Source organism: Medicago truncatula, chromosome 5, assembly GCF_003473485.1.
Source record: "Medicago truncatula cultivar Jemalong A17 chromosome 5, MtrunA17r5.0-ANR, whole genome shotgun sequence".
In the NCBI taxonomy this organism is placed as follows: domain Eukaryota; kingdom Viridiplantae; phylum Streptophyta; class Magnoliopsida; order Fabales; family Fabaceae; genus Medicago; species Medicago truncatula.
This window is the reverse complement of record NC_053046.1, coordinates 22,091,288-22,163,376: the sequence shown is the minus strand read 5'-3', so window position 1 is coordinate 22,163,376 and position 72,089 is coordinate 22,091,288. Positions and strand designations below refer to the sequence as shown.

Here is a 72,089-nt window from a genome sequence, read left to right as displayed (position 1 = left end):
TATGAGTTGTGGTTGTGGTTAATTGTTGATGATAATCTCATTTCATGACTTGGGTATGAATTACGTTGAGATGCTGTGGTTGAATTGTGTTGAATTGGAAGAAATGAATTGTTATTGTTGTTGAAGACTTATTGTTTGAGAAAAACCATTTTTAAACAATTTCATAACTTATTCAAATGCCACGAAACGAGCGAGTTCGACATGTTAGAGCCACGGGTTATGCCTCGGATCATTTTGATGATTGGGGGTTTTAACCATTCGATTTTGGGGCGAAATTGGCGAAATCCTGCGGCCGAAACACGCGAAAACGCGCGTTACGGAGCGCTGCGCCTGAGTAAGGGCGCTAGGCGCCCATATGTCAGAGAGCTAGCGCGAGGCGCTGGACCTCTAGCGCCAGGCGCCCAGTACAGGACAACGGGAACGTTGTTCCGTGTCCGGATGTTTGGGGGTGGTCGTGTGGGGATCTTAGGCGATCGTTTTGAAGTGTTCTTTTGTTGTTATCACTTACTTCTCTACTGGAACACATTTGGCTTTGTCGAAACTTCAATTTTCCAAATAGTTTGAAACATGTAATTGTATCGTTTTCAGTTTTTCTGAAATTGTCGAAAATTAGAATTTTGTGAACAAAAAGGATTGCAAGCTTTGTCTACAGTTCATATAGACTTAGATAAGGCTTGTAAGGTTAGTACAATGTCTTAAACATGTCAAACTTGATTTTCGGGTGGGATTGTGGAAAATGTGACCTTGGGTTTTCTTATATGAACTTAAGCTATTCTTTGAACTAATGTTTAATAGTTTGTAAGTGGCTTAAGCTCATGAATACATGATTGATTAAGATTTTTTTGAGAGTTTTCGAACTTTATATTGTTACCTTGTTTTGGGAATTGTCAATGTTGGTCGTTTGCCACTTGACACGGACTTTATCCGAAATGGTTCTTTTAAGTCAATTATTTTATGATCTTTCGTAACTAGCCTCATATGACTACATGAAGATGTGTGAATGAATTGTCATATGAAGGATATGATATTTATCATGTGATGTTGTATGTTCTCTTACTTGGAATATGAGAAATAATTGAAGTGGTGAAACTACAACAAATGGTTCTTCTGGTTTAGGCAAAATCAAAACAGGAGCAGTTGTCAATCTTCGCTTCAACTCATTGAAACTACTCTCACACTGAGCATCCCACACAAAAGATTTACCCTTACAGGTCAACTGAGTCAACGGAAGTGCTAACTTCGAAAATCCTTCTATGAACCTGCGGTAATAACCAGCCAAACCCAAAAAACTTCTAATCTCAGTTACCGACTTCGGAGTCTCCCACTGTGATACCGCATCAACCTTTGGAGGATCCACTGCAATACCACTACCAGAAATAATGTGACCCAGAAAGCTCACTTCACTTAACCAGAACTCACATTTCGACAACTTTGCATACAGCCTCTTCTCCTTCAAAACTTGCAATACTATTCTCAGATGCTCTGCATGCTCCTCTTCATTCTTAGAATAAATCAAGATATCATCAATGAACACCACAACAAACTTATCCAGAAAAGCATGGAAAATTCGGTTCATGTCCTCCATAAATACACCAGGCGCGTTAGTAACACCGAAAGGCATCACTTTGTACTCGTAATGACCATAACGTGTCTTTTGCATATCCTCATCCTTCACCTTTATTTGATGATAACCATACCTCAAATCAATCTTACTAAAAATTTTAGCACCAACTAACTGATCCATCAAATCGTCAGTTCTCGGAAGCGGATACCTGTTCTTTATCGTAACCTTGTTCAACTGACGGTAATTTATGCACAATCTCATACTACCATCCTTCTTCTTAACCAACAACACCGGTGCTCCCCAAGGTGAAACACTGGGTCTTACAAACTTCTTATCTAATACGGTATGGTGCCATCGACACCGGCTTCGTTCCTGGAACAAGGTCAATTGAAAATTCAACCTCCCTCTCTGGTGGCACATCAGGAATCTCATCAGGAAACACTTCTGGAAATTCATTCACTACAGGTAACCCATCAATCACAGCTTGATTTTCTAACGACAATTGTGCCATTAGAGAATACATTAGAATTCCATCACGTTCAAACTGTTTCATCTGTTTTGTAGACAAAAGCTCAACTTCACCTTCTTCTTCAGCAAAAGAAAAATGCACCGTCTTGCTATAGCAGTTGATATGAACTCTGTTATACTCTAACCAATTCATTCCAAAGATTACATCCATACCCGTCAACGGTAAACAAACTAAATCAACCACAAAATCTCTACCAAACATAGATATAAGACACCCCAAACAAACCAGAGAAGTGGTTGCTGAAATCTTAGCTGGAGTTTCAACAACCATTTCCCCTTTCATATCAGATACATCCAAACCCAACTTATAGGCACATTCAATAGCAATAAAACAATGAGTAGCACCAGTATCAATAATAGCAATTAAAGGAGTACTATTAAAGAAACAAGTACCTCTGATAAGTCGGTCCTCATTGGTAGTCTGCGTACCAGTCAATGCAAACACCTTCCCACCAGTTCTAGCCTTCTTCTGCTCAGGACACTGTGAACTAATATGACCCTCACCATTGCAGTTGTAGCAGACAATGTCCCCACGCTTGCATTCAGCTAGGTTGTGACCCTTCTGACCACACCTGAAGCACTTCCTATCATCTTTACCACAAACATTACTCTTGTGGCCTTTCTCACCACACTTGTAACAAACAATCTCAGCAGGAGCATCTCTCCTCTTAGGCCTCCTATCATCACTCATCTTCTGCTTTCCTTTGTCAGCAGGAGCACTGTAAGGCTTAGGACGATTCTGCTGTCCCTTACCCCTCCTCTCACTCATTATCTTGTAATGAGCTTTGGTGTCTTCTTCATAAATTTTGCACCTATTAACCAACTCAGAAAAGACTCTGATCTGCTGATACCCAATAGCTCTTTTGATGTCAGCCCTCAAACCATTCTTAAATTTGATGCACTTGGAGAACTCAGCTGTCTCCGCACTGTAATGAGGGTAGAACGTGGCAAGTTCCACTAACTTTGCAGCATACTCCGTAACGGACATATCACCCTGTTTCAATTCCAGAAATTCAATCTCTTTCTTTCCTCGGACATCTTCCGGGAAGTACCTACCCAGGAACTCTTTCCAGAACATATCCCAAGTCACCACAGCATCATCCTGTTCCAACACAGGCAACAGACTCACCCACCAATCATCAGCCTCCTCCGCTAACATGTGTGTCCCAAACCGCACCTTCTGTGTCTCAAAACACTGCATGACCCTGAATATCCTTTCAATCTCCTTCAGCCATTTCTGAGCACCGTCAGGATCATACCTACCCTTGAATGTTGGTGGATGATTCCTCAAGAAAGTTTCCAGCATCCTGGTTCCATCATTACTAGTCTCAACCTTAGGTTGCTGTTGAACAGCTTGAGCTACAGCCTCAAGCGCAGCAACAAGGGCAGCGTCACTACTTCCAGTCATCTCGAAGTTCTACACGAGAAACAACAACTCAGAACAACAACAAAAAGCAACATTAAAGTTGACACTCTAACCTAGGTGGCTCAACACGACTCTACTACTTGGCCGGACGGACCAACCTGCTCTGATACCAAATTGTAACACCCCGTTACCCAAAAGTAATTAAATAACAAATATACATCAGAGTATTTCCACAAACGGGCATGCTACACGTCATTTCAAAATTTCTTAAATAGAAAATAAAACTATTTAATTAAAACCACTTGATAAAATATGAAAACATAGCAGCGGAATAGTTTTCAAATCCTTAACCTCATGAACATCCAACAACAGTCTATGGCATTAAAGGCCTCAGCATAAGTCAACAACATTGTTCAAAAGACAATAAAAGGCTGCACATCACAATTCCAAAATTTGATACATGGAAAGGAAAAACAACAATATTATAAATAATAATTTCCATCCCACGTATCAGAGCCCTAGACACAACATTGAGCCACCACCAACTACTCAGGGTCACCTGCAAGTTACCAATAGGAAGGGCAACATTTTCAAGCAGAAGGGGTGAGATTCACAACAATAAATATAGATATTAAATCTTCAATTGAATCTAACACCCTATAACATCAAAATACATTATCTTGCAAATATAAATAATTAATTCACAAGCAACAACAACATCATCATAATCCACTTAACAAGTATGTATACAATGTACATATTTACCAACAACATCATCATCATCAAAGCAACATCTACAATCAAGAACTAAGACTCATGCAAATGACATGACAACACTGCTAAGACAACAACTTAGACTTCTTAATAGATGCAAATATGCATGTGGTACCAAACAGGACCGAAGCCCTCATCGCTTTTGAATGGTTAAAGCATTCATCAGGACCGAAGCCTCACCGCTGTTGAGCAACTAGTACTCCAGGACATGAGTCCTCTCCGCTGTTTTATGCATATGCAATGGACCTACTTGTGTATATCTGATGAGATAAAACTGCAAGTGCACGGTCTTACCGAAGTAGTATAAAAGAGTATCGTTCCGAAAGGGAGTAGTTCAATTTAATTAACCTTTAGAGATGATTAGAAGAGAGAAGAGATTGTAGATTGGGGGTTTTTAAACGGTTGAAAGAAATATAATAAAAGAGCCTTGGGATCGTTGGTTTCATCTAAGTAACAAGTCCTTCTCAAACCAAAACCATAAGCTTATAATGTTATGTTAGACCTAATTTCTCAAGACAGTTTCTCTTAAGTTCCTCTAGCAACCAAGCCTATTTCGCTGACTTGATTACTATTGGATTTTGGTTCCTCTAACAACCAAGCCTATTTCGCTGACTTGATTGTTATTAGTTCCCTTGAAGATCGAAACTATATGTCTCAAAGATTGCAAAGCCTATTTCGCTGACTTTGCAATCCTTGTCTGAATTCACTTCTTCGAATATCAAAGCTCCACTTTCGTTTTATGAATTGATATTTGGAATAATGGACGAACAATTATCAAACCCTCCAGTTTCATTTCCACAGTTTGATAATGGTTAATCCATGTTAAGACGGTGAATTCAGATAAGAAATTAGGGTTACATAAGATTAAGGCTTAAGGCTTGGTTTGATTACGATTATGTCATTTAGACTTATCCAACAATCCCAAGACAAGAAGAAGTCTACTCACTCATGTTCATCGTAGACATGGGGGAGAAGAGAGAAAGCATGAAAGTAAAAGACAATAAAATAAAGGAAAGGAAAAGAACTTTATTTAGAAAAGCAATTGTCACTTATTGTATTCCAAGTAAAGATGAATATTTGTGATGGCTAGCTACTCTATTTATAGTACACAATTGACTTAAAATCTAAGCAAGTATATTCCTAGAATATTCCTCGGTAGATTGTGCGCCAAAATAGAATAGCTTGGAGTCCAAGCAAAAGCAGCAAAAGGTCTCTGGAGGGTGGTACGGCCGTGCCAAGGCTAGCACGGGCCGTGCCAGGCTTCTGAGTTGTGGGAGATATATTTTGTTTCCCAATCTTCGTATTTTCGTGTCCAATCTGCTCCAAATCCCTTTCTTTTGCTCCAAGACTCACTCCATCCAATATTCTTCCCTGAAATATAACAAATTGCATTATAAAGTAAACTATCCTAAAAAGGAAATAATACTAATATAAAACTATATAAAATCTAAATAAAACTAAACTAAAAAGCATATTAAAATAGCATATAAATGACTCATCAAACTCCCCCATACTTGAATCTTTGCTTGTCCTCAAGCAAAAGGCATAAACATAGTAGCATCAACAGTTAAATCAAATGACAATTCATTAAAGCACATGTCTCCTCAAGGGCATAAATCCGAAAATGTACACTAATCACAAACTCAAGTATTTCTTGAAATCTTTATTCTACCTAACGATCAAGTTTCAAGTGAGTGTGTGTGTGAAGTCCAACCCTTTTCTTACTCCTGTATAAGATAGGTATAATGATGAAACATGGTCTAATCCTAGCACTAAACTAACCAAGAAAGATTCCTTCTACAATTCACATAAGAGAGATGGGAGTTTTTGAGAATCTTTGTTCTTTGCCATATGTACATTTTAGGTTCTTTATTTAAGGAACAACATTTTCACGTAGGAAGTCGGAGGGCCTACCTCCTTCCCCAATCTAGATTCAATGGTATCCCCTAAAACATCGTCTTCACGTAGGAAGTCGGAGGGCCTACCTCCTTCCCCAATCTAGTTTCAACGAAGCTTTTTAAAGTTTTTCTCAAGATAACAATCACGTTCACGTAGGAAGTCGGAGGGCCTACCTCCTTCCCCAATCTAGATTCAGTGATGAGATCTTGGAATTTATTTGGCTTTTTGGCTTTTTATGGTCTCCCTTATACTCACTTATACTACTAGCGCTTTGAGAATCTTTAAAGGTTAATGCACCACTAAGATTAGAACGCGTTTCCTTAAAATACCTATTCATACATTTACTCAAGGGAAGCAACTTTGTGTTTTTCTCATTGGAGAATTTTATTCACTTTAAAACAAGATGTGGTTATATCAAGAAGACTTAAAACACAAGAGTTTGCTTTCATGTACAAGAATCAACAAAATAAGAGGAGACAATGAAAATTTTTGTGTCATGATTTTTTCAATAAAAATTAGCTACTTAACTATGCCTTTTACAATAAAACAGAACAAAAGAATAAAGTTCAAGGGAGTTTGGAAACACTACGACTAAAGACACTTTATTAGGCTCCCCCCACACTTAGGAGAAGCATTGTCCTCAATGATTCAAGGTAAAAGAAAAATAAAAGAGAAGGAGAGGTAGGAGAGTGAGATAGAGATGGAAGAGATAAGGTGAAAAAGAGAAAGAGGAAAGCTCACATTTTTATTGAGGTCCATAGGGAGGGCCCTGAAGGTGTAAGTGTTGCATCATGTTCCGAAGCATTTGGTTATTTTCTTCGGATATGCCCCGTAGGACATCATTTCTTAGCCCAGATAATTCAACACCTTGCCTTTGTTGCTCGGTGCTTATCCTTTGTACCTCGGTTTGCATCCATGCCCATCTTTCATTGTTGTCGTTATGGGCATGGGGCTCTTCTTCATGGTGCATGTGGGCACCTTCTTCGTCACCTTGATTATGCTCTTCATGTACCTGTAGTCCATCACCAACATACAACAAATTTTCCTCCACCTCGGGGTTATCCGAGATGGGTTAGGAAGTAGAAATAAAAGTGGTATGCGAAGTTGAAGTGCATAAGTCATGGGTGGGTGAATTTTAATGAAGTTCATAGCAACAAGGGTTTCAATATTAAGTCTATTGTTGCCCTCAATTGGATTTATCCCATCTTCCTCACCTACTCCAAACTTTCTAGCGATGAAGGTAATGATACCACCGACTACTATCTCAGCTCTATTGTCAGGTCTAGCTCCTATGGAGGAAAGGTAGTCAAGTAGGTAGAAACAAGTATTAACGGGATTGTTATTAAGCATTGCCCAAAGCATAAAAAGTTCATCCGTCCTAGTTGTTCCTACTTCTTTTCTACCCCAAATGGTACAAGCCATGACTCTCTGGAGGTATCTAAGCACGGGGTTGTGAATGTTACTAGCCTTGTTGTTGCGGGGGTTATATTGCCGTAGCCCGGTAATGCGTTTCCAAAAGAGAGCGGGGTCATAGTGTTCCCACTTTAAATTTGCATTCCAAGAGTCATGGATGAACCCCGCATTTGCAAAGTCCATCTCTAAGCAGAAATTTTCAAGAGACATCTCATAATCCATATTCAAAAGTCGGAAGGAGACTCTATGATCGGGGTTGTCAAAATTCACCTTATCCTTCGTAAATTCAATAGAACTTAAGAATTCATAAGTGAAATTTTCGAAGCCCTTCATAGGTCTAAGTATATCAACCCATCCTAAATTTCCTAGTAAGCTGAATACATTATCCCTTAGTCCTAGCACACTCAAAGTATAGGGATCTGGATATCGACAAGGATGCAAGGGTTTAGAGATAAGAATTTTATACCTGTCCCTTTGCTTGGTGTCCTTGAAGATTTTGCCATGATTCTTGGCTTGAGTTTTCTTCTTTTGTTGTGATCCTCCGGAAGAGCTTGCTCCACCTGTCCTAGATGTAACGCCTGTTTTAATTTATTTAATTGAGTCTAGAATTTATCAAGAAGAGTTTAGAATATATTTATATGATTATGTGATTTATTAAGTGGCTTATTATATTATTTAATAAAATAAGATTAGAAATTAAAATAAATATTGAGATGTGGGGCTGTTTTGGAATTTAGAAGAGTTTAGTAGAAATAGAGGAAATAAGATAAAGTGGATTGAGGAGAGATATAAGGAGGAAACTAGGTTTAGAAAAGTTTGTACGTAAAACTGCTTTTTGGAGAAAAAGGGAGAAAACAAGAGAAGAGGATAACCAAGAGAGAGAGACCGCCGATCATCAATACTAAGGTAAGGGTGGGACTAGCTTTCTCTAATAATGGGTTGTATAATTCTGAAAAAGGGTTTAACCTTTGTAGTTGTCGTTAGTTTTGAGGTTATAGAGATTAGGGTTAGATTGAATTTAATTGTTGAAAGAGTAGGTAAACCATTGAATTAACGTAAGGGGGGAGTTTTATTCATCGTAAGAGTTGTATATTCTGGTATATTCATGTGGGTAGTGAAAGGTTGTTTAATTTTCTTTGTTTTCTTATTCCGTTAATGAATCTATGATCAAATTGGTGTTATTTCATGTTGATGTAAGTATATGTTGATTTTGTTGTTGATGCTTTGAGTTACTGACTTGGATTTATATATTGAGTTCTTGTTCTTAATTATGTTTGCGTTGTATATTGACGAGTAGCAATTTCCAAAAGTGTAGTATGAATTAGCGTAACCCAACCTTCTGACCTGTAGAATAATGCATGTGTTGGATTTTAGAACAGTTTAAGAGTATGTTTCTTAAATTCTGAACATAGGTTTGAATTTTAAAGTACACAATAATTGAATAGACTTGGCCGGTTAAACAACAACTTGTAGCGATTGTTTTCCATTGAGTGACATAAACCATAGATTATAAACAGCTTGTAGTTTGTTCTATTTTTTTTAATGTTTTCTTTTCTAGAAATATTGATTTCACGTAGGAAAGCAATGATAGACTAGCATAGATCCCTTAATGTGATTCAAACAATAGATTAGAGAAAGCTCTAAATTGGGAATTTTAACAAAAATGATACCTTCTTAAAAACGTAAATGGGTTACTAGCAATGGATAAAGATGTTTTCTTTAGTTCTCTTCCTATTCTAATTTATAATTCTCACCGATGCAGCCTCTGTGCATCAAATTATTTGTTAATTTAAATTAATTGATGATGTGTTTTGATGATGTTATATTGTGATATAATTGTATATATATTATTTGAATTATATGTGAATAATTGAGACGTTGTTGACTTGCATTTGATATTATTATGTCATGCTGTTTTTGTATACTGATGTGTCGCTGTTGTTAATTAACAAAGCTGCATGAGTCGGTCCAAGTTGATTAAGATGATGAAGTCCAAATTATTTGATTATATAAGATTAAGAAGTCGAGTCCATGCATTAGCATTTCAGCGATAGGGGCTTGATGCTCCGGAAGTATAATAATACTCAAATAGCGATAGGGGCTTGATGCCCTGGAGTATATTAATACTCAAATAGCAATGGGGGCTTGATGCCCCGTATTGGTACCACATGCATATAAGAGGTCTAAGTTGCATAGTCAAGTTGTAGTCGCATTTGTCGGGTCAAAGATGTTTAAGTTACCAAGTTGTTGAAGCTGTGATTCTTTATATGAGCTATTAAAGATGTGACATATGATATATTAATGTCTATGATAAATATTATGATGATTTTAGGTTGTTAATGCTTTTGATGAATTATATGCTTATTATTATTGAATGTGAAATCTCACCCCTTCTGCTTGGAAATGTTGCTCTTCATATGAGTAACTTGCAGGTGATCGTTAGTAAGTTGCTGGTGTTGCTGTCATGAGTGACTTATTCCTCACTGAGTCTTAGGATGCTCTGATACGTAACGGGATGGGATCTTTTGTGGCTATTTTCTATTCCTTTACGTATTGCTTATGTTTTAATAAGGCCTGCGTGCCAAAGACTTATTTATGTTAATGAATTTAATCCGCTGCTAAGTTTGAATTAATATGTTTATGATTTTTGGAAAGATAATTAGTTAATTATCTCATTTATGATTTTTAAGAAGTGTAGCATTCCGTTATGTGTTGAATACTCTGATATTTGTTATGAAATTTTTAAGTTGGGAAAACGGGGTGTTACACTAGATGCCATTTATTCGGAACCTTGGTTGACCGTTTGTGTTTTGGGTGAGGGTTGGTTGTTGGGTAATGTTTTGGGTAGAAAAGGTTGGTTGGGTGATGGGATTGGGGTTTGAGTAAGTGTTAGGAGTTGGATTGGGTGAATTGATGAAGAATTTGTGGGTTTTTGGGTAGGTGAATGGGGGCTACGAATTTGATGAAATTTGGGAGGGATGGAGGAAAGTTGTTTTTGATTGATGGGTTATGATTGAAATGGGTTTGTGATTGATTGGGTGAAGAAATTATGTGAAATGGTGAAGTTTTGGGGGAGATATGGAAGCTTTGAAATTCTATGGTTATGGAGGTTTTTGAGAGAAGTGTAAATGGAGAGAGAGTTTGTGGTGGAGAATGAGGGAAGAAGAAGATGAAAAGGTGGGTTTATCCTTACCTGTAGTCAGGCACGGCCATGCCAACTTTCTGGAGTTTTAGCTGGTTTTGGATGGGTATGGTCTGGCACGGTCGTGCCAGTGTGAGCACGGGCCGTGCCAAGGTTCTGGACAGTGGCCTCAAAATTTTTCTCGTTTTGCTTGAATCACCTTCGGACAATTACCTACAGAATAACTTAAAAACAAAAACGAAAGCAGTTAAATACGTGGGTTGCCTCCCACAAAGCGCTTCTTTATAGTCATTAGCTTGACGTTAAAAGAAGGTGTCCTTAGAATGGATCAAAGAGGTCATGTTGTGTAGATGGCGCTAATAAGCGTTCTTTCACTTTATGACCTTTAATCATATTACAAGAGTAGAGGGCGGGACCTTTCATATAATTCTCCAACTCAAATCCTATCAACTCATCACTCACTTGAAAAACAATCCTACCGTTTTGAACATCTACTATAGCACCCGCAGTGGCGAGAAAGGGTCGTCCTAGGATTATAGGGCAATCATTGTCCTCATTTATGTCAAGCACCATGAAATCAGTTGGGATTTCCATCCCTTCTATTTTAACGGGGACGTCCTCGACATATCCGACAGGTTGTATATCAGAATGATCGGCTAACTTCAATGTTGTGTCGGTAGGCTTTAGCTTGCCCAACCCCAGCCTTGTAAAGAGGGATAGGGGCAACAGACTAACACTAGCTCCTAAGTCACATAAGGCATGGTTTAAGGTTTCATTCCCTATCATACAAGGGATGGCAAAACTTCCGGGATCTCTAAGCTTAGTAGGTGGCTTCTTGATGATTGTACTAGTGTCCCTTGTCAAAGCTATTGTTTCATTATGATCTATAGCCTTTTTCTTTGAAAAAATTTCTTTTAAAAGCTTGGCGTATAGAGGCATACGAGACAAGGCTTCGGCATAGGGGATTTTAACGCAAATCTTTCGAATTATGTTAAAGAGTTTAGTGAATTGAGCCTCCGAGTTGAGCTTAGTAGGCCTTAAAGGTGTTGGGGCTTTGTTCTTATCAAGCGGTTTCTTACCTTTTATCACACCATTCTTACCTAGACACCTGACACTCTCCCTCTTGACATTTTTAGCTTTAGTAACAGTCTCTTCTATCTTACTACCCCCTAGAAAAATAGCATTGACATGGGCCTTGGGGTTTGTTTCAGTTTGACCAGGAAAGACTCCTGGTGTTTGAGAAGAGGTGGCCACTTGCTGGGCCACTTGGGAGATTTGGGTCTCAAGCATTTTGGTGTGTGTGGCGATGGAATCAACCTTGGTATTGAGCTTGGATAGGGAGTCGTTCAGAGATCCTGTTTGGTTTTTTAACTCTTGAAGTTGTTTATTTTGATTCATCATGCAATTTTTCAACATTATTTCCAAACTAGATTTCTGAGCTACTCTCTGGTTGTTTGTATAGCCAGGTGGTGCTGCTTGCCCATAGGAACCCTGAGGATTTTTGTAAAAATTTTGATTTGGTCTCATTCCTTGGTTGTATTGAGCGTAATTTAGTTGCTCAATATTGGCAGCACTACCTAACTGACAATCAACACCAGTATGACCAGTTATACCACAGACTTCGCAAGTAGGGGATGCAGGGGAAGGTTGGGCAGCATTAACATTAAGTTTTTCAATTTTCTGTGTTAATGCCTCAACCTTAGCAGCAAGGTGGTTATATTCAGAGACTTCGTATATACCTGCCTCTTTCTTAGAGGGAGTAGGAGTGGTGACGGCTCTTTCGTTGGTCCATTGATAGTGATTTTGAGCCATGTCCTCAATCAAAGCATAAGCCTCCGTGTAGTTTTTCTTCATTAGAGCTCCACCTGCGGCTGCATCAACAGACATTTTAGTGGTATATGACAAGCCATTATAAAACGTGTGGACTATAAGCCACTTCTCTAGGCCATGGTGGGGACAAAGTCTAAGCATTTCCTTGAAACGCTCCCACGCCTCACAGAGAGACTCCCCATCTTTTTGATTGAAACGCGTAATTTGGTCTCTAAGCTTAGCTGTTTTAGATGGGGGGAAAAATCGGGCGAGGAATGCTCGCCTCATATCGTCCCATGAAGTAATGGAACCGACTTCTAGGGAATTAGTTTAGTTTTATTTAGATTTTATATAGTTTTATATTAGTATTATTTCCTTTTTAGGATAGTTTACTTTAAAATGCAATTTGTTATATTTCAGGGAAGAATATTGGATGGAGTGAGTCTTGGAGCAAAAGAAAGGGATTTGGAGCAGATTGGACACGAAAATACAAAGATTGGGAAACAAAATATATCTCCCACAAGTCAGAAGCCTGGCACGGCCCGTGCTAGCCTTGGCACGGCCCGTGCTAGCCTTGGCACGGCCGTGCCACCCTCTAGAGACCTTTTGCTGCTTTTGCTTGGACTCCAAGCTATTCTATTTTGGCGCACAATCTACCGACGAATATACTTGTTTAGATTTTAAGTCAATTGTGTACTATAAATAGAGTAGCTAGCCATCACAAATATTCATCTTTACTTGGAATACAATAAGTGACAATTGCTTTTCTAAATAAAGTTCTTTTCCTTTCCTTTATTTTATTGTCTTTTACTTTCATGCTTTCTCTCTTCTCCCCCATGTCTACGATGAACATGAGTGAGTAGACTTCTTCTTGTCTTGGGATTGTTGGATAAGTCTAAATGACATAATCCTAAACAAACCAAGCCTTAAGCCTTAATCTTATGTAACCCTAATTTCTTATCTGAATTCACCGTCTTAACATGGATTAACCATTATCAAACTGTGGAAACGAAACTGGAGGGTTTGATAATTGTTCGTCCATTATTCCAAATATCAATTCATAAAACGAAAGTGGAGCTTTGATATTCGAACAAGTGAATTCAGACAAGGATTGCAAAGTCAGCGAAATAGGCTTTGCAATCTTTGAGACATATAGTTTCGATCTTCAAGGGAACTAATAACAATCAAGTCAGCGAAATAGGCTTGGTTGTTAGAGGAACCAAAATCCAATAGTAATCAAGTCAGCGAAATAGGCTTGGTTGCTAGAGGAACTTAAGAGAAACTGTCTTGAGAAATTAGGTCTAACATAACATTATAAGCTTATGGTTTTGGTTTGAGAAGGACTTGTTACTTAGATGAAACCAACGATCCCAAGGCTCTTTTATTATATTGCTTTCAACCGTTTAAAAACCCCCAATCTACAATCTCTTCTCTCTTCTAATCATCTCTAAAGGTTAATTAAATTGAACTACTCCCTGTCGGAATGATACTCTTTTATACTACTTCGGTAAGACCGTGCACTTGCGGTTTTATCTCATCAAGTTTTTGGCGCCGCTGCCGGGGAGTAAACTAATTTAATTAATTCTTTCTTTGTGATTAGAAATCTAAATAAAACTAAACTAAAAAGCATATTAAAATAGCATATAAATGACTCATCAATATCTACATACAACTGACCATGCAGTGCAAACTCCATGTGACTCCACTTAAACAACATGTATGATTAATAGTTAAAACATACATTTCAGTCCTCAACATCAATCAACAATCAACAGAGATTCAACCATCCAGAAATATGCACAATTAAATATAATTATGCTTACACAACAACACTCAATCATAACCATTCATGCAAGCAAAACAGCACTCAGGAACTGTGCAACTCGCCTCGCGAGCACATCTACTCGCTATGGCGAGTTCACAAAACTACTTGCTCGCCATGGCGAGTTCAAGGCGAACTCGAGGTGAGTGAAAATCAGGTGCTCTCGGGAAAAATGACATTTTTTCACTCAAACCTCAATACTAAGCTCCCTAATCATCTTTTTAACCTAAAAATTGTTCCAGCCTTCATTAATATCATCTAGGTACCTTAAACCATCCCCAAAACATCTTATAACAACTTTTCAAAAATCAAGTTTTGTCCAGGCTTGCTCGCCATGGCGAGTTGGTCTGCTCGCGAGGCGAGCGATGAAGTGGCTCACTCGCGAGGCGAAACATGAATGCTCGCGAGGCGAGCGATGAACTTCTGTACGGGCAGAAAACTGGTTTTTCCCCAAAATCCCATTTTTCTTCCAATCACTCCCCAAATCAGTTTACAGATATAAATTAACTTTCTGTATGTACTTAGAACCTACTTCTAACATCAAATTCACACTTCCAACTCCCAAAATCAACAATTCAACATAAAATCCAAAATCCCCAATTTTCACCAAAAAGTCGGTTAACTTCAAAATCAGAATTTAATACTACACTATTGCAGTAAACCTCACCCTTACCTTAGAAATTGCAGAAGAAATGTGCAGCAAAATCACTCTTGGCTCTAACTTGGTCTTCTCCCCTTTTTCTCCCAACTTGTCAGTTTTACGTACAAAGCTTTCTAACCTCTCTTTTCCTAACTTCCCATTACTTGTAACTCCCTTCTATTTTCATTTAACTCCCTTTAATTATATTAAATATTAAATAACCCCCAAGCTCCAAAATAATTATTATTTCACACCTAATTTAATTATTATTAAATTAACCATATAATAAAATAATACACAACATAAATCACCAAACATCATATATAAATATATATATATATATATATATATATATATATATATACTCCACATAAATCACCAAACATTATATATAAATATATATATACTCCACATAAATCAAAATAATTAAATAAAACAACTAGGGCATTATAGATTCTACGAGCTAAATTGAAGCTTTTACTAGGATTTTTGCTAATTGAAGTAAGGGCGTTAGATTTCAATCATAATCACTTGGTTGTAGCTTTTACCCTAATTTCATGTATAAGTGGTAATTTGCATAAAGTGATTATTATGAAATTAATTGATAAAGCTTATGCTTTGATGTGATGTTTGGGTATGTGAAATTGATGTTAATTGAGTTGTTGATGATGAATTTACATGCTCAAGTTATGTATATATATATATATACTTGTGTTTTTGCTCAAAATTGATGAAGTATAATGTTGTTGTTGATGAATTGTTGATGAATTCACTTCTGATTGTTGTTGTTGTGATTGTGAGTAGTTGTTGTTGATGATTGAAACCTTGGGTAATCTTAACCATAGAGCTTGAAGTGAGTTTGTGTTGTTCTTGAAGTTTTCATGAAAAATGGGTCAAATGGTGATTTTGTTGAAATGATGTTGGATTCATTTTGTTGAAATGGGTCAAATGGTCCATTAAGCTTTAGAGTAAGGCCCATTTAGGGGACTTACTATAAAAACCTTTTCTTAGAGGAAATTTTCTCACACTTTCATTTCATAAGATATTTTTGAGAGAGTTAGAGAGAGAAAGTGGGAGCAAGAGGAAAAAGGGTTAGAGAGAAGGGAACTTGAAGAATCAAGGATTGGAAGAGAGCTAGGAGCAAAATTGAAGTCTAAGCTAGGGAGATTAATCTAACTAAGGTAAGGGGGTTAGAATTCATCATAATCATTTATTGCAATTTTTCAATTATTGTATGAATAAGTGCTTAATTGGGTAAATTGATTAATTGTTCATAAATGATGAAATTCGTGCTCTAGTTATGATGACATGTTTGAATGTATGAAGTTATGGATAATTGAATTGTTGTTAGTTGAATTTCATATTCAAAGTATGAGAAAATGGTATATGTTGAAAATATGCTCAATTGGTTGAATTATGCTAAATGTTGTTGAATTGTGATAAGATTCATGATCAATTGATATTTTTGTTGCTAAGTCATGTTGTTGATGATAATTCCTGGCTTGGGTATGCATGATTCATGATTCGTTGTTGAGAAATGAGATGTTGTTGGTGGTTTGGTGAATTGGTCCAAATGTCTATTGTTTTCAAGTTTGCTGAGTATTTATGAGTCTTGTTAGTCATATTGACCTGTGAACATCATCTGGAAACACATTTGGGCATTGAGGGATCAAAATTGGGGATTTTGGGTGAAAAGGGGTTGAAACCCGTAATATTTTCTGCAGAACTGTGAACGTTTGCTTAAGGGGTCGCTTAAGCGACCGGTAAGCGAGCATACATAGTAGTTTCTAGGTTCAGGTCGCTTAAGCGACCTGCAAGCGAGCTGGTAAGCGTACTTTCTGGTAGCTTCTAGAACTCGTTTGCTTAAGCGAACAATGTGGTTGCTTAAGCGAATTGGTGAGCGACTAGAAAGCGTACACTTCTGGTGTTTACTAGAACTCGTTCGCTTAAGCAAGCAAGCCCAGTTTCAGCCACTTTAATCTTTTGTTCCGGGTGTTAGGGGGCCAATCCAAACTTTGTAAAATTGTTCTTTCAACATGTTTAACTATTGTTTAATCCCCTAAACCTACCGAAACACGATTAGCTTGCCTAAACTTGAGATTTTCCAATTGAGTCTTAACTTGGAAGTTTTTGGGAATTCTAGACTTTTGTCGAAAACAAACTTTTGCAAACAATGGAACTTACAAGTGGAACCTACAACTTATATAGACTTAGGTAAGACTTGTAAGAGTAGTCAAACATCTTAATCATGTCAAAAGTGATATTTCGGGTGAGAATGGGAAAGATTGTGAAATTGGGTTTTTGGTAGGAACTTAAGCTATTCTTGGATTAATGTCTAATAGTTCGGAGGTGGCTTAAGCTCATGACTGCATGATTGATTAAGGTTTTTTGAGAACCTTCAACTTGTCTTTGTTGTTTTGTCTTGAGAATTATCAATGTTGGCTGTTTGCCACTTGATACGTTTTGGTCGGAAAAGTTCCTTAATTCAAATGTCTTACGTTCTAACGTGACTATTCTTTGTATGAATGAATGATTGTATTTTGGATATGATGTTTATCATGAGATGTGTATGCTAACTTACTTAGGATGTAAGAAATGCTTGAAATGGTAAGACCATATGAGATAGTTGATGTAGAATGACATTGTTGATTATTGATGATCATGTTGATGTGGTGATAATGAATCTTGTGATTTGATTGTGTATGGACATGTTTCCTTGGTAATGCAAATGTTGTGGAGATGATCAGTATATATGGAAGTTGTCCTCTATATTGTGGTGAAAATTGTGGATTGATGTCGCATTATCGAGTCTTTGTTACATGTCCATGCATCATAGTTGTCTTGAGATTTGATATGATGTTTTTGTTGCATCATTGGGCTCCGGCCTAGCAGAGATCATTTAGTGATCTAGTTTTGTGGACTTCGGTCTTGCAGAGATCCATTAGTGATCTAGATTGTGGGCTTCGGCCTTGCAGAGACCTTTGACGGTCTAGATATAGGTGACGACCTTGAAGTGAAATGGTACCACATGCATATATGTGTCGACATGTTGATGTAATAATTGATGTATGACATGTATGCCTCGAAGTATTCTGGTTTATATTCCGCTGCGACTGTTGAGATTTATATGCATGCATGTTGAATTTGAGTTTTGAATGATGACGTAGCATCTATTCCTTGAATAAATGTATTATTCGCATGTATTATTGCTTTAATAGAAATAGGGTGTTACAAAAAGCACAAAAGAAAACACTTGATATATATGGAAATCACTTATTTAGATTGAAAGAAAAGGAAAAAAGGATGCAGCTGGGTGATTTTAGGTCAAAAAATGACCTAAAACCACCCATCCTCGACGAGTGAAAGAGAACGACAACTTAGAGAGAAGTTGGAGGTTTAGTGCCCAAAACTTGTTCAAAATTTGCAGTATTATATATATATATATATATATATATATATATAATAAAGAGCATTTAAGTCCTCAAAAAACATTTTAATAAGTGTAAAAATTAAGCATTTGGATATTGTTTTGCAAATTACTTAAATAAATAAAAAATTGTGCATAATTATTTTAACGTAGAAAATATAACAACATATTATACCATAAAAAAAATCGTTGTGCACAATTATTTTAACGATTTTTTTATTATTATTTTTAGGCTTAAGTGCAATTTTGCCCCCCCTATTTTGACTGAATCGGAATTTTACCCTCCCTATTTTAAAACTCGGAATTTTACCCCCCCAATTTAATGTTTTTCGGAATTTTGGCCTCCCTATTTTAAAAATCTGAATTTTACCCCTCCAATTTAATATTTTTCAGAAGTTGGCTGATGTGGCTGTGCTGATGTGGCTTAAATAATACTAAAAAAATATCCAACTTTTTAGATTATTTATATTAAATATTCTGAATTAAAAAAAAGAAAAAATTAATAAATAAAAAATGTAACTTAAAATAAAATAATAATAATAATAATAATAATAATAATAATAATAATAATAATAATAATAATCATTTTCCTTAAAATAAAATCATATATTATTAATGGAATCTTTTGTTTCCGTTTATACTATTTTTCCATGTATTTTTAATGGAATCTTTTTTTTCGTTTATTCTGGTTTATTTCCTACATTTTATCTTTATTGTCTAGTATTGTTTAGAATTATTTCTTTCGATTTTTTTTTCGTAATTCCTACATTTTATCTTTATTTTCTAGTATTTTTTAGAATTTTTTCTGCATTTTAAGGTATTCCTACATTTTATCTTTATTTTTTAGAATTTTTTTCTGCATTTTTTAAAGTTTTTTTCGATTTTTTTAAAATGTTATTTATTTTTTGTAATTAAAAATTATTTAATTTAAATAATTAATTAGATGGATAATAAGATAATATTTTAAAAGCCACATCACCACCGTCACATCAGCCAAAATGCACTCAAATGTGGTGGGGGGTAAAATTCCAAAAATCATTAAATTGGGGGGGTAAAATTCCGAGTTTTAAAATAGGGGGGGTAAAATTCCGATTTAGTCAAAATAGGGGGGGCAAAACTGCACTTAAGCCTTATTTTTATTTAAGTAATGTGCAAAACAATATTCAAATGCTTAATTTTTACACTGATTTAAATGTTATTCTTATTAAGATATATATGCATAAGTATAATACTGCAATTGTTTAAAACGTACAAAAATAATGATTAAATCATTCAAAATCAATAAATATTAATAATGATAATTTATGGTTTTTGTCAAAAAAAAAAAAGTTTGAAGTTTCCTCGGCAGTTAACTGCCGAAGTTTTCCTCGGGAGTTTACTGCCGAAGTGTTTCTCGGTAGTTAACTACAGCCGGTTCCATAATTCGGCAGTTAACTGCCGATGAGCATTTTCGTCTTTTACATGTATTTTTCAGCCAAACCAAATGTGTCAACAACAATTTTCATAAAGCTTTGGGATGATAAAGAGTTTCCTTGAAAAAAAATACAAGAAAAAAACGAAATAGAAATAGAAAATATAAAAGCAAAAAAGAAATTAAAAAGTAGGGTTGCTTGCATAGAGCCAAAAATAGTTGTAAGATATTTTTCCTCTACCTTCTCATTAGCAAATAACGGGAAAAGATATCTCTGCTCTTTACACCATTACTCTTATCCACCAAAATTCTCCAAACTCCAAAACATTGCTGTATTTTTCAACTTACTGCTCTGCATAGTGAAAAGCACAGCTAAATTGTTGGTTACTCCAACAAACATACCAAGAAAATCAAAACCATGACATCTTCTCCATCACCTATATTTGCTACATTATCATTTGCTAATCCATCATCAATTCCAAAACACCGAAATTCATCTTCTTTTGTATTAAACACAAAAGCTATGTCCAAAGATCTTTATTTCAACCATGATGGTTCAACCACAAAGAAGCTTCTTGTATCATTCATTCTACATTTATTTTTATCTTGACAATTTTAGTTTAAATATTTCTTTTCATAAGAAATGATTGAATGAGTGAGTGAATTTTTCTGTGGTGTAGGCAGGGGTGGACTTGGTGGCAGAGCTGCTTGGTGTTACATTGGGTCCTAAGGGAAGAAATGTTGTGTTGCACAACAAGTATGGGCCACCCAGGATAGTAAATGATGGAGAAACTGTTCTGAAAGAGGTTTTTTTTCTTTCTTTCTTTTTCCTTCTTTTTAGTCATTCACCCGTAAAATTACCATTTACCACATTCTTATGGTTTAATTAACTTTGAATAGTGTAAAGTTTAACGTTATCAAATCACAATTGATTGACTGTGTCAAAAGGAGGACCAAAAGTGAAAGAATCTGAAATTACAGGGACATAATCTAAATCTTCTTTTTTACATGGACTAAAACCGGAATTCACTAATATTACTGGGACTAAAAGAGATATTTACCCAAAAAAAAAATATTATTGACCGTGGTTAGAAAGATGTTAGTAAGTTAGTGATTATGTTTGTTTCCAGCAATGGAACCCTAGTCTACTTAGAAATCCTTTTTAATTTTGTTCTTATTTCTAGGAACATGGTTTTGTGCTGATGTTGTTAATTTCAGATTGAATTGGAAGATCCATTGGAGAATGTTGGGGTTAAATTGGTGAGACAAGCTGGTGCAAAAACCAATATCTTAGTTGGTGATGGCTCAACTACATCTGTTGTTCTTGCTCATGGCTTAATCAAAGAGGGAATGAAGGTACATATAACAAGCCATACATGAGTATTCCATCTACTTCAATCAAAATATCATTATTAGATGTTACCATATTTAATAGTTTTAATGGAAAATTGACATTTATAACAACACTAAAAAGTCCAAAATATTCCAAAATTTGAAATGAAGTTTGGGAAATATTAGCTTCCATTATATGCTTACGCCACAAATGCTATTGACTTTAGGGGTTTTCTTAAATTTGTGCTCTTTTTATTCTCTTGTAGGTTATTGCAGCTGGAATGAATCCTGTCCAAATTGCTCGTGGGATTGAGAAAACAGCAATAGCACTTGTTAATGAACTTAGTTTGATGTCTAGAGACGTAAGCTCTACTATCTAGCTGCTGCAGTCACGGATTCACACTGGTATCACATCGCCGGATGTTTGATTCAGATCAGACGGTGCAGAAAACAAGCAAAATTTTTGTGTTTTAAAACTCTAAAATACCGATTTTGAAATATGGAGTGTTTGGTTTTTATCCGTTTTTCTAGGATTTTTGTTTACACACTCTGAGATGAATGGCCATTTTTAGAAAAGTAATGAAAATTACAATGTCGAATTCTTAACAATGATCTAAAATCTCATGAATGTTATTCCTATCAATACTCGCTTGTAGTTGGAAACTCTTGCTGAATTCAGACACATTGGGGTTTGCATTTGTAGGTTGAGGATCATGAACTTAAATATGTTGCAGAAGTCAGCGCAGGGAACGATTATGTTGTCGGAAACATGATTTCTGAGGCTTTGCATAAAGTAGGAAGAAAAGGAGTAGTGACAATTGAAAAAGGCAAAAGCATCGAGAATAGTCTAGAGATTGTAGAAGGAATGCAATTCGATCGCGGTTATCTGTCTCCCTACTTCGTCACCGATCGAAGAAAGATGACAGTAGATCTTCACAACTGCAAGGTATAACAACTTTAGTTTATTAAAACCCTCACATGAATTCTATAAAATAATTAGGCCGTACATGAATCTTTTGTTGCAGTTGCTTTTAGTTGACAAAAAGATCACAAATCCAAAAGAGCTTCTGAACATATTGAATAGTGCAGTGAAAGAGAAATTTCCAATTTTGATAGTTGCAGAGGGAATTGAGCAGGATGCTCTTGCTCCAATTATTAAAAATAAACTTAGGGGTGTGCTTAAGGTTGCTGCTATTAAGGCTCCTGCTTTCGGGGAACGCAAGAGTCACTACTTAGAAGATATTGCCATCTTGACTGGAGGTATAAAATCAATTACTCAATTTAATTTAGAAGCTTGTATTTTGTTTGCTGATATTTTGAAATAACTACTTAGAAGATATTTTTAAATAATTTAGAAATAGATTGATGTAGTTACTTAAATTATGTACTTCAATGACCTGTAATTGTGACTTTACATTACAATATGGTTCACTGAGAAGTCCATTTGAGTCGAATTCTTTGATACTTATAATTGTGTTTAATCACAAAGATAACATCAAAATTAGTTGTCAAAACTTTTTCTTTAAAAAAAAATTGTATGCACTATGCAAAAACATCACTGCCTGGCACTAACAAGTCTGGCAATCATTTCCAGCATACCATAATAATTCATTAAATGAATAAGAAAAGAATACAATTTTCTAAAGATATGAGAAAGTTTGTATTGCATGGACGAGACAAGTGTGACGCAGTTCTTCCGTGATAATTGAGCTTACAAGGAACCAAATTTATAGAGGAAAAGGCTTGAACAACTAACAAAGAATCATATTTCAATCATATATGCTTTGAGCCTCTACTATAAGCCACTTCAATCGCGGTCATGGAAACACAAATTTGAGCAATGAGAGAACCAGTAATGCCTAAACCAATAGCAAAACAAACATGAATCAAACCCTTTCGACCTGTGAAAATCCAACCACCTCCAGCTGGACTAGGGAATCTGTTGTTGTGTACAAGTGTGAGTTATGTGTCCCACATCGGATAGAAAAGTAAATGTTGAACACCTTATAAGAAAGAGGACCCGTAAACTCATTGCCTTAAGGTTTTGGGTAAGAGTGTGGTGTCTCTCTTACTTGTATGGTTGTTCTAGCCTCGATGTGGACGGTCCCCTGAGCTCGCCTCATGACCCAACAGGATCCTCTGACTTCATCCTACCACAGTGTGGGGGCCACCAAGTGAATTGAACAATATGGTAGAATACATGGTGGAAGAAACCATCACTAGCTTTTGATCTTAGTCTTCATTCAATTCATTCTCTACTAATATTTACTCTGCATTCTTGGAACTTATTAGGTACTGTAATAAGAGAAGACATGGGTTTCACCTTAGAAAAAGCCAGCACGGATGTGCTTGGTTCCGCTGCCAAAGTTGTCATTACAAAAGATTCTACCCTACTAGTCACTGATGGGAGTACTAGAGAAGCAATTGAAAAGAGGGTTAATCAAATAAAGATCCTTGTTGAGGTACAGAGAAAACCAGATCATTGTATAATTTTAGAATGAATTTGATGCATGGTTATTAGTTAACAACATCTGAAAAGGATTTGTTAAACATCCATTTCGTATTTTGTAGAATACTGAAGAAAATTTTCAAAAGAAGATATTGAATGAAAGGATAGCAAGATTATCAGGGGGCATTGCCATTCTTAAGGTAATATAAAATCAATCATTTTATTTTCATTTTTGTTTATGATATAGTTTATTTATATTTAAGAACCGGAATCTAAATTATAGGTAGGAGCACAAACACAAGTAGAGTTGAAGGATAAACAATTAAGAATAGAAGATGCCTTAAATGCAACCAAGGTACTTCCTTTTTCTCTGCTTCAATGTGGTTTGAAATCATCGATAGTTCAGTTTCTATATTCTAATTTGGAACATTGCAGGCAGCAATTGAGGAAGGTGTAGTAGTTGGTGGTGGCTGTAGCCTTCTAAGACTATCCAAGAAGGTGGATAGCATAAAAATTCTCCTGGACAATGAAGAGCAAAAGGTAATGTATCTGTTTCATACAATTAAGTTCTGCATCATCATATTTAAAGATCTATGAAGCACAATTTATGACAGACACCACATACGCGCTCACTGATAAATCGACATCAGTAACTATTTAAAAAAATGGAAAGGTTGAATGAATGTAAGCTCATTTCGGTGTCATGTCATGTACTCATGTCAGTGTCGGAAACCGAACACGTCTTCAATCTGAAGTGCATCTGGTGCAAGCATACTTTTTGGTTTGTATCCCTTTGTTGGTTTGAATAGATATGTAAATCTTATTCAGTTATTTGTAATGTTATCTGTAGATTGGAGCTGAAATCTTCAAAAGAGCTTTGAGCTATCCTACTAAAATGATAGCGAAAAATGCCGGTGTAAATGGCAATGTTGTCATAGATAAGGTCCTGAGGTTCTTGAGAAACTGTTTTCTGTAAGAGATAAATTATTCAATGAGATTTTTTGGATCTTTTGTTGCATTTAATAAATTCAACTCAATAGCATATCTTCTGTCATGCAGGTTTTAGCAGATGATAACATGAATTTTGGTTACAATGCTGCTAGAGACTGTTATGAGGATCTCATGAAGGCTAGAATCATGGATCCAACAAAGGTATACTAAATGAGAAATGATATTTGAACATCCATTTTGTGACAACGTTTGTGACAACTTTCTCTCTCATACTCACATCATATTCTTATTTTCTCTCTCTATTGCTTTGGTTTTTGTGCCAAGACTCGCATTCCTTTCTCTATTTTTGTTGTCCCACAAATTGTCCTAGAAAATGGTTGTTCAAATAACACTCCTCATACTAAATATTTAAATGCCTCACAGAAGATATAAGTAAAAATAATTAGCATAATTTTTAGAAACAAACGTAGTATACTATTGTATTATGTATGTTGAAAATTGGTGCAGGTTGTTAGGTGTTGTATAGAGCATGCAGCTTCTGTGGCAAAGACATTTCTAACATCAAATGCTGTTGTGATTGACCGCATGGAACTACAACAACCATTACAACGTAGAAAGCCCATGACTATGCCTAGAAAGCCCATGGCTATGCCTAGAATGCCCATGACTAATTCAGGTATTAGAGTGGGTAGTCATTTAAAAAATGTTTTATATATTACAATTGGCACTAAAATAACACGACGACGACAAAACAACAACAAAAAATGCCTTTTATATTACTAGACTTTTGACCTGTGCAGTTAGAAAACATAAAAGAACATATTAGCGATAAAATATTGAGAATAAAATCGTTCTAAAATAAATTATTTAAAAAACTTTAAGGGAGTTCCTGGTGCAAGTTTAAATACTAAAAGTATTCCAAGCCACCAAGGCAACGATCTTCCAATTCTATCATTTGGCCTTTATGTGAATAAAATATAATTTATTTATTTAAAAGTATGTATAATATAATAAAAATCATGTAATATTTATGTTAAATATCCTTAAAACACTCGTTCAAATCATGTTCCATAGACAATAAAATAAATAATAAGAATTAACTAATAAAAAGGAGAAGTATGGGCGGTGTTTCTAGCCAAGCAGGTAGTGCTCATTTTAATAATTTTATTGACGGTAATTTACAGACAGATCTCCCTCTCCGGAGTCGCAGTTACACTTGGTTCCGGGGGATGGGAAATCTATGAGTCGGTTAGATCGTTTCTTACTTACAGAAAGCTGGAGCTTGTCTTGGCCGAATTGTTTTCAGATGGCGTCGGCCCGTGGGTTGTCTGATCATTGTCCTTTAGTGCTCACAGTTGATGAGGATGATTGGGGTCCAAGACCGTTACGGTTGTTAAAATGTTGGGAAAATATTCCGGGTTAGAGTAATTTTGTTCGTGAAAGGTGGAATTCCCTCCATGTTGAAGGATGGGGTGGTTTTGTGTTGAAAGAAAAATTAAAGTTGAATAAATTGGCCTTGCGGGAGTGGCATCAGAGTCATTCTCAAAATTTACCAGCAAATTTTTTTTCTTTAAAAGGTAGAATTTTGGCTTTGCCATTAACGGATATTGATAGAAAGGTTCATAATGACATGAATCCAATTGCAAAAAGTATCATTGAAACCAAAATTCCTAAGAACTTTTAACAAGAAAGACCACTCTAAGGTATCAAAAGCCTTAGTAATGTCGATTTTTAGAGCAAGGTTACCTCCAAAAGATTTGTTGTGAAGAAGATTAGCAGCTTCAGAGGCAATCTCTAAATGTTTCTTCCATGAATGAACCCCATCTGTTCCTGGGAAGTGATGTTTGGCATGATTTGAGCAAGCCTGACAACAATAATCTTTGAGATTATTTTAAATTTTAAATTTGCCATTGCTATGGGTCTGAACTGATCAATTGAGATGGCATTGGGTGATTTAGGAATAAGAGCAATGATGTTAGAATTGAAACCAGACATTATCCAGCTGGTAGTGAAAAACTCTAACACTGCAGCGGTGACATCCTCTTTGACAATTTTCCAAAAATGATGATAAAAAAAAGCTCCAAAACCATCAGGACCTGGAGCATTGTCCTTGTTTACAGAGAAAATTGCAGCCTTAATTTCTTGTTGAGATGGAAGGACAATTAGCAATGTATTGGTTTCAAGAGTGACCAAATTTGGGATGACTACTTCAGCAAGTAACTAATCCTGCAAAACAAAGTTAGTACAAAAAAGATTTTTATAATAAGAAATTATGTGATCAGCTATCTGGTTCTTTACAGTGAGAACATGTTCACCATCTTGAAGAGTTGTGATCAGTTTGGTTGAGGTTTTGATTTTTGCAATTATATGGAAGTACTTAGTGTTTCATCCAAATGCGAATTCAATCTAGCTTTTTCTCGCCAAAACAATTCTTCTCTATTTAAAGGTTCTTCATAGTGTTTCTGAGCTTTCTTCTCTTCGTCTAGTAACTCATCAGAGTGGCCAGAAACCTGAATTAGCTCCTGAACAGTTTCTAAATCTTGTTCAGCTTGCTTCACAAAAGTATGAACATTACCAAAACAGTTTTTGTTCCATACTTTCAAGGTATCCTTTAATATTTTAAGTTTAGAACTAAGAACAAAGATTGGACAACCTATCACATAAAGTCTCCAGCTATCCTTGATAACTGATTTACAATCAGGGTGTGTAGTCCACATTCTCACGAATTTAAAGTGGGAGGCAAAAGTATCGCTGTTAACTTGCATATCAAACAACAAGGGGTAATGATCAGATTTGTGTTTAATCAAAGTTGAAACTGACATTGAGCAAGACAAATCTAGCCATGCTTGGTTACAAAAAGATCTATCTAGTCTTCTTTTTGTATGTCTTACACCACCTCTCGCATTTGTCCATGTGAATTCAGCACCTCTAGTAGGAAGGTGAATGAGGTTGTTTAAGTCAGACCAGGATTTAAATTCTTCTATAGGAATTCTAGCTGGAGGGGTTCGACCAATATGTTCATGAGCACCCAAAATAGAATTGAAGTCTCCAATAAAACATCAAGGGAGGGAAAATTGAGAATTAATGGTTGATAAGGTATGCCAAAGGGTTCTTCTGGTTAAGTATTTGGTTGAAGCATATATAGCAGAAATGGCAAAGGTTTTGTCATGTTCCGAGAAGGTGAAGGTTACATGTTGATCATCTAAAAGTACAGGGTTAATGTTGGTTTTACATATGCACCAAAGGTGAGGTGACATGTTAGGTCTAGTGTTCATAGCAAAAAGCTTAAGGTTGAGGTTAATAAGCCATTTTCTAGGAAAATCATCAAAGTTTATCCAAGGTTCAGAGACAAAAACAAACTCTCGTTTATTTTGTAAAATAAGTTTTTTCAAGGCTAATCTAGATGGGGCATTAGCTAAACCCCTTACATTCCAATAAAGACACTTCATTTCAAAGTTCTAGAAAGAACCTTTGATCTGGTTGAATAGGTATCCTTGCTTAATTGGTTCAATCTTTTTTGTGCCCTTTGGATAACTTGAGCTGGAAGCCATCTTGATCCACAATGAGTTGGTTAGAAACTCCTGCATTTGGAGGTGACTTTGTTGACAAACTGTCTTCTTCTTTATTATTCTCAATCATGTGAGCCCATGAATTTTTTAGAAACTGTATATCCCTCAATATTCTAACTGGATTAGCATCCTTAGGACTTTTACTTTGAGCTGTATCATCAATTGAGTCCTCCTGTGTCTGAGTAGCATCCATAAAAGATCCCTACGAGCTTGAATCTTCTTGTTCATCTTCATTCTGTGTTGGAATTCCTTCATTCATGAAATGTTGATTGATTTCATCTTCTAGCTGCTTGTCCTATACTTTGATTAAGTCCTCAGGAGTCTGATCTATGATTGGAGCTCTTTCCTTGTCAGTGTATTTCTTTTGAGCTATATCTTCCTCATTTTTGTTGCATTGTTATTCTACCTCTCTTGCTTCAACATCAATTACTTCCTTTTCAACATCAACAACATCCTTATTTCTTTCATGCTCCTTTCTACCATCTTTGGTCTGCATAAAAACTTTCATGTTTTTTTTCTTTTTCACATTGTGGTTTTTTTCCTGTCTATGCTCTAATTGGTTGCTCCACTTCTTACAGAAATTAATGTGGTGACCTATCATTCTACAATTTGTGCAAAAGTCCGGAACATATTCATATTCAAGGTCCACATAAAAAGCAAAACCTCTTTTTTTTTTTTTTTTTGGTCAAGTAGCCTAGTGACTAGAGCTCACACAATTTAATTGTGGAGAAGTGGAGTGTCCAGGGTTCGAACCCCAGCTCCTGCATATAATATGCAATATCCCTACCAACTGAGCTAAGCTCACGGGGATCAAAACCTCTTCTTTCTACAAGCAAATTATATCTCAGAGGTTGGGTTAAATCAACATCAACAAGAACCCTTGCATATTGACTAAAAGTTCTTTCAATCATAGGTTTTGCAGTTACAGAATCAGTGCAGATAGGTGAACATATACCACTAACTATTGAAAAAATAATATTCTTCCTCCAATATTCCTGTGATAATCCAAAAATTTTAACCCATATTTGTGTAGACGTATTTTGTTGATATTTTGGATTAAATTCCTTTATTGACAAATAAAACTTACATTTACATCTAATCAACTTACCTCAAAGCTTACAAAAAACATGTGAAAAACACACATCTTCAATTTTACACATGTAATTCTATTCACTTACAACATAGACACACAAAATGTTTTTTACTCTGCAAAATATACAATTAAGGCAATGTAAATGACATTAATTGTTGTTCATCCGCAAGCAAATACTCCTCTACATATCAAATGGTAATAAATAAAGAACAGGTTGATAAAAATATACAGATGCAATTTAGAAGTGTCAACTGAGGGTTCAAAACTAAGATAATAATATATGCTTTCTCGTATGCTTGCAGCACCCATAAAGTAATAAAAAGCTTCACATCATATGTTCTGCAGCAATAAAAATAGCTAGCAAATATTATTTCAAAAAAATTATGAGGAAATGCCATGGAATCATAGAAAAGAGAGGAGAGAACAAAAATGATAAAAATGAAAGGAGAGAAAAAAATTGCATAAGATGTATAGATATAAAAAAAAAATTGCATCTGATGTATAGATATAGAAAAGATGTATAGTATATGAAATTAAATTTAGTGTTTTCTTTCATACTATACATGATTTATTGCTCTTGGCTTTGGAGAGATGTGCACAGCTCATAGTGATAATACACATGATATATTTCTAATGTTGTTATGGAGAGATGTGCACCGTCCATAGTGATGATATTTCCAATGAACTTTATAAGAACTCTCTCTGTTTTTAATTATAAGAAAATTTTACTTTTTATGCTTATTCAAATTAATAATGTATGTAGTTAAGAATATGGATCACATACATAATTAATTGAATAAACCTAAAAAATCAATTTTACTTATAATTAATAACGGAGGAAGCATACTGATACTAAGTCTAATATAGTGCTCAGCTATAAAGTGGAACTTTTATTGGTACTTTCACTTGGCTTTGAAAAAAATGCATTTTCATGATCTTGAGTGTTGTGCTGCGAGAGCTCTATATATATAAATATAGAGACACCTTGGGCAATACAAATGCAATTGATGAATGGAGGGATATGAAAGGTTCATTAGTGGGTAGTTGGCAGTTAAGTTTGAGCACTTAATGCAAGCTTGGGAGGGAGAATACTTGAGGGATTAGGGTTTAAGTCCAGCGTGGCAGGGTTAGTGTTTATAATAAGGGATTGGGTCAGCACTGTTTTAGATTTATGGTTAATTTTTAAATGTATGAAATCACATGGGCGCTAAAATAATACATACAAAAACAACCAAACTTTATCTCATTAAATGAGGTCGACTACTGCTTTATTTGCAAGTTTCGAGAGGAAAAGAATAGAGGGTATTGGAAAAAAAGGAAGGAGTAATTGGAAGAAATAGATGACACTGGGAGGGGAGGACTTTGAGGGGTTAATTTTTCTTCATGATACAAAACCCTCCTTATTTGGGGGAACTAAAAAGTTATATATTAATGTTTTTGAGGGTTTATATAAATTCTTCAAATTTAATCTACGTAGTTTTAATATTCTTAACATTAAAAATATATAAATCATAAGTATGATTTTATCATTCTTGGAAAAAAATACTATTTCAAAAGAATGTGAAAGATTTCACCAGTTTCCTTTATATTTCTCATCCCCCAAAGTCATCCCTTCCCTTTCCCTCCAAACTCCCAAATAAAGCCTACATGAATCAAACGATGTCATAGAGTTCTATCAAAAATAATGTATTTCTCCAACTCATTTATCTCTAGATCCTTCCTAATTGTTTCTCTTATCGTTTTTCTGTGTCTACCCTATCTCTAGTGATCTGACTTCCCTCCATATGATCTACTCTCCTAACTAAATAATACACAAGTCTTTTCTCTACATGCTTAAACCACCTAAGTCTAGTTTCTATCATCTTTCCAACTAGGTGTTACCCCAACTCCCTCTAATGTCGTCATTTCTTTTTCTATAACATCTAGACTTACCACACATTCAAAGCAACGTCCTCATTTGTGTTACATTACTTTATGCTCTTGTTGGTTCTTCATCACCCAATACTTTGTCACGTACAACGTCGGTGGTCTTACCGGTGTCTGATAAAAAATTTGCTTCAACTTATGTCTTACTTTTGCATCGCATAAAACATCTGAGGCACTCCTCCATTTCAACTACCCAACTTGGACTCAATGGTTTAATTTTCCTTCTATTTCTTCGTTATTTTGTACTATTGAACCAATATATTTAAACCGTGTAACTTGTATTATGATATAATCTCGAACTTTCACCTCTGCACTAGAAATGCTTCACCTCTTGTTAAAATTTCATTCAATATACTCTTTTGATAGATATTTAGCAAGTGTACTAAAAACTATTGAAGTAAAACAATTAAGTTCGTTTTCATGAGGACCGTGTTAATCTCAAGTAAGCAATAACGTTATGAAATAGGATGTGTAAAGTTTATTTCAGTGCCCGAGGCAGTAGGTTTGTTGTGCATAAAAAGTAAATAATAGAAAATAAGATTGATTGGAAAAGATAGAGAGAGATGTGACTAGGTCTTTCGAATCCTTTGAGTTCCCCTAATTGGTACACTACACCTATTTCTTATGAATATTTCTCTAATTTCACGATGGTTAACTAAAATAGCCCTAATCAATCCCTTGACTTATGACCCTCTTCTCAGATTACAGTCCCTAATTCCTTAGGTGATCTAATATTCTTTGAAGGTTTGAAGAACGTTAACCTAATATCACAAATAAACGATTATTCATTCCTAGACTAACCCTGTTTATTTGAACAATTCAATTAGGTCTAAGTTGAAAGCTATGGTCAGTAGTCATTCATTCTCACGAAATCATGTTTATATTTGATCAGGCTATAAAAATCATTAAGAACAATTGAATTGAATAAAACTAGATTGATTTTCACAATAATAGAGTTTCATAGCAACATGGTTCAATTAGGGTTACATCAGAATCATCTCAGACCTAATCTCTAAGAGATTTTGCACCACATGGTAACTAAAAAACAAGATATAAAAAATAAAAACATACCCTAGAAAATTGAGGCGAAAATAGATTCTCTCCCGAATCTCCAAAGTAGCCTTCCTCTTGAACTGCTTCAGTTTGAACGAGAAATTTTGAATGAGGAAGGTTGGTATTCATAGTGAGAGTTTCTACCTGGGTTTGGGCTAAAAGTGCAAAATTTACCCAAAATAAAAGCAAGAAAAGACGCTTGTGCCCCGCATTTTCAATTGTGCTACAACTTGTTAAATCCAATTTTCAGAATTACATACTCAGAATTATTGAAGGTTAGTCCCACCCTTACCTTAGGTTAATCGATCGGCAGCCTCTCCTCTTTGGTTCTCCTCTTCTCTTGGTTTCTCCCTTTCCTCCAAAAAACTTGTTTCACGTGAAAACTATTCTGACTTATTTTCTCCTATTTATTTCCTCAACCCTCTTTATCTTATTTCCATTTATTCCACTAAACTCTTCGAAATTCTCAAAACAGCCCCTCATCTCAATACTATTTTATTTTCAAATCTTATTCTATTAAATAATAAAATAAAGTCACTTAATAAAATAACAACACACCACATAGTCATTTAAATCACATAAATCATATAAATAGACTTTAAACCCAATAAAATAATCAAATAATTAAATAGGGCGTTACAAGTTTGACCACAGAAGTGGGTCAATGTGCACTTTGAAGAATGAGGTATGGGAAGATCAGAAAAAGAAAGAATTGTACAACGGATTCATTCGGTGTGGTTTATTAGTTTCTTTTGTTGAAATAATTTGAACCTTAGGATCAACTAAAACTAATGGTTGAGATTTGGTGTAAATGTGTTAGCATGATAAGACTTACACCTGATGTCAACAAATCCTGACATATATATATATATATATATATAGGGTTTTGCTAGAAGACACCCTTTATGAAGGTGTCTTTTAGCAAGTTATCCTATAGGCATTTGCTAAAAGATACCTTTCTAAAAACTAAAGGGTGTCTTCTAGCTAAACTCGTGTGTGTGTGTGTATATATATATCGTTCTCCCTCCTCTGTGCCTAAGGATTGGTATAACCTTTCAAAAACTTGAATTATACTTTTCTCAAGTTTCAGTATTTTTGCACTTAGACCAATCTTCGACACATTGTGTTTTGATTCTAATCTTGCTTTGAACATTTTCGTTCTACCACCAAGGATTTTTACCCCTAAGTTCAAAACTTCTTGATTCTCCCAACTTCTCTTTTGCTACTTTTCTAATATCTTGTGTAATCTTATCCCACTTATCATTTGCGCTTCCTTGTGCCTGACTGAAACCTCCTCTAAAATATTGTTTTGGAAAATCATTTATTTTTCACCCTTCAAATGCACGTGATCCATGGAGCTTCCGTGTGGCTTCTTCTCTTCATGCCAATTTTGATCCTTACATCCATAACCAATACTCTATGTTGAGTAGTCAAACTTTCTTTAGGATTAGCTTTACAATCCAAGATAATTTTCTATCTGAACTCTTAATAAGAAAGAAATTTATCTGTGAACATGCCACCCCACTATTATATATGATAAGATGTTCCACTCTTTACTTAAAGCACTTATTAGCTATAGTAAGATAAAAAATCAACAAGAAATCCAAGATGGAATTACCTTATGCCGTAACCGTCCCAAGGCTATACCTCAATGCAAGCCATCAAAACCATTTGATACACTCCCTACATAACCATTTAGATCACCTCCTAAAAAAATATTTTCTTCTAGTTGTATATCCTGACATAAGCCTTCTAACTCATACCAATACTCTTGTTCAAAAAAAACTCATATCAATACTTTAATATGAGGTGTGTAAGCACTAATAACATTTAAGATATCTTGTTCCACTATAATTTTAAGGGTAATGATCCGATATCCTACCGTCTTTACATCCACAATAAGCCTCTTCCACTGCTTGTCAACGATAATGTATAACCTATTTCTCGATCTATTCTTTTCCATGTAACAAAGATTAAATCATCAACTATCTAATTTCTTTGCCCTTTCTCTCAACCATTTAGTTTCTTGCAGGAAAATAAAATTGATCCTCCTCCTAATCATACTGTCCACTCTTTCCGTAGATTTTCCTGTAAGAGTGTCTATCTTTAATGTTCCGAAACAAATTCTACTCAACCACCTTCTTTACCCACATCCGATCACGAAAAAGTGGGAATCCTTACTTATTTTTCACTACATCCAGGCAGCAATGTAGTGACCCTTACTCATTAGACATTATACTAGAGCTATATGGTGTGTTACTTTCGGGCAATGACCTAACCTTCACACTATTGCGTATTCGAATCATATCAAAGAGATTGAACAAAGTTTTACATTTACTTTTCAAAAATAACACAACTTTCTCTTTTTACTCAGAACTTAGAACCGGTAATGAATAACAAAACTAAACATGCTAAAATAATACTCCTTCCATCTCTATATATAAGCACCCATTTGATTTTATTTTTGTCCCTAAATGTAAACTCCTTTTCAAATTACAAGATGCATTTATTATTATTTTCCTAAACATACCCCTAATTAATCCTACTAATTTGTCTTGAAATACAAAAAGTCAAACTTAATACACATACAAACAAAAGACAATTTAATAATATTAACACATAAAATAGACACATTAACTACACTAACAACTTTTCTTAATAAATGTGAAAAAAGCAAAGGGGCTTATATATAGGGACGGAGGGAGTACATAACATCAACAAAATCACGTTGCAAATGCAAACATGCATTAAAATCCATTATAGATTTTTGAGATGTAAAAGCCATAATAGATGACATTTAGAGTCAATTCAAATGTACACTAATTAGATGCTCTATTTACTATAATATTTTTCCTGTTATGGATAACAGTGTTGTGTTTGATGTTTGATAATTCAGGTTTAGGACCAATTGGCTTTTAAAAAGGAAGGCTTTAAAGTTTAATTCTGCCTTAGAATCCGTCTTCTATTTCCCATCCAAGTATTCAGAAAAGACCAATCAAGAAGCATCAAGAAACATGGATCAGTTATGTTTCGTTAAAGTGGGGACATTAATCGATCCGAGACCACCGAAATGAATTTATAAAAGTTAACTGGCTCCGATTAACTTGAACTTGAAGGACTTCACCAATGGGCAGAAGGAAAATGCTTGCCTTAATTAGTAACCATCTTGTGGATTTGGCAACCCACTATGCATTAAAATCATTTTTGAATTTTATCAGAGTCAATTATCTTTATACATAATTTCAGAGTAAAAATTTGAAAGTCATTGATTTTATATAAACCTACAATCATTTGTTTTTAACAAGCAAAATTTATCAATATTGGATCATTTATGTATCTAGCTATCTAACCTATAAAATGTTAAAATAAGACTGCGCACAAACTTCAGTCATCTCATCTCAGATAATTATTTATTGCCACATGAACAAATTGGCTGTTGTATTAATCTCATTCAATTTCAGCATTTACTAATATTTGGGGGATTCCTTAGTACGATTTTTTTTTTTTGGGAAACTTTAGTACGGTTTTTTTTGGATATGGTACTCTTAAGATAAAATTATTTTAAAATTTAAATTCAGTTCAAAATAATTAAATACTAAACCAAGTGTTTAGTGTGTTCAACGACAAATTTCATACATATCAATTTTGCGACCCAAAATGTTGTAACATGTGTGAAAATTAAGTTAAAATACTAAACATAAATTTTCACATTGGGTAGAACTACTTTTATGTGAATTGATAAAAGGGGAAGTCCTACAATGTGTTGGAACAAAATGTGTTTAACATTACCCTTTGAGAGTTTTGATGATAATAAGGTATTAAAAATTGTCAATTGGATATGCTAATATTTGTTCAAGTGTACAGGATCATAGACAAAAAACTTGGAATCATTATTAGGTTCTAGAAGAACAAAAGAGAGCAAATGAATCAACAAAAAGGAAGCTTAAAGCGTCTGAAGAGAAGTGCTCCTGAAGACAAAAGTGCTCATGAAGTGATGACGTCATCAGAAGCAAGATCACCAGAAGCTAAAGTTCATCAGGAGATGCAAGACTTAAAGCGTCAAAGGCTGTTGAATTGATTTAATCTCGTCTAAGCATTACAAAAGACTGGAAAAGTGAAGCAACGATTATTTTGAAAGGATTTGAAGGCATTGGATGCTTGTTCTTTGAAGAGCGTTGACAAAGTACAATTGTACGAAGTGTACAACCACTATCTCCACTACTCAGTTTGTGTCTCTGCTACAAGACAAAGATAACAGTTCTGCCTACAACAATGTTCCTACATACTGGGAATGGATTTGAAATTGATCCTTCATAGAACAATAACCATATCAGGCAAAAGATCATTGGTGATTGATCAAAGCTTCAAACGACTCTATTTTGATGTGCTGAAAATTCACAACGTCTCTTTCACAACGTCTCTTTCAAATATTAAATTATTATTCGAGATTTTGAGAAGTGTGATATCCCGTTTCATGATGTTTTACTCTGATTATTGTTGAAATTTTTATGTTGGGAAAACAGGGTGTTACAGGTATTGCGACGATTCATAACAATCGCAAAGTAGGAACTCTAATTTAATTTAAATGGGCTTGCGACCCTTCCTAACAGTCACAAATGTTTAATTTTTTTTTTTAAAAAAAAATATTTAATTTAATTTAAATGGGCTTGCGACCCTTCACAACAGTCGCAAATGTTTAATTTTTTAAAAAAAAAAAATGGGCCAATTTTTGTTGACAACATAAATACTTAAAATACAGAAATAGAACTAAAAATTTCTTAATCATATTCATATAACGATCAAAACAATAGATAAATTACATAGTTTAAACTACTAAATCAAATCCAACATATATAATTTAACTCCAAAAAATTCAAAGAGCAGCCAACAACATGAAAGGCAGCCAACATCCAAAAAACTCAAAGAGACCTGCAGCTGAAACAAAACAATGTGAAATGCATCAACACTCCAAAATAAAAACACAATAGCTACTCATGTTCAACATTTCTTTTTAAATGGTTTAGCTCATAATGAACTTAACCACAAAAACATCAGATATCGGCCTGTAATACACAAACCTAGTTGAATGATTGCATATGCTAAATATGGAAAATTCAATTTAAATAGCAGCAACTGAAGCAACTATATGTACATATTACCAATAGGCAATTATAACATGGAAAATTATGTAAAATAAATAATATTCTTTCTTATTCTCTATAATAATATAAATACCAACATGTAAATCCCAGCGCTTACTACTGCATAATAGATCACTAAGACAACATGTAAATCTAAAATGAGATGAAGTCCATGGAAAAACATACCCTATGATAAAGAAGTATCTTGCCGAACATGATGTATAATTTCTGCCAGAAGACTATAAGCCAAGGGACTCAACGTCTCAAAGCATGCACACCCAGTTGCAAGCAGATCCCTGAAATTTTTAAAATTTATGAATTAGAATATGCTCAATAGTATGCTGTCAGGGATTAACTTCCTCTTATTGTTCTACAATTCTCTATAAATGATAATAAGCTCAATACATTTGTATGTTGTCATGGTGGAAGGCCAAATTTTTGCCATATTCCTGACAGGCGAGCATTTAAATCACAACTATGAAATTTCTCAAACATATCTACTATTGTTAGAAAAAATAAAGGAAGCAATAATCTAACAGTGAATCATTTGACATCAAATTATCCCAAAGCAAGTACATACCAAAGAAATTATAATATTAACTATTGATCATAAACCAAGAAAGTTTCAAGCAGAAACTATTCTAATCTAGTTCAAGCTTCAATACACTAATAGCAACAAACCTTAGAAATTTGGAAGCATGCCATAGTTATCTATGAACTATAGCATGCTGAACCTTAGAAAATCAGCATTCTAGAAACATGAAATTACATAAATGATATCAATCTATAAAAAGCAATATTGAATTTTTATTCTAAACCTTTCTACTTTATAGAGACTAACTACATGTCATGACTTAAATCTGTCACTGATGTACAATCTTAAACTGCTTATACACTTTTTCTATTTTATTACTATCTAAACAGAACTAATCACAGGATTTGGAACCACTTTGGTCCATATAAGAGCACTACCTTTGGAGGAAGAATACCCAACTTCTGGAAGCACTCCTTGTGGGTCATTGGAAAATGATGGCTTCGACTAACTCTTGGATCTGTCAACAAAACCCAAACTATTGATCATAAGATCCACTATCTTATTGACCATAATTTCATTATAAAAAAAAAGGCTTCAATAAATTAAGACAATAATTAATGCTTACCTGCTTCTCTAATCCACCAATGTCATTTTAGTCCTCTGTTGGCTTTTCATCAACTAAAAAAATGGCATGTGTAAATAAATGGCATAATTTAAAAGCTTAATTGTCTCTCAAAATTCCAAATACATTGAGTTAACAACGAAATTGCAGAAGACAACAGATATCTACACGGGCTGTATTTCAAGTTAGAGGAAGCAAGCAAATATTCTAAACTAAAATCACAGAATTCCATTATCAAATTACCAAAAGAAAGAAAAATAAAAACGTATATTTTAAGTTTAGTTTTAGAATAAACAAGTTTCAACGCTTGGTCTTTGGGAACATCATATAAAACCATGATGATAATTCAAAGTCAATTCCTTCTTTTCCCTCCTTATATAAGACCATATACCTTAAATAAAGGGTTAGCATATCAAAATCCAACTTTCTTGGGTCAATTTAAATTTTCATTTCAAAGCCAATGAAGTAAACTCAGCAAATACATATCCAAATGTCCAAAAGCAATAATAAAATGATACAAAACGATATAACTAGTCAAAAGAGTATACCTGATGACTATTGAGTCTGTGAGCATCAGATCCAGCTTCATAAAGATCATTCTCGACATCATCCAGCGGATCACTAACAATCTCAACATAGAGTTGTCAGGTCAATCTTTTGATGGTATAAAAATATTGAAATCGTCACGAAGTGCATGAGCCAAAGAACAAAGTGCATCAACAACATCCTCTCAGAACTTATTGTTTTCCTGTAAAAAATAAGTACAATTGATAGACATCACCAAACCAACTAACAAAGAATGTAAGAAATGATAAAAAAAAATAAAATGAAAGAGGTAATCAAGAAACTCCAATGTCATTAAAAAATCTAAAATTAGTATTATTCCATAAAAAATGAATCAGTTCAAAAGAATTAAACTAGAGATCATCATCTACCAGGGATTATTTATTTCACATTGTTCTTATTTGCGAACCTAACGTTAGCAAACTCAGCAAATTATATTTGTTCATTTTTTAAGCACAAGCCATATTTAGTATTTAGTGTGAACCATTAGTTTTACCGGGTTAGTAGAGTAATAATTGATATTTTACCATTTAGTGATCGTTGGTGATGTTTTACCGTTATTCGACCGTTATTAGTGAATTACCGTTGTGTGGGTAGAAACATTTTTGATTTGAATAGAAATGGTTTAAGTCCATTAAGTGGAGAGTTAGGTCCATTAAGTGGAGAGTTAGGCCCATTAAGGGGACTTGATATAAAAACCTAGTCTTATGAGAAATTTCCTCACACTTTCATTTCACAAAGATATTTTGAGAGAATAGAGAGAGAAAGTGGGAGCAAGAGGAGAAAAGGGTAGAGAGAAGAGGACTTGAAGAATCAAGGGTTTGGAGAAGAGCTAGGAGCAAAATTGAAGCCTAAGCTAGAGAGAGTAATATAACTAAGGTAAGGGGGTAGAATTTATCATAATCATTTATCACAATTTTCAATTATTTGTATGAAAAGTGCTTAATTGGGTGAATTAATTAATTGTTCATAAATGATGAAATTCGTGCTCTAATTATGATGACATGTTTAGACATATGAAGTTATGGATAATTGAATTGATGTTGGTTGAATTACATGTTCAAAGTATGAAAATATGTTCAATTGATGAATTATGCTATGTTGTTGATGAATTGTGATAAGTTTCATGATCAATTGATGTTGTTGTTAAGTCATGTTGTTGATGATAATTCATGGCTTGGGTTTGCATGATTCATGGTTTGTGGCTGAGAAATGAAATGTTGTTGGTGTTTGGGTGAAACTTGGTGAATTGGTCATATGTCAAGTGTTTTCAAGTTTGATTGAGTCTTTGTGAGTCTTTCTAGTCATATTGACCTATAAACATCATTTGAAAACACATTTGGGCAATGAGGGATCAAAATTGGGAATTTTGGGTGAAAAGGGTTTCAAACCCGTAACAATTTCTGCAAAACTGTGAACGTTCGCTTAGAGGTTCGCTTAAGCGACCTGTAAGCTAGTGTAACACCCCGTTTTCCCAACTTAAAAATTATTAAATAAAATCAGAGTTAATCAACAAACGGAGTGTCACACTGCTTTTCAAATAATAGTTTCAATAAAACATATCAATTCATCGCAACAGAATTTATTTTCAACGTTAAACAACTTTCAATAAGTCTAGCACAAGGCCTCAACAATTTGTCTTTAAAGATCTAATCCAACACCAACAAGTTCATAATGGTACATAAGGAATGATAAATACAACGACATTATTTCTCATTCCGTTACGTATCAGAGCACCTAAGACTCATGTGAGGAATAGTCCACTCACGATAGCAACTAACAACTACTACTCTGGGTCACCTGCAAGTTACCCATACGAAGGGCACCGTTTCCAAGTAGAAGGGGTGTGTAACACCCCGTTATCCCAAACAATTAAATAATAAATAATAAATCAGAGTTTAACACCAAACAGGCATGTCACACTACTTTCTAAAATTTCTTAAATAGAATATAAAACTATTTAATAAACATCAACTCTATTAGTTACACCAAAACCTTGCAGCGGAATATTTTCATTAACACTAGTACAAAAAACACTTATTAAATCTAGGATTTTAAATGGGATGCTATCCACATGACTTAAAAAGTTAGGTGTAAGGAAAATTTTTAACTTCTAATGATAAAGCGCCAAGTACCCCTCCTAAAAAAATTTCACATTTCATTATCCCTTTTCACTTTTCACTTTCTCTTTTCTCTTTTCCCCTTCCGTGAAAACCCAATCCACCACCATCGTGAAACCACCAATCCACCACCATGAAAACCCAATCCACCACCTCCTGAAATCCCAATCCACCAAACCAATCAAACTCCACCAATCCAATCGAACTCCACCAATCCACCACCGTCAAAACCCAATCGAACTCAGACCCTAAACCACCACCGTTCTCCTTTTTCGTCCATTTTCAATCGCAACCCAATCCCAAACCACCACCGTGAAACCCAAATTCAGACCCCAAACCACCGTGAAACACCTTCTCTGCACCATTGTAACACCCCGTTTTCCCAATATACAAATTTCATAAACAATTATCAGAGTGAAAACCATAAACGGGATATCACATAGAACGTAATCCAAAAACAGTTAAATGATAATTTAACCTTCACAAATATCTTTAACATAGCAGCGGAAAATCATAAACATAAATCATAAACGTTTTTGGCACGCAGGCCCAATAAGTATCTCAAAAGAGTTTATCAAAACATAAGCAGTTCACGTAAGAGAATGAAGCATGTTATAGCATATAACCCCATCCCGTTACGTATCAGAGCGACCTAGACGACACAGTGAAGGCAAGGCCAACTCACGAAGCAAATGCACACTAAGCACGATCACCTGCAAGTTACCCATACGAAGGGCAACATTTTCAAGCAGAAGGGGTGAGATTTCATAATAAAATAACATTAATCAATGTAATTGCGAATCATAATTTACATCATAATCATTCCATTATTAACTTTGCATAAATGCTAAACAGTTATCACGTAATCATATATCCAATTCATTATGAACAACGTAACATAATCAATAAACACTTATCACGTAATCACATATTCATTCATTATCAACAAGGCATCTTAATCATGACAATGTGACAATGCTCCTAGACTCCGTATATGCATGTGGTACCAATCGTCATCATAAGTATTAATATACTTTAATCGTGCGGAGGACAAAGCTCCTATAAAACGTGCGGAGGACAAAGCTCCTAATTTTCGTGGTGAGGACTAAGCTCAATGATATGCTATGCATGGACTCTTAACAACAAAACACGTAATCAACGTAATCAACATGCATCCAATAATTTGGAGCTAAACTTTATCATATACTTATGCACTTAGTTAAACAACGGAAGCAGCATAAACAAGTCACATATCAAGATGATATTATTATATCAATAGCACATAAATTGCATTATTATCAAACCTTCATATCTTGCATGAATATACAATACATTAACTCATATTCAATTAATATCAATATAACCTAAACAACTCTAAAGGCTGCATTAAACGTCACCACTAGGTCTCATTACCAGTTAGGGGTTCACTCTTGATCAACAAGTGCGACACAGATCGCACAGACACTCAGGAAACTACAATCTGGTTGTACTCGCGAGGCGAGAGTTCTTACTCGCCATGGCGAGCACCACTCAACTCCCAAACTAAGCTCGTTCTGGGTTCCCTCTGATCCTACATTCATTCCTAATCAATACTAGGCATGTTCAGGTACTCAAAGGCATCCAAGGTCCAACTAAAAAGGTCGAAACACGAAATATGACATGCACTCTGCCTAAGCTCGCGAGGCGAGGAAGGTTGCTCGCCATGGCGAGTTGCACCAAACAACTCGCGAGGCGAAGGAAAGGGGCTCGCGTGGCGAGCGATGAAGTTCATCACTCGCGAGGCGAGGATCATCACTCGCCGTGGCGAGCGATGAACAGAAGCACGGGCAGACTAGGGTTTTTCTCAAAAATCCATCACACAACATGGTTCAAGGCCTAATTTTGATTCCAGAATTCATCCTAAACATATTCTAAGGTTATAGGACGGTTCTTACATCAATCTAAACAAGTTTTACCGTTTGATCATCAATTTTTAGGGCTTTGACCTAATTCCAAAACTTCTCTAAATCAATCCTAACTTGGTCAACTAATCATCAGAATTACAGTAATTAACATTATTGAATTATTAGTCTCACCCTTACCTGGTTATGAAGAAATCGCAGCTCTCTCTATGCTCTTCTCCCTTCTAAGCTTTTTCTCCCTTTTCCAAAAGTTTTCACGTACAATGCGTTTCTAAAATATTAGGTCTTCTCCTATTTATACCTCTTTCTAATAACTTATCTTATCTCACTTTCTCCCCCAAAACTATCTAAAATATCAAAACAGCCCTCAACTAAATATTTTTCAAATCTTTATTTTATTTAACAATAAAATAAATCTCATATCATAATCAAATCCTTCAATACTCATAACTTAACACGTCATCGATCAAATCATCAAAATCACCACAATTTATCAAAACATATCAAAATCATACATATATTATATAAATATAATATAATCACCTAAACTCGATTAAATAACGATTAAACGAAAGTGGGCGTTACAACCATCGTTGTCTCTCTCCATCGCTGTCTCTCTACATCTTCAACGTCTGTCTCAAATTCCAGCTCAAAATGGTAACATAACTCAAATCCTTCTTCAACTAACTTCAATCTATGTATTTTTGTTTTGATTTTCATTTTGAAATTGTTTCTCAGAAGCTATCGCACAGTCGCCGAGTCGCCGTGAAACCGTGTTCCGTCTTCGTCACCGCGAAATCGTAATTTCTAGGTAAATCTTCTAATCTCTGTGTTTTTCAATTGTTTAATTGTTTTTTATTTTCGTTTTTGATTTTGAATTGTTCTAGGTAAATTTTAATTGTAATTATCAAGTTTGTGTTGAATCGTAATTTTAATTATTATAGGTAAATTGATTTTCGTTTTTGATTTTGAATGTGTTGATTACTGTTAGAAGGAAAATAAACAGTATATGTATTGCTGTAGTTTGGTTTCAGTGCTAACTGCAATTTCATACTGTCAATTTAGTGTGGTTCACTAGCAAGTTTATGATTGCTTTGATGTATGCATAAGCCGTAATCACTAATCATATGATGCAATATCTGTGCACTGTATGTCAAATGTATCGAAATGCTCATGAGCTATTTTAGGTCATTTTTTGTCAACCTGGGTGAGTCTTGATAGGACGCTTGTAGGGGTTTGAATAATAATTAAAATGTGAAGGTATTTACTTAGGTTAGGTTTGTTTATTGATGGTATTTTGTAAATGTACTACTATAAGTTTCCAGTGTGGCCACTGGACATTTTCAGCTGTGCATCTTAAACTTAGACCTCTTTTCTCCTTTCCTTTTGAAGTCTTTAAGTTACTTCTAGCCTCTTGGATTTCTGAATTTGACCTTATTTTAAAGATGGAAAACAAAGATTGACCTTATTTTAAGTCTCCAATAAATAATCCTGGCATAAAAGCCTCATCAAAACAATTCAAACAACAAATAAGGGCTCCGCAACATGTTCCAAAATATGATACATAAGGAATGAAAGCTATAACAACTAAGTCCCATTCCGTTACGTATCAGAGCCCTAGACACTTGAGCCACCATCTACTACTTAGGATCACCTGCAAGTTACCCATAGGAAGGGCAACATTTCCAAGCAGAAGGGGTGAGATTCACAACAATAATAATAGATATATAATTCATCAATTGAATCTAACACCCTAAAATAACAATAATTATTCAATATACATATATATTTCATAATTAACAACATCTTCAATATGTGGCAATTTCAACCAACAATAACGACTCAATGCAACTACATGACAACACCACTAAGACTCCTCAACAATGCGACTATGCACGTGCATGTGGTACCATTTTACAGGACAGAAGCCCTCATCGAATTTTGAATGGTTAAAGCATTCTCAGGGCATAAGCCCTCACCAATTTGAACAACAAGGTGTTCCAGGGCATGAGCCCTCCCGCTTTGAACGACAAGGCGTTCCAGGGCATGAGCCCTCACCGCTTTATGTTTATGCAATGGACTCCACCTGTGTATATCTACATACAACTCAACAATGCATATATATAATATGACTTACAACCCAACAATTTAACAACATGTATGATTTAATTAGATATAAACATACATCACAGTCACCAACAAATCTTCATAATTAATCCAACAATTCCAAAAAATACACAATTAATCATAATCATAATCCTACATCAAGTTCATTCATTTATATTCAATTAAAGAACAAACAACTTCAGGTACTGGGCAACTCGCCTCGCGAGTGCATTTGCTCGCTATGGCGAGCTCAGGAAAACGGTTACTCGCCATGGCGAGTACGAGGCGAACAAGAAAAAGGGTGCTCTCGGGAGTTTTGACATTTTTCTCACTAAATCCTCATTTTTAAGCTCCCTATTCATCTTTTTAATCTAAAAATTGTCCCAGTCCTCTCTAAAATCATTTAGGCACTCAAAACTAACCAAATTACACCTTATAACAACAATTTAAAAATCATGATCTCTCACTCACTTACTAGCCATGGCGAGTGGTTCTGCTCACGAGGCGAGCCATGAAGATTGCTCACTCGCGAGGCGAGACAGGCTACTCGCCGGGGCGAGCGATGAAGGTCTGTACGGGCAGAATGCAGGTTTTTCCCAAAAATCCCAATTTCCTCCATTTCACTCCCCAAATCAGTTTACAGATGTGTAATGAAATGTTGTATGCAACCAGAACCTATTTCTAACACTAAAACAAGGTTTCTACCCTCAATCCACCCAAAAATCAAAGAACCAAAACCTAACCCAAATTTCCAATTTTCATCCAGAACTATGTTAAATCAAAATCAAAATTTCATTCTACATTATTGAAAGTAAACCTCACCCTTACCTTAATTCAGATGAAAAATCTCTACAGAATCTGGTTCTCTTGGTTCTTCTCCCTTGTTCTTGGTTTTTCTCCCAAAACTTGTTTTACGTGAAACTACTTCTGACTTTCTCTTTTCCTAACTCCCAACACTTAACTCCCCCTTTATTTCATTTAACTCCCTCTTAATTCTATTAATTCTAATTAAATCCCCAAACTCCAAAATAATAATAATTCTTACTTATTCTAATTAATACTACAATTGATTTTTTTTTTTTAGTTTTATTGGCGATTGGCGATTTTCAAGATTGGCGATTGCGCGCGCTAAGGTTCCTTTTGCAGCTTTCCGGCAAGGGGTTTCCGGCTTCGGTTTACGATAGCAGAATTCTGGCAAGGGTTTCCGGCAACGGTACATCAATAAGATTCAGTGGTTTCTTGCAATTGGGGATGCGCAACCGTGATGATACCTCCTAGTGTTGCAAAGGTTGGTCACTGTGTTTCCCAAGTTTAGAAACATTGTATCGTTCTTGCTGTTCTTGCTGTTTCTGTTGTTTTCCTTCGGCTGCCATCACTGCTTTCTCAGTTGGACCTCATTGATTATCATCCTGTACAGCAATTCTCTGAACTTGATTTTTAAAATCGAGGTCGTGCAACCGCGCTAATGCCTTTGTGCATTACAAAGGTTGAGTCACGCGTGTATCAATATTAAAATCGTTCTGGTGAATTGTCAACGGACCACCTATGCCATACACGTGCCATGGCCGTGTGTGTCTGATGCAGCACTTCCCGTCTCAACCATGGTGCCACCGATAGCACCAGTTCAATCTGCACCTAAGTCTTTTGCAGCAGCTCTAATGGGAGTCACTTCAACTAATGACGCGCCCTTTCCCTCACCTTGTATTAAGGGGGATGCCTTGAGCATCAAAATATGTCAGGAGGAATACCGTAAGGGTTTAGATGATTGCAAACATGCACTAAGGGCTCGTTTGACCCTTAGTTAAGGTGATAAACCGTACTCGACACGAGATTTAAGCTCTAAACTTGGAAAAATATGGAAGACAATGGCTGGTTGGAAAATGGTACCTCTTGGTAAGGGGTATTATGATTTTCTCTTTGAATCCGCGGATGATTATAGGAAAATAAGGGGGGTAGGTACAATTAACCTCAAGCCGGGTTTGCTACGATTCTCTCAGTGGACTAAAGATTTCAAATATCAGACGCAGAAGCAGACACATGTATCACTTTGGATACGTTTGGTCGAGCTACCACAAGAGTATTGGAGGGAGAGAATGTTGAAGGAAATTGCTAGTGCGGTTGGGACTCCAATTGATATTGATGGACCAACTCGAAACCGTACTTTTGGGCATTATGCTAGAATTCTTGTCGACATTGACCTTTCCAAGCGCATTTATGATGAAATTCTTGTCGAAAGAGAGGGTTTTGCCTTCAAAGTGGATGTGCAATATGACAGGCTTCCTTTATTTTGTTACCACTGTTATTCAATTGGACATAATGTCTCATCATGTCGTTGGTTACACCCACAACCACCGAAGGACAAGAACGATCGTGGGAAACAACTTGTTGTTGACGAGGCAGCCCCTAAAAATCCTCCTCGGCACACCAAAAAGCTCAATGATGCAGGTGCTTCAGCTTCAGCCACTGGTACAAATGGGACTTCTCAGAGTGTACCCGTCTTAGCTTCAGCCTCTGCTTCTCAGAGTGTACCGGTCTCTACATCTACACTCACATCTTCAGTCTCAGCGGCACTCACATTACCGGTTACGGCCCCTTTACTTTCGGAGCTGGTCGTTGCAACAACTGGGGCTTTTGATAGGTCTAATAACTTCAACATTCCACTACATAATGTGTTTGATTTAATTTCTCCTAGAGGGATGCCAATTACTGTGCCCGTGCTTGAGCTTGTTTCCCCGGAAGCACACGTAGACGTGCAACCTATAGAAGTGACGAAGTTGACTCAGATATCGAGGGAGGAGTTGGAGAACCCCTTGGTAACTGCGGAGACGGAATCGCATCTAGATAGTGTGGAACACAATCATATGAGTCCGAGGGAGCTGTTGGAGAGTCCTGAGGAGTCTAATGTGCGTGTTACACACTCATCCCCTCCTAGGCGTGAGGACATACAGCCTAACGGGGTGGAACGGACAACTCAGACGTCGTTGGCGAATGCCGCAACTGATGAGGTTTCTGAACCACTTCAGGATGGTGTGGAGCAAAATCATGTGAGCCCGCGGCAGCTGGAGGAGAGTCCCAAGGGTGCTCGTGAGATTGTTCCAAGGCCATCCAATGTTGAGCATGTTGACATGCAAGAGGATCCTGTCATAGCAACACAGAACACTGTTGTGCAGATAAATACAGAGATGGAGGGCCCTACGGCCATGACAACTATGGAACTTGAGGTTGTTGGTATGCAAAGGCAGGAGGTTCACCCTAGTAAAAATATACAGCATGGTCTAGAGCTTTGGGAAAGAGTTCGGGAGTATGATGCACGTTCAGCGGTGGAAGCAGCTAAATCATCTAATATTTCCCTACCTGTTCTTACACGCAATCAAAAACAGAAAATTAAGGTGCAACGGGCACTTTCAAAGCAGCCTCCCAAATCCCGTGTGCGGGGTGACAACAATTCCATTGATCAATGAATATTCTCTTCTGGAATGTTCGAGGTATTGGTAATTCTGACACTCGAACTACTTTAAAAAATTTATGTTTATCCCACAAACCCTCTCTAATTTTTGTGGCGGAACCAATGGTTAATTTTGCTCAAATTCCTGCTTGGTATTGGCATTCCATAGGCGTATCTAAATATTGCATTAATAATAGAGGTCCTCTTTTTCCGAATTTATGGGCTCTTTGGGGAAATGAATTAATTGCAACTGTGATTTTTGTGTCTGATCAATGCATCGCTTTGGAGATTTCTTGTTATCAGTCTTCTGTTTATATTGCTGCCATTTATGCTAGTACATACTATGTGAAGCGTCGTCAGCTTTGGGCTGATCTCACTTATTTGCAAGGCTGTTTTCAGGGGCCGTGGCTTTATATGGGCGACTTCAATGCTATTTTAGGCGCTCATGAGAAAAGGGGCAGGCGCCCTCCTCCTCCTTTATCATGTGAAGACTTTTTAAACTGGACAAATGCTAATATTCTTAATCACTTGCCGACTCTGGGTACTTTTTACACATGGACTAATGGTAGGTTTGGTGATGAAAATGTTGCTCTTCGTCTTGACAGGGCGGTTTGTAATGAAGAATGGATCAATTTTTGGCGTAGTTCTAATTGTGCAGATTTAGTCCGTCATCAATCTGACCATCATCCTATTTTGCTTTCTCTTATTTATTCCACGGTGATGCATGCATCTCCATTTAAATTTTTCAAAGCATGGATCTCTCATGACGGTTGTAGGCAGCTGGTGTCTGACACTTGGTCGAAGGGTGTTCACGGTCAAGGAATGGCTCGGTTACAGTCTAACTTAAATAATGTCAAAAATGCTTTCAAAATATGGAATCGTACAATTTTTTGTGATGTGGATAGACAAGTGAAGCTTGCTATGGATGAAGTGAATCGCATCCAACATTTAATTGATTCTGAAGGTTTTACTGACAATCTTTATTTACAGGATTTAGAGGCTCAATTGTCTTTGACAAAAGCTTTAAATGTTCAGGAAGAATTATGGAAAGAAAAAGCGAGACACCATCAGTTTCTTAGTGGTGACCACAACACTGCCTATTTCCATAAGGTCTCCAAAATTCGAGCAGCGACAAAATCTATTTCTCTTTTACAGGATGGTGATAATGTCATAACTGATCCCACTGCTATAGAGTTGCATATTCTTTCTTATTTTCAGGAAATCTTTAGCATGGATAACAATTGTGCTCATAATACTATGGTGGATGAAACCATTCCTTCCCTAGTGTCTGTAGAGGATAATAATATGTTGTTGCGTACTCCTTCTCATGATGAAATTAGGGAGGCGGTTTTTGCTCTTAATGCTGATGGTGCACCGGGTCCGGATGGGTTTGGAGGACATTTCTTTCAAACTTTTTGGGACATTGTTGGTCTTGATGTGGTTCATTCTGTTCATGAATTTTTCCTAGGTGGTGAGCTGCCCCCTAACATTAATTCTAATATGATTGTGTTGATTCCAAAAATTCCAGGTCCTAAGGCTATGGGTAATTACAGACCTATTGCACTGGCAAACTTTAAGTTTAAAATTGTTACTAAAATTCTGGCAGATAGACTTGCTAGCATTACTTCTCGGATTATTTCTATTGAGCAACCGGGTTTCGTCTATGACCGTAACATTTCTGAGTGTATTATTATTGCATCTGAGGCAATCAATTCCCTAGAAAAAAGACAGTATGGGGGGAATATCGCTCTCAAGGTCGACATTTCCAAGGCTTTTGACACTTTAGATTGGAATTTTTTGATCATGGTGCTGCATAATTTCGGTTTCTCCCCTATTTTCATTAATTGGTTCTTGCTATTTTACAATCTGTACGCTTGTCTATTTTGGTGAATGGAAAGGCAGTTGTTTTTTTTCTTGCTCCTATGGGGTGCGTCAAGGGGATCCTCTATCTCCCCTTTTATTTTGTCTAGCAGAGGAGGTCCTTAGTCGTGCTATATCAGCTTCAGCAGCAAGGGGACGAATTGTTCCTATGTCCGTTTGTCGTGGGACTGTGTTGCTAACCCATGTATTATACGCTGATGATATTATGATTTTTTGTACAGGGTTGAAGAGCAATATTCGGGAGCTTCTTAGTATTTTTCATAGATACTCCGCGGTCTCAGGACAAATAATAAATAATGCAAAGAGTCATTTCTTCACAGGAGCTATGAATGGTTCTCGGACACACATGATTGCTACTATGTTAGGCTTCTCTTTGGGAGCAGTTCCTTTTCAATACCTTGGCTGTCCCATCTTTCAAGGTAAACCAAAGGTAACTCACTTTCGCATAATTACGGACAGAATAAAAAGCAAATTAGCTACTTGGAAGGGACGCATTCTTTCAATTATGGGCAGGGTGCAGCTTGTAAAATCTGTAATTTATGGCATGCTTCTCTACTCTTTCCATGTATATCTTTGGCCTAAAAGGCTGCTCCGGCTTCTTGATTCATGGATAAAAAAATTTATTTGGAGTGGAGATGTTCTAATGAAAAAAGTTTGCACGGTTTCGTGGAAAGTCCTGTGTAGGCCGTGGGATGAAGGTGGGTTAGACATCAAACATACGTGCTTGATTAACGAGGCTTTAATTCTGAAATTATCTTGGGATTTAATTGCACGGGAAACACAGTGGTCTAATTTATTCAAAAGAAGATATTTCTCAAACGGTCAGCCCTCCATGCGCTATTTTAAATCCTCGGTTTGGTCGGGTATTAAACTTCATATTGGCACGGTTATGAGCAATTCTTTGTGGATTGTGGGAAATGGAAACAATATTCATTTTTGGACTGATAATTGGCTAGGTGTTCCTCTTGTGGAGTTGATGAATATTAATGTTGATTTTCACGGACATATGAAAGGTATGGTGTCGGAAGTTATTGTTAATGGAACCTGGAACATACCTGCAGTTATTTCAGATTTTGGGGACATTAAAGAGAGCCTAGATGCTGTCGTCATATCTCGTACGCAACTCAGGGATGTGCTGGTTTGGAAGCACTCTTTGGATGGAGCCTTGAATTCGAAGATTTCTAGCTCTTTCATGCGTCCTCCATCACAGGTTCGGCCTTGGGCAGCCTCCATCTGGCGGGCTGCTATCCCTCCTTCGCACTCGTTCATTTTTTGGATACTTTTCCACAGGAAGATGCCAACAGATGAAAATCTTCGAACTCGTAGCTGCATTGTTGTCTCTGTTTGCATTGCCTCTCGGCTTTGGGCATGGATTGGGGGGAAACTCAATTGTGTTATTGACTCCTCCTCTGTAGGAACTCTTCTTGAGTGTCCGCCAACTAGGTGTTCCTCCCAAGTGTCGGATATCTTCCTTGCGGCAATTTTACACACTATTCATACTATCTGGTGGGCTAGGAATGCAGTGAGATTTTCAGATTTGAATCCAACTATTCATGCAACCAAAATACGTATTCATTCCTTTATTGCTTTGTCTGGTAATTTTTCAAAGGGTAAATGCTTGCTGTTAGACTTCGCTTTCCTGGATTCTTTTGCAGTTTCTCCTAATTGTCATAGTGTGAAGGACATTATTTTGGTGTTATGGAAAGCTCCTTCCTCGCCTTGGTTGAAGGTAAATACGGATGGTTCTGTTATTGGTGGGCATGCGGCCTGTGGAGGGCTGTTTCGTGATAGTTGAGGAACCTTTCGCGGTGCTTTTTATTGTAACATTGGTATACAGACTGTTTTTTATGCAGAAGTTTTTGGCATCATTCTGGCTATTGAGTATGCAGCTCAAAAAGGATGGCGACATATTTGGCTTGAGAGTGACTCCACCAGTGCTCTTCTAATTTTTTCGAAGCCGTCTCTAGTTCCTATTTTGTTATGGAATCGTTGGCATAATGATCAGGTTCTTGGAGTTCAGGTAATCTCCTCTCATATTTTCGTGAAGGAAACAATTGCGCAGATAAGCTAGCATCTATGGGCATGACATAACTGATGTTGTTTGGTTGGACACTCTTCCTACGAGTGTCAGTCTTGATTTCTTTAGAGATAGATGTGGTCTTCCGAACTACAGATTTCCTTGATTTGTTCTTGGTGGACTTTGTTTGTCTTTATTTTTCTTTGTTTCCTTTTTTCTGTTTCTTTTGAGGGTTTTGGTCTAGTCCCCCCTCTTTTGTAATTATTTTTTCCCCTTTTTTAATAAAATTTTTCGTGTGGTGGCATAGGATGGAGGTGTCTCGGGGTGCCAACCTAGTTGGGATGTCGATGATGCCGCTTGATGTTTGTCCACTCTCCTTGCTTATCAAAAAAAAAAAAAATAATACTACAATAAACCATATAATAAAATATAACACACCACATAATCAACAATAATTATTTAAAATCATATAAAAGACTCTAAATAAATCATAAATAAATAAAATAACGACTAGGCGTTACAACTCTCCCCAACTTAGAGAGTTTCGTCCTCGAAATATTACCTCAAGCAAACAACTCATGATAAGACTCCCGCATCTTACTCTCAAGCTCCCAAGTCAAACTTTCACCAGTTACACCTCCCCAAACAACCTTCACTAGAGGTATATCTGATGAGTCATTTATTACCTATTTCTAGATATTATTTAATTAGATTTTAGTTTATTTTATATTAATATTATTTCCTTTTTAAGATAGTTTACTACAAATTGCATTTTATTATATTTCAAGAATGAATATTGGATGGATTGAGTCTTGGAGCAAAAGAAAGGGACTTGGAGCTGATTCGGTACGAAAATACAAAGATTGGAAGACAAAATATGTCTCCCCTAAAGTCAGAAGCTTGGCACGGCCCGTGCTAGCATTGGCACGGCCCGTGCTAGCATTGGCACGGCCATGCCACCCTCCAGAGTGTCTTTTGCTGCTTTTGCTTAGATTTTAAGCTACTCTATTTTTAGCCCGAATGTAATTGCTTAGATTTTAAGTCAAATGTATGTTATAAATAGAGTAGCCATCCATCACAAATATTCATCTTTTCTTGGAATGCAATATGTGACAATTGTCTTTCTAATAAAAGTTCATTTACTTTCTTGTTATTTACTTTTATGCTTTCTCTCTTCTTCTCCTTGTCTACGATGAACGTTAGTGAGTAGACTTCTCTTGTCTTGGGATTGTTGGATAAGTCTAATGACATAATCCTAATCAAACCAAGCTTTAAACCTTAATCTTATGTAACCCTAATTCCTTATCTAAATTCACCGCTTTAACATGGATCAACCATTATCAAACTGTGGAAACGAAAGTGGAGGGTTTGATAATTGTTTATCCATCATCTCAAATATCAATTCATAAAACGAAAGTGGAGCTTTGATATTCGAACAAGTGAATTTAGACAAGGATTGCAAAGGCAGCGAAATAGTCTTTGCAGTCTTTGAGACATATAGTTTCGATCTTCAAGGGTACTAATAATGATCAAGTCAGCGAAATAGGCTTGGTTGTTAGAGCAACCAAAATCTAATAGTAATCAAGTCAGCGAAATAGGCTTGGTTGCTAGAGGAACAAAAGAGAAACTGTCTTGAGAAATTAGGTCTAACATAAGGTTATAAGTTTAATAGTTTGGTTTGTGAAGGACTTGTCATTAGGATGAACCAATAATCCCAAGGCTTTTATCTTTTCTTTTATTATTTACTTTTAATTAAAAACCCAAAAATTTCTACCTTATATATCTTCAGTCTAATCATTATCTAAAGTTAATTGAATTCATAACTCCCTGTCGGAACGATACTCTTTTATTACTACACCGGTAGGACCGTGCACTTGCGGTTTTATCCCATCAATATCCTTGCCTCTTAACTTCTTCACCTCACGGTCTTCGATTCTCAACTGTAAGGTTGTCTCTAACCTACACATCATCTCTCGGAATGACATGCGAAGGATCCGCTACATACTTCCGAAGTTGCGACACATGAAACATATCATGCAAATTCGAAAGATGTGGTGGCAAACCCACTCTGTATGCCACTGTTCCAACCCTCTCAGATATCTGATACGGACCAATAAACTTTGGAGTCAACTTCTTAGACTTCAACGCACATCCTACACCAGTCATAGGTGTAACTCTCAGAAACACATGATCTCCCTCTTGAAACTCAAGGGCCTTCCTACGCTTGTCATGGTAACTCTTCTATCGACTCTGCGACGCTTTCATCTTTTCTCTTATCATCTTGACTTTCTCTGTAGTCTGATGAACCAAATCTGTTCCCAACACTACACTTTCTCCCGACTCAAACCAACATAATGGAGTCTTGTACCTCCGACCATACAAAGCTTCGAACGGTGCCATACCAATACTCGAATGGTAACTGTTGTTGTACGTGAACTCTATCAACGGTAGGTGAGTATCCCAAGCTCCACGTTGCTCAAGTGCACACATTCTCAGCAAATCCTCTAACGACTGAATCGTTCTCTCTGACTGACCATCTGTTTGCGGATGATAAGCCGAACTCAACCTCAACTTAGAACCCAAGGCATCTTGCAAACTCTTCCAAAATCTTGAAGTGAACCTCGGATCTCTATCCGACACAATACTCGATGGAACTCCATGGAACTTCACAATATTATGAATGTAAATCTCCGCCAACTGAGCTACCGGAAAACTAATATTGATCGGAATAAAGTGTGTCGACTTCGTCAACCTATAGACAACAACCCAAATGGCATCATGCCCTCTCGGAGTATTGAGTAAACTCGTCACAAAATCCATGGAAATGTTGTCCCACTTCCACTCTGGCACATCTAACGGTGTCAACAACCCTTCAGGCTTCTGATGCTCAACCTTAGACTTTTGACAAGTCGAACATGCATAAACAAACTGAGCAACATCATGTTTCAACCCAGACCACCAAAACAATTTCTTCAAATCATGATACATCTTTGTAGCTCCCGGATGAATACTAAAGCTACTTTTGTGGCTTTCTTCCAAACTCAACTTTTTCAACTCATCACTATCAGGAATGCAAATTCTTCCTCTGAACCTCAACACACCCTGATCACCAACCTTGAAGTCACTATATTTAGTTTGATTACTAGCAACCATTAAATCGACAAACTTGACATCAACTTGTTGTGCTTCTCTGATACTGTTCAAGAAATCACTATTGATCTTCAACATACCCAACTGTACACTCTGAGGTGACAACTCATAAACAAGACTCAAGTCTCTAAACTTCTCTAGCAACTCAAACTCCTTTACCATTGTAACGCCCTAGTCGTTATTTTATTTATTTATGATTTATTTAGAGTCTTTTGTATGATTTTAAATAATTATTGTTGATTATGTGGTGTGTTATATTTTATTATATGGTTTATTGTAGTAATAAGTAGAATAAGTGGGAATTATTATTATTTGGAGTTTTGGGGGTTATATTTTAATTAGTATAATTGAGTGGGAGTTAAGAGAAATAATTGGGGAGTTAAGAAAAGGGGAGAAGTCAGAAAACTGTTTTTACGTACAACAGAGCTTTTGGGAGAAAAAGGGAGAAGAGCCAAGTAGAGCCAAGAGAACCAGATTTTTCTAGAATTGTTCATCTGAATTAAGGTAAGGGTGAGGTTTACTTCAGTAGTGTAGATTTTTAATTCTGATTTTGGTTTAACAGGTTTATGGTAGAAATTGGGGATTTTGGGTTTAAGTTGAATTCTTTGGTTTTTTGGGTGAATTGAGTGTAGGAATCACTGGTTTTATGTTAGAAATAGGTTCTGATTGCATACAGCATTTCATTTCATATCTGTAAACTGATTTGGGGAGTGAAATTGAGGAAATTGGGATTTTTGGGAAAAACCTGCATTCTGCCCGTACCGATGTTCATCGCTCGCCCCGACGAGTAGCCTGTCTCGCCTCGCGAGTGAGCAATCTTCATAGCTCGCCTCACGAGCAGAACCACTCGCCATGGCGAGTTAGTGAGTGAGAACCGTGATTTTCAGATTGTTGTTATAAGGTGTAATTTGGTTAGTTTTGAGTGCCTGAATGATTTTAGAGAGGACTGGGACAATTTTTAGATTAAAAAGATGAATAGGGAGCTTAAAAATGCGGATTTAGTGAGAAAAATGTCAAAACTCCCGAGAGCACCCTTTTTCTCATTCGCCTCGTACTCGCCACGGCGAGTAACCTTTTTCCTAAGCTCGCCATAGCGAGCAGATGCACTCGCGAGGCGAGTTGCCCAGTACCTGAAGTTGTTTGTTCATTAATTGAATAATGATGAATGAACTTGATGTATGAGCATGATTATGATTAATGGTGTATTTTCTGGGATTGTTGGATTGATTATGATGATTTGTTGATGACTGTGATGTATGTTTATATCTAATTAAATCATACATGTTGTTAAATTATTGGGTTGTAAGTCATATATATATATATATGCATTGTTGAGTTGTATGTAGATAGACACAAGTGGAGTCCATTGCATAATCATATAAAGTGGGAGGGCTCATGCCCTGGAACGCCTCGTCGTTCAAAAGCGGGAGGGCTCATGCCCTGGAACACCCTGTTGTTCAAATTGGTGAGGGCTTATGCCCTGAAGAATGCTTTAACCATTCAAAATTCGGTGAGGGCTTCTGCCCTGTAAATTGGTACCACATGAATGTGCATAGTCGCATTGTCGAGGAGTCTTAGCAGTGTTGTCAAGTAGTTGCATGAGTCGTTGTTGTTGGTTGAAATTACCACTTATTGATGATGTTGTTAATTATGAAATATATATGTATATTGAATAATTATTATTATGTTAGGGTGTTAGATTCAATTGATGAATTTTATATCTATTATTATTGTTGTGAATCTCACCCCTTCTGCTTGGAATTGTTGCCCTTCCTATAGGTAACTTGCAGGTGATCTTGAGTAGTAGATGCTGGCTCAAGTGTCTAGCGCTCTGATACGTAACGGGATGGGGATTACTTGTTTATTTTCATTCCTTATGTATCAAATTTTGAAAACATGTCGTGGAGCCTTTTATTGTCATTTGAAACAATATTGATGAATAATTATGTTGAGGTCTTTGTGTAACGCCCACTTTTATTTAATTGATTATTTAATTGAGTCTAGACGAGTTATATTATATTTATATAATATATGTGTGATTTATGATGATTTAGATGATTTACGATGATTTAGATGATTTACGTGATGTGATGATTTTTATGAGGAGATGAGACTTATTTTGTTGATTAATAAAATAAGATTTGAAAATAAAATAACATATTTAGTTAGGGGCTGTTTTGAGATTTTAGAGAGTTTTGGGGGAGAAAGAGAGATAAGATAAGATATTAGGAAGAGATATAAAAAGGGAAGACCTATGTTTTTTGAAAAGTTAGTACGTACGACTGTTTTTGGAGAAAAGGGAGAAAAAGCCAAGAGAAGGGAGAACACCTAGGAAAGCTGCGATTTTCATCTATAAGGTAAGGGTGAGACTAACTCTGCAATTTTATTAATCATGTAATCCATCCGGTTGTAATTAGCAAGAAATAGGATTGAATTGGAGAAGTCGAGAATCAGGTCAAATTGTCAGAATTGATGATTAAACGGTAAAAATTGGTTAGATTGATGTAGAAACTGTCCTTTGACCTTAGATTATGAATAAGATGAATTCTGGAATTGAAATTAGGCTTAAAACCTTGTGAATTGATGAATTTTCGTAGAAAACTGCATTCTGCCCAAGCCTATATTCATCGCTCGCCCTCGCGAACGATGATCCTCGCCTCGCGAGGGATAAAGTTCATCGCTCGCCACGCGAGCCATTTCCCTTCGCCTCGCGAGTTGCAAGTCGTAGCTCGCCACAGCGAACAACCTTACACGCCATAGCGAGCATGGCCAGAGAGCATGTTGAATTCTGTACTTTTGACTTTTGAGTTGAACCTTAGATGTTTTTGAGTGCCTAAAGATGTTTATTAAAGATTAAATGATAACTTAGAATGAGAATGAACCTGCTTTAGCTTAGAACAACTTTAGTTGGGAATCTGGCTTGTACTCGCCATGGCGAGCAGATGCTCTCGCCTCGCGAGCACTTACAGAAGTATATTAATACTCAATAACGATGGGGGCTCATGCCCTGTATTGGTACCACATGCATATAAGAGGTCTAAGTTGCATTGTCGCATAGTCGAGTCGTATGATGAAAGATGTTAAGATGTTATGTGAATTACGATGCTTTAATGAAGTGATGACTTGATATATTATTATCTATGATGCTATGATGTTTAAGATGCTTACGTTGAAGATTTATGATGTTAATTACGATTGTTGAATTATATTGATTAATATTATTGTTTTGTGAAATCTCACCCCTTCTGCTTGGAAATGTTGCTCTTCGTATGAGTAACTTGCAGGTAATCAAGAGTAGGTTGTTGTTTGTGCTGTCGTGAGTGGCCTTGCCTCACTGAGTCTTAGGTTGCTCTGATACGTAACAGGAGGGGATCTTTAATGGCTATTTCTCTTTCCTTTACGTATATGATATGTTTTTCATGTTGTTTAACTGAATTTTTGAGATGACATTTATGAGGCCTGCGTGCCAAGACTTTATTAATGATGATGAACTTATCCGCTGCGAGTTTTGAAATAACTATGTTGAAAGATAATTTGTTAATTATCTCATTTATGATTTTAAGAAGTGTAATATTTCGTTTCATGATGTTTTACTCTGATAATTGAAATGAAATTTTTATATTGGGAAAACGGGGTGTTACAATTGGTATCAGAGCCGACCTCTCCCAGTACGGTGTGGTTCAGGGACGAACCAAGCAGAAGCTGGTGGGCATGTAACACCGAAGGCTGATGAGGGCGGAGAGTGGTCGCCGGTGCACAAGGCACGACAATGAGCGGCTCCTGGTAGCTTCTAGAGGAACCGAATCACACCGGAATGAGAGGGTTCCTGAGGTTGTGCAGGTATGGGACTGCATGGTTGAAGGAAGGCTTATAAGAATTGTTTGGTACTACATATATCAACAAGATGCATCTTCTTTTCGGTAGCTCATTCCATAAGAACTCCAAAGTTAAGTGTGCTTGACTTGGAGCAATTTTGGGATGGGTGACCTACTGGGAAGTTTCCCGGTAAGCGTGCGAGTGAGGACAAAATGTAACACCCCGTTTTCCCAATATGAAAATTTCTTCAACAATTATCAGAGTAAACAACATAAACAAACGGGATATCACATTTAACATAATCCAATAACAGTTAAATAAAAATTTAACCAAATAACTTAAACGTTGCAGCAGAAATTATTTCATAATCCATAAAACGTTTTGGCACGTAGGCCCCATCAAAATATTTCAACAGTCAATCAATAACATTATAAAAATAACATAATAGTCACGTAAGAGAATGAAGCATGCATAACAAACACCCATCCCGTTACGTATCAAAGCAACATAGACGACACAGTGAGGCAAGGCCACTCACAAACAGCAACTGCACACTAAGCACGATCACCTGCAAGTTACTCATACGAAGAGCAACATTTTCAAGCAGAAGGGGTGAGATTTCATAACACAATAACATTAATCAATGTAATTTCAAATCATAATCAACATCTTAATCATTCTTAATCAACATAGCATCTTTGATAAACATTTATCGCATAATCACAACTTCAATCTTTATCAATAGCATAAACAACCTTAAACTCGACAAATGCGACAATGCAACTTAGACTCTTATATGCATGTGGTACCAATCGTTATCATAAGTATTAATATACTTTCATCGTGTGGAGGACAAAGCTCCTAAACGTGCGGAGGACAAAGCTCCTAATCATGGTGAGGACAAAGCTCAATGAATGCTAATGCATGGACTTTAACAACAAACCACCTTAATCAACTTATCACTTATACTTCCAATAATTTGGAGTTCATCATCAACTTATTCATAATCATGCAACTTAGTTAAATAACAATTGCAGCATAATCAAATCACATCAAGTTAAATAACAAATCATTCTCAATAGTTTCTTGATCATTCAACAACAATTCAAGTAAGTATAATTCAATCCATAATTCACTTCATAATCATTTGACAATTCATAAAGCTTCACAGTTCATAATAATTATCTTTAATAGGTCACACTATGTACCTAAAGTTCCTTTCTAACCAATCCAAACAACTCAGGTCTCACAATCCACTAAAACACTCAATTCTGGAAGTGCTCGCGAGGCGAGAGCATCTGCTCGCCATGGCGAGTACAAGCCAGCTTCCCAACTAAGGTTGTTCCAGGTTCAATCTCATTCCAAATCATTCCTTAATCAATAGTAGGCACCTAAAGGTACTCAAAGGCATCTAAGGTTCAACTCAAAAGTCAAAAACTCAGAAAATGTCAAGCACTCTGGTCAAGCTCGCTATGGCGAGTAGGGTTGTTTGCCATGGTGAGCTACACCAAGTAACTCGCAAGGCGAAAGGTTAAGGCTCGCGTGGCGAGCGATGAAGTTCATCCCTCGCGAGGCGAGAATCATAGCTCGCTATGGCGAGCGATGAATTTTGGCTCTGACAGATTGCACTTTCTACACGAAAATCATCATCTAACAAGGTTCTAAGCTTAGTTTCAATCCCAGAATTCATCCTTAATATATTCTAAGGCTATAGGACGGTTTCTACATCAATCTAACTCAATTTTACCGTTTGATCATCAATTTTAGGGATTTGACCTAATTCCAAAAGTTTTCTAATTCAATCCTAACTTTGTCAATTAATTATCAGAATTACAACAATTAACATTACTGATTTATTAGTCTCACCCTTACCTTGTATGAAGAAAATCGCAGCCCTCCTCTTGGTTGTCTCTTCTCTTGGCTTTTTCTCCCTTTTTCTCCAAAAACGTACGTACAATACTGTTTTTCTAAAACTAGGTCTATCTCTTATATACCTCTTCCTAATATCTTATCTTATCTCACTTTCTTCCCCAAAGCTCTCTAAAATCTCAAAATAGCCCTCAACTAAATATTTTTATTTTCTTCTCAAATCTTAATTTATTTAACAATAAAATAAGTCTTATAATCTTATCAAATCATCAAAACACATCAATTATCGAAATCAACTTAAATCATCTTAAATCAACAAAACTCACACATATATTATAAAAATATAATATAATCGCCTAAACTCGATTAAATAAATAATTAAACGAAAGTGGGTGTTACACAAAACACGCTGAAAAGACTCGTGTTGGTTTGTGGGGTCAGTCGACAATCTTGAAAGCAGTCTGGGATGTTAGAATTGGTATCAGAGCAGGTCGGTCCGTCCGGCCAATTAGAAGAGTCGTGTCGAGTCTTAGTAATATTTGTATTACTATCTTATGTTGTTGTTACCTGTTGTGTAGAATCTCATAAATGACTGGAAGAAACGATGTTGCGTTAGCTGCTGCACTACAGGCCGTAGCACAAGCTGTGGGGCAACAGCCTAATGCAAATGCTGGTGCGAATGCTGAGTCGAGGATGCTGGAAACCTTCATGAGGAATCATCCTCCTACTTTCAAGGGAAGATATGACCCTGATGGAGCCCAGACGTGGCTTAAGGAGATTGAGAGAGTTTTCCATGTGATGCAGTGCACCGAAGTTCAGAAGGTGCGTTTTGGTACTCATCAGCTGGCTGAGGAAGCTGATGATTGGTGGATTAGCCTTCTACCTACGTTGGAGCAAGACGGTGCTGTTGTGACTTGGGCTGTGTTTAGGAGGGAGTTCCTAAACAGATACTTTCCGGAAGATGTTCACGGGAAGAAAGAGATAGAATTCCTTGAACTGAAGCAAGGAAACATGTCCGTGACTGAGTATGCTGCCAAGTTTGTGGAGTTGGCAAAGTTTTGCCCGCACTACACCCCTGAGGCTGCTGAGTTCTCAAAGTGCATCAAGTTTGAGAATGGGTTACGTGCTGAGATCAAGAGGGCAATTGGTTACCAGAAGATCAGAGTTTTCGCTGAGCTGGTGAGCGGTTGTAGGATCTATGAGGAGGATACTAAGAGGCTCATTACAAGGTTGTGAATGAGCGGAAGACTAAGGGCCAGCAGAGTCGCCCTAAGCCCTATAGTGCCCCTGCTGATAAGGGCAAACAGAGAATGGTCGAGGATAGACGGCCGAGGAAGAAAGATGTTTCTGCTGAGATTGTCTGTTTTAATTGTGGCGAGAAAGGCCACAAGAGCAATGCTTGTCCGGGAGAGGTAAAGAGATGTTTTCAGATGTGGTAAGAAGGGTCATGCAATAGCTGAGTAGAAACATAATGACATTGTGTGCTTCAATTGTAATGAAGAAGGTCACATTGGTTCTCAGTGTAAGCAGCCTAAGAAGGTGCCGACTACTGGTAGGGTTTTCGTGCTACTCAGACCGAGAATGAGGATCGCTTGATCAGAGGAACATGTTATATTAATAATACTCCTTTAGTTGCTATTATTGATACTGGTGCTACGCATTGTTTTATTGCTTTCGATTGTGCTTCTACTTTGGGTCTTGCTATGTCTGATATGAATGGAGAGATGGTTGTCGAAACTCCAGCTAAGGGTTCGGTGACTACTTCTCTCGTATGTTTGAGATGTCCTTTGTCTATGTTTGGTCGTGATTTTGAGATGGATTTAGTTTGTCTACCTTTAAGCGGTATGGATGTGATTCTTGGTATGAATTGGTTAGAGTACAACCATGTTCATATTAATTGTTTTAGCAAGTCGGTGTATTTCTCCTCCGTCTAGGAGGAAAGTGGTGCAGAGTTCTTGTCTACCAAGCAGCTGAAGCAACTGGAACGTGATGGTATTTTGATGTTTTCTTTGTTGGCTTCCTTATCTATTGAGAATCAAGCAATGATTGATAAGCTACAAGTGGTATGCGATTTTCCTGAAGTTTTTCCAGATGAAATTCCTGATGTACCTCTAGAGAGAGAAGTTGAGTTTTCTATTGATCTTGTTCCTGGAACGAAGCCGGTGTCGATGGCACCTTATCGTATGTCAGCCTCCGAGTTAGCTGAGTTGAAGAAACAGTTAGAAGATTTGCTTGAGAAGAAGTTTGTTAGACCAAGTGTTTCACCTTGGGGAGCGCCCGTTTTGTTAGTAAAGAAGAAAGATGGTAGTATGAGATTATGTATCGCTTATCGTCAGTTGAACAAAGTAACTATCAAGAATAGGTATCCACTTTCGAGAATTGATGATTTGATGGATCAGTTAGTGGGTGCAAAAGTTTTCAGCAAGATTGATTTCAGATCAGGTTATCACTAGATTAAAGTAAAAGATGAAGATATGCAGAAGACAGCTTTCAGAACGCGGTATGGTCACTATGAATATAAAGTTATGCCTTTCGGTCTTACCAATGCACCTGGAGTATTTATGGAGTATATGAATTGCATCTTCCATGCATTTTTGGATTGGTTCGTGGTTGTTTTCATCGATGATATTTTAATTTACTCCAAGACTGAAGAAGAACATGCTGAGCATCTAAAGATTGTCTTGCAAGTGTTAAAAGAGAAGAAGCTTTATGCTAAATTATCTAAGTGTGAGTTCTGGTTGAAAGAGGTAAGTTTTCTTGGCCAAGTTATTTCTGGTGATGGTATTGATGTAGATCCCTCTAAAGTCGATGCAATATCGCATTGGGAGACGCCTAAGTCAGTTACAGAGATTAGAAGCTCCTTGGGTTTAGCTGGTTACTACAGAAGATTTATTGAAGGATTTTCCAAGTTAGCACTTCCACTAACGCAGTTGACTTGTAAAGGTAAAGCTTTTGTGTGGGATGTTCAATGTGAGAACAGTTTCAATGAATTGAAGAAGCGTTTGATGACAGCTCCGGTTTTGATTTTGCCGAAGTCCGATGAACCTTTTGTGGTATATTGTGATGCGTCCAAGTTGGGATTAGGAGGTGTACTTATGCAAGATGGTAAACTGGTAGCTTATGCTTCAAGACAGTTGAGAAATCATGAGAAGAATTACCCGACGCATTATTTAGAGTTGGCGGCTGCGGTTTTTATATTGAAGATATGGAGACATTACTTGTATGGTTCGAGATTTGAGGTGTTTAGTGATCACAAGAGCTTGAAATATTTGTTCGATCAGAAAGAATTGAATATGAGGCAGCGTAGATGGCTAGAATTGCTGAAAGATTATGACTTTGGTTTGAATTATCATCTAGGTAAAGCTAATGTTGTTGTTGATGCCTTGAGTAGGAAGACATTGAATATGTCCGCTATGATGGTTAGAGAGTTTGAGTTGCTTGAACAGTTTACAGATATGAGCCTAGTTTGTGAGTGGTCACCTCAGAGTGTGAAACTGTGAATGCTGAAGATTGATAGTGAATTTCTGAAGAGTATCAAAGAAGCACAGAAAGTTGATGTCAAGTTTGTAAACTTGTTGGTTGCTAGTAATCAGACTGAAGATGGTGACTTTAAGGTCGATGACCATGGTGTGTTGAGATTCCGAGGTCGAATTTGTATTCCTGATAATGAAGAGATGAAGAAAATGATTCTTGAAAAGAGTCATAGAAGTAGCTTGAGTATTCACCCGAGAGCTACGAAGATGTATCATAATCTGAAGAAGATATTCTGGTGGTCTGGATTGAAACACGATGTCGCACAGTTTGTGTATTCCTGTTTAGTTTGTCAGAAGTCAAAGATTGAACATCAGAAACCTGCTGGTATGATGGTATCTTTAGATGTGATCCAGAGTGATGATGTGCAAGTAAAAGACAACCTTACGGTAGAGACTTTACCGGTGAGGATTGATGATCGGAAAGTGAAGACGTTGAGAGGCAAGGAGATATCCTTTGTGAGAATCGTTTGGGACGGAGCGACTTTGTGTAACGCCCACTTTTATTTAATTGATTATTTAATTGAGTCTAGACGAGTTATATTATATTTATATAATATATGTGTGATTTATGATGATTTAGATGATTTACGATGATTTAGATGATTTATGTGATGTGATGATTTTTATGTGGAGATGAGACTTATTTTGTTGATTAATAAAATAAGATTTGAAAATAAAATAAAATATTTAGTTAGGGGCTGTTTTGAGATTTTAGAGAGTTTTGGGGGAGAAAGAGAGATAAGATAAGATATTAGGAAGAGACATAAAAAGGGAAGACCTAGGTTTTTAGAAAAGTTAATACGTACGACTGTTTTTGGAGAAAAGGAAGAAAAAGCCAAGAGAAGGGAGAACACCTAGGAAAGCTGCGATTTTCATCTATAAGGTATGGGTGAGACTAACTCTGCAATTTTATTAATCATGTAATCCATCCGGTTGTAATTAGCAAGAAATAGGATTGAATTGGAGAAGTCGAGAATCAGGTCAAATTGTTAGAATTGATGATTAAACGGCAAAAATTGGTTAGATTGATGTAGAAACTGTCCTTTGACCTTAGATTATGAATAGGATGAATTCTGGAATTGAAATTAGGCTTAAAACCTTGTGAATTGATGAATTTTCGTAGAAAACTGCATTCTGCCCAAGCCTATATTCATCGCTCGCCCTCGCGAACGATGATCCTCGCCTCGCGAGGGATGAAGTTCATCGCTCGCCACGCGAGCCATTTCCCTTCGCCTCGTGAGTTGCAAGTCGTAGCTCGCCACAGCGAACAACCTTACACGCCATAGCGAGCATGACCAGAGAGCATGTTGAATTCTGTACTTTTGACTTTTGAGTTGAACCTTAGATGTTTTTGAGTGCCTAAAGATGTTTATTAAAGATTAAATGATAACTTAGAATGAGATTGAACCTGCTTTAGCTTAGAACAACTTTAGTTGGGAATCTGGCTTGTACTCGCCATGGCGAGCAGATGCTCTCGCCTCGCGAGCACTTACAGAACTGAGTGCAAGTTAGGATATTGAGATCTGTGTCGCATAATTTGATTAGAGATGAACCCTTGGGTAGTAATGTGACCTATATAAGAAGTTAACTGCAATCTGTGAAGCTGTTATGAAATGTTAATGTTGAATATGATGTGATATAATGTTATGTGCATTACTTAAGATATTATTGAATGGTTAAGATGTTGAAATGAGATTGATATTATGAAGTCATGCTGATGTTGTATCCTGCCTATGCTGCTTTTGTTATTTAACTAAGTTGCATGAGTCAATATAAGATGAATAAGATGATGTTGACCCTCCAAATTATTGGATACATATGAGATGATCATTAACATGTTTTAAGAGATCGAGTCCATGCATTAGCATACATATGTTGGGGGCTCATGCCCTGGAGCTTAGTACTCAACACGATGGAGCATTAGCTCAAATTAGCAATGGGGGCTTATGCCCTGGAAGTATATTAATACTCAATAACGATGGGGGCTCATGCCCTGTATTGGTACCACATGCATATAAGAGGTCTAAGTTGCATTGTCGCATAATCGAGTCGTATGATGAAAGATGTTAAGATGTTATGTGAATTACGATGCTTTAATGAAGTGATGACTTGATATATTATTATCTATGATGCTATGATGTTTAAGATGCTTCCGTTGAAGATTTATGATGTTAATTACGATTGTTGAATTATATTGATTAATATTATTGTTTTGTGAAATCTCACCCCTTCTGCTTGGAAATGTTGTTCTTCGTATGAGTAACTTGCAGGTAATCAAGTGTAGGTTGCTGTTTGTGTTGTCATGAGTGGCCTTGCCTCACTGAGTCTTAGGTTGCTCTGATACGTAACGGGAGGGGAACTTTAGTGGCTATTTCTCTTTCCTTTAAGTATATGATATGTTTTTCATGTTGTTTAACTGAATTTTTGAGATGACATTTATGAGGCCTGCATGCCAAGACTTTATTAATGATGATGAACTTATCCCTGCGAGTTTTGAAATAACTATTTTGAAAGATAATTTGTTAATTATCTCATTTATGATTTTAAGAAGTGTAATATTCCGTTTCATGATGTTTTACTCTGATAATTGAAATGAAATTTATATTGGGAGAACGGGGTGTTACACTTTGTGCCAGGATTATTGTTGGATGATGATGTTTAATGTTTGAAAAATATTCTACTGCAATTTATTGAAGTTTATTAAATAGTTTTATATTCTATTTAAGAAGATTTGAAAAGTAGTGTGACATGCCCGTTTAGTGTTAAACTCTGATGTATTATTTATTATTTAATTGTTTGGGATAATGGGGTGTTACAATCATCATAGCAGACATGTGCAACGTCTTTCAGCTCAAAGCATCTGCAACCACATTAGCTTTACTCGGATGGTAATTCAAACCAAAATCATAATCCTTCAACAACTCAAGTCATCTTCTCTGCCTCATATTCAATTCTTTTGATCAAACAGATATTTCAAACTTTTATGATCACTAAACACTTCAAATCTGAAACCGTACTAATAATGTCTCCAAATTTTCAAAAGAAAAACCACCGCAGCCAACTCCAAATCATGTGTCGGATAGTTCTTTTCATGAATCCTCAACTGCCTAGAAGCATAAGCTACCACTTTGCCATCTTGCATCAAAACACCGCCTAAGCCAAACTTGGACGCATCACAATAAACAACAAAAGGTTCTTCCGGCTTCGGTAAAATCAAAATAGGAGCAGTCGTCAACCTTCGCTTCAATTCATTGAAATTATTCTCACACTAATCAAATAATTTGCAGCAAGTCAACATCAACAATAATCATCAAATACAATCATTACAACTTCATATCATCATCATTCACAATATATAATATTCTCTCATTAATCGTCAAAGTAAATCATATTCATCACAACAACAAGACAGCATCATTCAATAATAATAATCATCATATATAACAATTACAAATGCACGTCATCAACATCTCAAGCATCAAACATAATTCATGCAATATATATCGAATTATATAACATTATAAATATCATCAATTCATCATATATCAACTTCACATATCATCATTAATATCATACATATTCCTCATTACTATCCCAAGGTTCAACTCATAACAACTCATGCGACAAGGATCGCGTTTAACCTAGCAAGGCATTCTGTATTTGGTTAGCTCGCGAGCCGGGAGCCTCTACTCGCCATGGCGAGTACAGGTCAGAATCACAAAAGTCCATTCCATAATCTTTCCAGGTTCAATCTCATCCTACACTCTTTCCTAATCATTAATAAACATGTTCAGGCACTCAAAAGCATCTAAGGTTCAACTCAAAAGTCAAAATCACGAAATCTTGCATGCTCTCTAGTCAAGCTCGCGAGGCGAGTTCAACTGCTCGCTATGGCGAGCTGCAACGTGCACCTCGCGAGGCGAGGTAAGGTTGCTCGTGTGGCGAGGATCATAGCTCGGGAGGCGAGCGATGAATGTCGCTACGGGCAGAAGTGCAGTTTTGCCTAAAAATCATCAACTCTCATGGTTTTAAGCCTAATCTCGATTCCAGAATTCATCATAATCATTATCTAAGGTCTAGGGACAGTTTCTACATCAATCTAACAACTTTTCACCGATTAATCATCAATTTCCTCTCTTTAACCCTAATTCTCAAATTCTCTAAAATCAATCCTACACTTGTTAATTACAACTGATTGAATTACAGAATTAGTAGAATTGAATGCTAGTCTCACCCTTACCTTGTATGATGAAAATCGCAGCCCCTCTAGGTCTTCTCTCCTCTCTTGGCTTTTTCTCCCTTTTTCCAAAAATTGATCGTACGTACCATCTTTTCTAAAACTAGGTGTTCTCCTATTTATATCTCCTCCCATCTATTTTATCTTATTCCACTTATACCACTAAACTCTCTAAATTCACAAAACAGCCCCCACCTCAATATTTATTCTATTTTCAAATCTTATTTTATTAAACAATAAAATAAGTCACTACACCTCAATCTCATAAATCATCTCAAATCACCATAAATCACTAATATATTATATAATATAATATAACTCACCTAAATAGCTCTTAGAATCAATTAAATAATTCGAAACGGGCGTTACATCGGTCACAAACATTACTCTTGTGGTCTTTCTCACCACACTTGAAGCAAATTATCTCAGTAGGAGCATCTCTCCTCTTAGGCCTCCTCCCATCATTCAATTTCTGCTTACCCTTGTCAGCAGGGGCACTATACGGCTTCGGACGACTCTGCTGTCCCTTGCCTCTACGCTCACTCATCACCTTGTAATGAGCTTTGGTATCCTCTTCATATATCCTGCAGCTACTTACCAATTCAGAAAAGTTCCTTATCTTTTGATAGCCAATAGCCCTCTTGATATCATCTCTCAAACCATTTTCAAACTTTATACATTTGGAGAACTCAGCTGTCTCCGCATTATAATGAGGATAGAACTTAGCAAGTTCCACAAACTTCGCAGCATACTCCGTCACAGACATGTCCCCCTGTTTCAATTCCAGAAACTCAATTTCCTTCTTACCTCATACATCCTCCGGAAAGTACCTATTCAGGAATTCTCTCATGAACACAGCCCAGGTCACAACAGCACCATCTTATTCAAGCATGGGTAAAAGACTCACCCACCAGTCATCAGCTTCTTCAGCTAACACGTGCGTACCAAACCGCACCTTCTGTACCTCATTGCATTGCATGACTCTAAAAATCCTCTCAACCGCTTTGAGCCACTTCTGAGCTCCCTCAAGGTCATACCTCCCTTTAAATGTTGGTGGATTCCTCAACAATGCGACTATGCACATGCATGTGGTACCATTTTACAGGGCAGAAGCCCTCACCAAATTTTGAATGGTTAGCATTTTCAGGGCATAAGCCCTTACCAATTTGAACAACAAGGTGTTCCAGGGCATGAGCCCTCTCGCTTTGAACGACAAGGCGTTCCAGGGCATGAGCCCTCACCGCTTTATGTTTATGAAATGGACTCCACTTGTGTATATCTACATACAACTCAACAATGCATATATATAATATGACTTATAACCCAACAATTTAACAACATGTATGATTTAATTAGATAAAAACATACATCACAGTTGTCATACCCCAAATTTGGATCGTTTAAAATCTTTTTGTCCATATTTTAAAATAGTCAACTTTCTCTGTTATTCGTTTTTTTTACTATTTGAAACTCGTGTTTTTTCGTCTTTAGTCATTTACAAATTTTTATCTTGCATTTAAGTCCCCGCTTGCATTTTTACAACAATTAAAATCACTTTATCTGCATTTTTATTATGCATTTTATAATCTTTTTAGTCATAACAGTCAAGTCATTTTAAAAGGTCCATTCTTATTTTAAAAGTCGTGTCTTTTTAATCATTTCAAACAAAATTTCGGCAGGGATGTTACTTTGAAGTACCTCATTTTAGTTACCGACAGGGACAATTTTACTTATTGTTAATTCATTCATTTTATCTTTATTATTTTTATTTCCACTTATCTAATTTCTTTATTGTTTTATATAATTTTGTTTTTTCCTTTTGTTTTTTTCGTTTTTTTATTAAGTCGCTTTTTTAAAAAAATCCAAGTTTTCTATTTCATATTACTTTTTATTAAGTCTCTCCAAAGTCAAGTTTAGTCCTGTCCACATGTCACATTCTCATTGGTCCTTTAGATCAAAACCCTATTTACAGTAGTATAAATACCACTGCATTTATTGCAATCAAAAAAGGGGGAAATCACTGTACACTGACATAGCAGCCGCTACCAATCATCACAAACACAATTCCTTTTCTCTTTCCATCATTTACAGATCAAACGATTTTTTTCAAAGAAATTTCCTCAAGAACATTCATCAAATCAAAAATACAGAAAGATCATATAATTCCAATTCTCTTTTTCCAGATCTGTTCATCACACTAACATAAACAACAATTTCAAAAACCTTCAACCAACAATCATCAATCTCGTTTTCTTTCAAACCATACCAACATCAATTTTGTTTTTCTCGATTAACACCGAACCGGATCGGAATCAAAAAGAAGAAGGAACAAAACCGAATCGGAAAAGGAGCAAATCGGAGTTGAACTTGAAACCGCGAACGACAGTAGCATCTATGAATTGATCAACACAAAGAGAAGCAGGATCGATTTAAAAGGAAAAGGTAGTATCTCGATTTGTTTGAGCATTGGTATGCTTTTTGTTTAAACCGTCAGATCTTTGATCTGACGGTCACTGTGTTTCTTGTGGTATTTTTCTATTTTGTGTTGTTTTCTTAACCTTTGGATCGTTGATCCAGTGTCTGTGATGAGATCTTGGAATTTAGATCTGGACCTCTGGATTCATTCAACGGTCCAGATTGTGTCCTGCTGAGCCAATCTCTTTCTTTTAATTGTTCTTTATCATTTTAAATACTTTTACACTTTTTTTTTGACATTTTAATGCTTTTAAAAATTCCAAAAAATATTGTTCTTATCATCTTACTAACGATTTGATTTTTGTCTTGAATCATAGCATGCACATTTAATTTTCTCATCATCTTATTTTGTCATTGACTTAGTGTGTTTAAATGGGGAATTGATGTAATTTTATTTCTTGCATTTTATTTTGGCATAAAGGCCTTAGGGTTGTATTTAGGAATTGATGTAATAATGTAGGTAACACAAGCACCGACACTTGCACCGACACTACCACAATTTATTTACC

The 72,089-nt window shown here is 36.3% G+C and overlaps 2 protein-coding genes, 1 long non-coding RNA gene and 1 other non-coding gene across 5 annotated transcripts; 3 read left to right on the top strand and 1 right to left on the bottom strand.

Moving 5' to 3' along the window:
- The first annotated feature begins 12,628 nt into the window (after positions 1-12,628).
- On the top strand, positions 12,629-12,735 carry LOC120580751 (small nucleolar RNA R71). The gene has a single exon (XR_005646508.1). It is a non-coding gene; the product is annotated as a small nucleolar RNA R71 (small nucleolar RNA).
- Positions 12,736-20,023: 7,288 nt separating this feature from the next.
- Positions 20,024-35,597, top strand: LOC120580586 (chaperonin 60 subunit beta 4, chloroplastic). 2 transcript variants are annotated; one of them, XM_039834553.1, is made up of 14 exons: positions 20,024-20,372; positions 20,476-20,601; positions 21,014-21,151; positions 21,394-21,489; positions 21,831-22,073; positions 22,153-22,387; positions 23,420-23,589; positions 23,699-23,776; positions 23,860-23,931; positions 24,012-24,116; positions 24,427-24,519; positions 24,636-24,728; positions 25,035-25,203; positions 35,065-35,597. In XM_039834553.1, exons 1-14 carry the CDS (start codon positions 20,214-20,216, stop codon positions 35,085-35,087), a joined length of 1,800 nt encoding a protein of 599 aa, XP_039690487.1. In that variant the 5' UTR covers positions 20,024-20,213; the 3' UTR covers positions 35,088-35,597. The 2 variants fall into 2 exon arrangements, 1 of the variants encoding a protein (XP_039690487.1); XR_005646350.1 differs by lacking the exon at positions 35,065-35,597 and having other exon boundaries at positions 24,427-24,548; positions 25,035-25,083.
- A 1,392-nt stretch (positions 35,598-36,989) lies between these two features.
- Positions 36,990-39,405, bottom strand: LOC112421724 (uncharacterized). Its single transcript, XR_005646394.1, has 3 exons — positions 39,015-39,405; positions 37,496-37,605; positions 36,990-37,103 (listed from the first exon to the last, which is right to left on the bottom strand). It is a non-coding gene; the product is annotated as an uncharacterized lncRNA (long non-coding RNA).
- Positions 39,406-48,725: 9,320 nt separating this feature from the next.
- On the top strand, positions 48,726-52,861 carry LOC120580646 (uncharacterized). The gene is made up of 4 exons (XM_039834682.1): positions 48,726-50,424; positions 50,705-52,212; positions 52,321-52,503; positions 52,808-52,861. The coding sequence occupies exons 1-4, from the start codon at positions 48,726-48,728 to the stop codon at positions 52,859-52,861; spliced, it is 3,444 nt and encodes a 1,147-aa protein (XP_039690616.1).
- The last annotated feature ends 19,228 nt before the right edge of the window (positions 52,862-72,089 follow it).

Bases quoted from the DNA above. Each gene is read 5' to 3' on its own strand.
- LOC120580586 (XM_039834553.1), top strand. From the start codon at position 20,214: ATGACATCTTCTCCATCACCTATATTTGCTACATTATCATTTGCTAAT. The intron at 24,117-24,426 runs GTAATGTATCTG...TGTTATCTGTAG, and splicing joins TGGACAATGAAGAGCAAAAG to ATTGGAGCTGAAATCTTCAA. The intron at 25,204-35,064 runs GTATTAGAGTGG...TTGATAATTCAG, and splicing joins AATGCCCATGACTAATTCAG to GTTTAGGACCAATTGGCTTT.
- LOC120580646 (XM_039834682.1), top strand. From the start codon at position 48,726: ATGGTTAATTTTGCTCAAATTCCTGCTTGGTATTGGCATTCCATAGGC. The intron at 52,213-52,320 runs GTAAATACGGAT...ATTGGTATACAG, and splicing joins CTTCCTCGCCTTGGTTGAAG to ACTGTTTTTTATGCAGAAGT. The intron at 52,504-52,807 runs GTAATCTCCTCT...GTGGTGGCATAG, and splicing joins ATCAGGTTCTTGGAGTTCAG to GATGGAGGTGTCTCGGGGTG.